Here is a 71,255-nt window from a genome sequence, read left to right as displayed (position 1 = left end):
TCATGGAAAAGACAACACCAGAGTTACAAGTGGAGAGCCAAGGAAAGGGAAAGGTTAATTAATTCTCAATGGGGATCTTTGGAAGGTGACCTACATGCATTTGAATTTGAATTGGTCCCTAAAACTTGTCAGAGCTCCCTAAGGCAGAGTTACACAGGAGCAAGTCTAATGGGAGAGAACTCCGTTTCCCAAAGCTAGAGCTTCTACTTGAGACAAGGTCTCAGGAGCCCACCAGAGCCATAGAAAGAGCCAGTTCATGTTTATCCCCATTTATCCGACAACTCTGTCGAGTATTGTAATAATCCCGATTATTACAGAGATATTTATATGATGGTAAGAATGATTGCATTATTGTAGAGAGCAGGGTTATCCCCTCCCATTTGGTACATGGGTCATTAAAGGTCTGCTCAAAACTGCTAAGGCCCAGAGAAAGTTCCTTTCCAGGCCTGTGGCACCCGCACTGTGGGAGCGCTAGGCACATCCCTCCAGGGAGAACAGGCCTATGGTGACCTGAGAGGCCCTGGAGCAGCCTGTGGCCCCTGAGACCCCGGTGAGGGCAGTGAGGCAGCAGCTCTAGGATAAGGCAGGAGGTGTTCTCTTGCCTGCCTGCTTGCCATGGAACCTCCATTCTCCTTGAGCTCTGAGCTTCCCAAGACAACAAAACAGAGTCTGTGTATTGTCATCTCAGGAATAGCTTGAGCCATTGTTCCGGGATATTTCCAGTCCTTTTCTCTGGAGGCAGAGACTATAGAACCAAATGTAGGGAAGCAAGGGGCCCCCCAGCCCACCCAGCTGACCTCTATTCCCTGCTTGCTCTGTGCCCAGCTCTGTGCCTGAGGCCAGTCCATGCTGCTGCTGTCCCTGCTGATAAAGGCTTCAGGTCGCTTCTCGGAAAACAATCAGAGATGAGCCAGAAAACAGACGGTGACTCACTGTCATTAAGCAAATGAAGTGTTATTGAAGTAGTGATGTGCTGAGGATAGAGCAAGCATAATCCAGCTGCAATTACAACAGGAGAGACGGAAGGCTGGCAAGAGAGAGATCTCCCTGGTTGTTGGGATGGGGAAACTGAACAGACCGGCAAAAGCTGTGTGTGACTTCTGTAGAGGTTTACAATTAGGATAGACATGCCAGATTACAGGAGGAGGGGGCAGTAAATCTTGAAGGGTATTCACTGTGATCAGGAACCCTGGGGAGAGTATTCTCTGCTACTGGGGGAAGACAATGCTCCTCAGATTTTAGTGCATCTCAGGTCACCTGGAGATGCTGTTACAATGCAGACTAGGCTTCAGATGCTCTGGGTGGGGCCCAAGAATCTGCATTTCTAACTAGTTCCTGTGGATCACTGTTGCTGCTGCTATTGCCAGGCTGAGAACCACACATCCAGAACAAGGTGGCAGAGAAGGAAGCAATAGGATTCTTCCAAAGCAAGTGGGTTTAAGACTCAGCCATGACTTTTCAAGATTGCTTTTTTTTATTTTAAACATACCGAAGTATTTATTTGGGGGCGGAGGAAGTGAGGACCAGGCACAGAGAGAATGGATTCTGTTTGTGCAAGATGAGCCAAGGGCTACTTAGGAGCCTGGGTCAACCACTGAGCCCAAGGAGCTACCCAGGACCCAGTCCCCAGAAGACCCCCATGTGCCTGGGGCCCTGGGAGTCATGTTAGGCCTCACTGCCCTGGGGCCGCAGGAGAGGGCCTCATGGGTGGTGGTGGAGACAAATGATTCTAGCTTTTCTCCAAAAGGCATGCATTCCAGCCTCACTTGTTAAGGCCAACAGAGTCTGGGAATAGCAGGATATTCTGAATTCATGAGAAATCCAGATTATGGAGTTTGTCAAGAGCTGTCCTGAGGTGACATCTGCCATGGGCAAACCTACAGGTCCTGGGTCCTCTCTCCTGACAGACAGTTCACCTGTACCAGTCCCGTAAGTGCTCCTGGAAGTAGGTGCCTCGCAGGAACTTAGACAGATAGCCCCCTGTGGGGTGTGGTGGGGCAGAACTCGCCCCTGAACATCTTGTTTACACCACCTATCAGCTCTGGTCTTCTTCCCTTCAGCTGAGGGAAAAAGTAGACTTTAGCCCAGGTTGGTCTATTTGTGACAAGTTCCAAATTATGAGGATCCGAACTATAAACCACCCTGAAAACTGGAAGGGTCTGTATCATTTATTTACACTGGATCTCTATGGGGCAGGGCAGGACACTGTGGAGGCTTATCCCAGAGAGATAGTCCTTGGCTGAGGGACCAGGTAGTGGTCAGTGACATGGCCTCTTGAAACCCCCTTCTTGGCTGGATTGCTTTGTTGGCCCCAGCAGTCTAGCACTCTCAGTCTGCCTCTTTACAACCTCCGATTATTAGCAACTGCACTCTGAAGCAGGGCCACTAGACCAGCAGTTCTCAACCTTGTGTGATTTTGTTTCCAGGGAAATTTAGCAATGTCTGAAGACATTTTTGATTGTTACAGTTAAGGGCAGGTCCTACCGGCATGCAGTGGATAGAGGCCAGGGATACTACTAAATGTACTACAATAAACAGGACAGCCTTGCACAAGAAAGAATGATCTGGCCCAAAGCATCAGTAGTGTAAAGGTTGAGAAATCCTTCCCTAGACAAGTGCCCAGGGGTCCTGGGCTGACCCAGGGGAGCTGGATACACAGGAAGCCCAGCTGGGACTTTGTCAGAACACTTGCCTCAGGGCAAGGTGTTAGGGCTCATTTTCTCCCCTTAAAATAATGAGGATCCTTATAATTTGCCCTTTTACTTGCCTTTGTCAACTGCCTTTCATATTGTTGTATTTTGGTGTGTCCAGCACTGAAGAGGTTTTAATAAGTAGTTCTGTGATAGCAGGTGAAATAGTGGGGGCACCAGAGTCTTTCCTTGTGTTATATTCCATACTGGCCGTTCTTAGCAACACTCCTAAGTTAGGGTCAGGTAGGGAAAAGGCACAGACTGTAGCCATGCATCAAACCATGCGAGCATTAAAACACTGTGGGTATTTAAGAAATGGTAACTAGGATGGTTATAAGCACCCAAAACTTTTATGAAATGCTTCTTTTCCCTCCCAACCCTGGGTGGCCAGGAAGAGAAATTAAGTCCCTAAAGTCTAGGAGTAAATACACTAAAGATGGCAAAAATCACAGGTAGAGAGAGATTCAGGATTCATGCTAAACAAAATGGTTACATCATAACTCTACGTAAGCGAGTGATCTGCTCACCTATCTGCATACTGAGTTGCATTTTGCCAAACCTCAAGTCTGAGTCAGGCGGTGTTGGAGATGGGTTAGTAGTATAGGTTAGAATATTTGGGCATGTGTGCCTCTGTGGATGCCATGTGGGTCCCAGGATGAGGATACTCCAGGGCGCCATAATGGGTAAACATATTTGTGGCTTGGTGCGCAAGACTGTGGGCGGTCAAATGGATTTGATTTCCTGACAATATATATGAGCACTTTGGAGCTTAGTCTTATTTGTGTTTTTTATTCTTTTTTTTTTTCAACGTTTTATTTATTTTTGGGACAGAGAGAGACAGAGCATGAACGGGGGAGGGGCAGAGAGAGACGGAGACACAGAATCGGAAACAGGCTCCAGGCTCTGAGCCATCAGCCCAGAGCCCGACGCGGGGCTCGAACTCACGGACCGCGAGATCGTGACCTGGCTGAAGTCAGACACTTAACCGACTGCGCCACCCAGGCGCCCCTGTGTTTTTTATTCTTCTTAGCCTCCATTAGAGGTAAACATACTGGCATTATATAAATACTATCCTTTTATTAGTTTATTTAGACTTGTCTGCTGCCTCTTTCCCCCTCAAAAAAGGATCTGAGATAGGTCACAACTAAGGATACAGAGGATATAGAGAAAGGCATAGATGTAGGTAGACTAAGCTTTCTAAAGCAGGAATGTATTGTGTACCAGGTTTAAAAAATTATGCTAACTCTGTAGGCCAATCTAGTCACTGTGATTGTCATGTTTGTCTCAGAGCATCTTTCCAGCTAAAAAAGGGAAAGGGGATAAAATAATATAAACTTTTTATGTGTGACCTTGAATGACAAAGTGAACAATTCTCCCAACTATGATTTTACAAACAAATGCTGAAGTGGTTTTGATAACAAATCTTAATAGAAGCTGAGGGCACAGTATTCAACTGCAGTTTAGTGAAGACAGCTCCCCAAAGCTCCTAAGGGGCCACTGCTCTTGGGGTTTCACTTGTATGGGCTCAAACTTGAAATGCTCAGCAGAGTAGAATGTCACCATTCCTTATATTCTCTTCCCTAAATATAATTTCTTTGGCTGCGCTTTTTGCCAGGAGTTGTTTACAGATAATTTGAGGCGTTACTTCCTTATAAACTCCTGGATGTTGGTCTTCTAGATCATAATTAGAGAGATACCTTATATAAAAGTGCCCATACTTGATTTTGGCATCAAGTAGGCACTCTGCATTAATCTTTTTGTTTATTTATTTTTTGCATTTGTTTTTTCATCTGTCTGATCATCTGCCCATCCATCCATCCATCCATCCATCCATCCGTCCATCCATCTATCCAACCCTCTCCTAATTTTGAACAGAGTGGGAGGGTGTAATGGCTGACATTTTACTTATTTAGATGAGCTTATAGGTCTGTGAGATGGAGGCTGCCATCCTCCAGGCCCCATAAATCCCTGATTGTCACCTGGAATTGTGAAGGCCCGTGGGACAGACTGGAGATGAACAGGCCCAGTTGGTTAGCAGGGAAGCAGTTGGTGATATATGGACAAGCCAAGCTGTGGGAGGGAAATCTGAAAGGCCATCCTCAGAGTACCTAATTAAATGGGTTCACCAACTAAAACCAGGCTACAAAAAAGGCTTTGTGGTGTTCCTTTCATAAAAGGAAAACAACCCATTGCTTGTTCCATTTCTAGTTACATATTTGTAATTGAGGCCATGCTTGTTTGCACAGCCAATTCTATGGGTGCAAATCAATTTATTTTTGTTTTTAACACTATGCTATTCAGTTGCCAAGAAACACATCAATTGCTTAGTGGTTTATCTAATTCATCCTGTTGGTTGTCTGCAATATGATACATTTCTTTGTTCTTGGTTAAACCAATCATGTGACTAGACTGTGCCTGAAATTCTGCTCTTATCACCATCCCCCATCTCCTGGGCAGGTGCACATACATCCATGTACACATGCACATGTACACCTTTGAGGGCCCAAAGCTTCAGAAAGAGCAGACAGCTCAGAGCAGGTACAAGCATCCTCTAACCCTCTGAAATCCCCTTGTGACAACCCACATAGCTGTCACATCCTGAGAAACTAAATTTGAATTCTTCAGGAGCTGTGCTATTCTGGCTAATGAACTATGAACTTTCTTAAAGTTAACCATAACATTCTTTCCTTGTCACTTTTTGGTTCTACCATGCTACTGAGAATATTTCTGTAACCCATTAGTCCCTTTTCCTACCTTGGCAAATACCATAAATAATTAAATCTACCTTTGAATGATTAAAACTCATTATTATAAGGATAGAGGCTCATTAAGGCATAAAGGATTTTGGAATGAGACATATGTGGCACTGGATTTCAGCTTTAAATGGCACTTACAGGCCGTGTGACTTTAAGACAAACTGACTTAAATTTTATTAATCTCTGTTTTCCTTTTTGGTCTTCAAAAATAGAGATGATCATATTTGCCTTATAGGGCTATTATGAGACTTGGAAATAATGTAGGTAAATTGCCTGGAGCATAGTAGTACCCTGCATATGGTAGCAATGGTTGTTTTGGCTTTTATTATTCCAGAGAGTACCAGACAAACAGAGTTATAAAAGGTGCAGGAAATTGAAATTGAGTCCAATGTGAACTGTGCTCAGAACAGCCTTCTGAAAAATTGAATTCTGATGCCAAAACCAATATCCTTTTTATTAATAACATTGGAGTTTCATGGGTAAAGATCCACATCTGATGTATCTAATTGGTGTTCTCCTGAAAGCTGCTGTTATAAGTGGTTTGTGAAGGTGTATGGCACCCACTTGGGGGAGGGTTCCATTTCTCCATCACCTGGCTTTGCTGGACCAGGGAAGAAATGCAAGAGTGGGATTCCTAGGGACTTTCACCACAGCCACACAGGGGAGTGAGGAAGGGGCAGAATTGGACCTTCTGTCCTGGATCCTGCAGCTGTTATCTGGTCCCCAAGCCACATGGGTTTCATTCTTCACTCCATGTGATGAGGGTTGGTTATGTCCAGCAGAGTGACCTGTTGTTGAGAAGAAACAGACTTGAAGAAGCAGACAGACAACAAAACATGGTTGTTGGGCATCTTAAGCCCCTAGTAACTTTTAAGGCAAAGGGCATTTTGATGAAATACCAGCAAATCATAAACATATGGATTGCAGTTCTTGGCCTCGGATTCTTAGATGCAACCTTAAGGAGAAAGGGGTTGGCAGAATGTGTTGTTGAGAAGTTACCTACTTGATCTCAGACAGCTGAAAATTCCCATGTAGGGGAAGATTCAGTTGATGATGTCAAGAATAATGGTGGCTCCCAAGAATCATGGCCATACCACATTTCTAAGAGCAGAACTATATTCAATCAGTCATGTATTTGCCAAGCCACAGCTTACAACCAAACCTCAAAGAGTCCACTTGAGGGAAAAGAGCTAAGGCCACTTAAATGCCTTTCCTTCCCTTTCTCTTATTCAGAATGTCATAAAATCAAGCCTGGCATCTTCAGCTAATAAGGGATTTGTGGGACAAACCTTAGAAGAGGAGAACTAAGAAATACTCAGCTACCAGTCTCCTGGGACTATCTGTTTCCAAGGCTGGATTTGTAATTTTTAATTAATCACAAATTAGTAAATAACAATAAATGATAAAAAAAAAAGTGTTACAATGTCTTCTGGTACTCTGGAAATGCTAAATGGCAATCCCCATAGTAGATTCTCAACAAATATAATTAAATGCCTACTACATGTCAAGTGCTCTGCTGGGCACAATGGAAATCATGGGGAAGCACTGTTTCCCCCCCTACTCTAAGGGAACTCAGAGTCTGGGGAATGCAGGACCATCATGAAAAGGCCACTGGCTATACCAGGCAGTAAGTGCCAAGTGTCATGGTGAGCTGGCCCCCAAGTTCCAGGAGACCACTGGACCAGAAAACATGTTAGGTGGGAATCTGTTTTCTCCTTGTGGGTTTCAATGACATCAGTTTCAATGGGAGAAATTTCAACTGGATATGTTATGTCTTCCAGACAGTAAGAGTTTTTAAATCCCAAGGGAGGAATTTTTAAAGGGGTCAGGAGATATCATTTTTTCCTGGAACCTTTGCTCCAAGTGACCTGTATTTTCAAGGGGAATGGGCCATAATGCCCTTGTTCTAAGGACTTAACATTTGTGACATTGAGTTGCGACCTGAACTGAGCATGTATTACACCCACATGCATGTGCAGTCGAAGCTAGACCACCACTACCTCCTGCTTCCCCCAGGACCCTCTACGCTGCCCAATGTCCCAGTCAGGGAATATGACACCAGAGAGCCTTCCTGGACATAACCAGTTCTTACTGCTAATAGAGTCTTTGCCTGATTGCCTGCTAGATACACTCAGCATTGATGTAGCCTCTGTTTTTCTTGTGACAATTTGGCTCTGCTCAGCCTCCTCTCTGGAGTTAAGCCACCCATTCTTAAAGGGATGCCCCAAGGCTGTCTTGAAGCTCTCTTTCTTCTTCCCTTCCTTGACCTCCCACCATCTTCTCAAATCTCTACTTGAAAAAAAATTCTTCCCCAAAATTTTCAAGTATTTGAAGCATTGTGGTATAAAGGAATGAGCTCCAACTTTGGGGATAGATAAGTGTCCATTCAAAGCAGGACTTAGCCACTTGCTAGATGTGTGGCTTTGGGTAAGCAAATTGGCCTCTCTGATCCTAAATTTCTTCATCTGCAAAGTAGAGTCCCTAGGAACATTAGAGGATGCCATGGGCAAAGCATCTAGTATGGTGACCAGCATACAGTAGGCAGTTGTTACTTTTAGTGCGCCCCTTACCCAAATTTCATTTCTTTTCACATGCTTGCTTACACTAGCATAATTAACTTAGTTCATGAAGTGCCATTTTATGAGACAACACATTGTTAAATACTTTCCTAGTCACTGTCTTGTTTAACCCTCCCAACTGGTTGTGTGTCAGAGATGCTATTTTCACCATTTTTTAGACAGAATTATAGAGGCCAGAGATCAGCAATGTGAGACAGGCTCCCAGAGGACTCCTGTAGCACCCCTCCCATCACCTGTCCCATTTGCCTCATGGTTATTTACTTATCTCATTGAAGCTGGTCAGACATATCATACAAAGGAAGCTATAGCCCTGTCCTCAAGGAGTTTCTAGTCTGGTTGGTGAGAAGAGAGAGAGAGAGAGAAGGTACTGTGCATACTTGCTGAGGACAGGACTGTCCTTTTCTGTTCCTACTGGAACCTCTTCCTGTGGCTGCCATCCCAGGGCTCTGTCTGGCCCAGCAGGCTGCTCAACTGAGGCACCTCCATGGAGAGCAGAAGGCAGAAAAAATTTTCAGGGAAGGAGGCAGGCCAGGGACAGAGATGGCCTGCATTTCAAGGTGGGACATGCAGGCCTATGCTAAGGCACTTCCCCAAAGCTCCTTTTCATGGCTATTCTACCTGTCAACAAGGTCTATGTTTCTAGGTATGAAACTTTAAATGAGGGAAGGCAGAAAAATGGAAAGACAATCCTGGCCCACTGAGAGCCTAGTTGTCAGAAAGAGCCCTCTACTAAGCACCAGAGAAATGGGTGCCAATGCACAAAGTGCCATGGGTGTAGTAGCCCAGGGTGGGAAATGGGACAGTAAAAAAAGGATGGGGGGGCCTGGGGGTCTTTGAAGATGAGCTTTCTGTGGTCTTGAAAAAGACAATATTACTAGAATGGAAGAAATAGCTCAAGAATCAAGGGGTGGAGATTGCCATATTGAGAACCAAGAGGAGCCTTTGTAAAATTGAGGCCACAGTGGGTAGAAGAAAGAGGATGGGGAGAGGATGGCATGAGGGGAAAAGGGATGCCATGACTATATTGTCAAGAAACTGGCAGGTCTGTTAAGTGACCCAGGGATCTTGGTGACAAAGTGAGGCAGCAATTTAGAGAAGTGGAAAAAAAAAAATAATGGGGTCTGGACCCAAATACAAGTCCTGACTGTCAGTGTTGTCACTGGAACGTGGCAGCCCATTTCACTCTCAGCCCAGTCTCCTGTCCTTCATAAGGGTGAGGCCACCCACCTCAAGGGTGCTGGGGAGAAAGAAAAGCAGACATGACACCCCACTCAGCAGGCGGGCTCCATACCTCTCCCTTCCCTCCCCACCTGCTCTCCCAGATGCTTTCACTTCAACCCAGGGTCCCGGGGACATCGTCCTACTTGTCATGACAGAGGTTTAACAGCAGAGAAAGTCCTCTAACCTTGCAGAAGGAAGCACCTTTTTCCTTTGGTGGAAACCATGGGCCCTAAGTAGCTGGGCCTGTGGGCCAAGATGGACAGAGGAGTGGTGGCTCCACATCCCAGCCTTCAAGTCCCGAACCAGCTGCCCTCCGCCATAGGGCACCAGCCCCTTGGAGTTTGCTTCAAGATGATCTTTGCCATTTCTGGAGCTGTGGGATGCTGCCAGGTGTAGTTTTCCTCCCGTGGCCTGACCCAGTTCTAGTTAAGAAGTATTCAGATTTCTCATGGAGAAGAAAAACAACAAACCAACTTTATATTCCTTTCCTGCATGTTTTTTTCTTTTAATTTTAAAGCAATCATTTAAGTAAGCTTCTTATGTTTTGAATGGTAAACTGAGACACAGAGAAGAATATCAACATGCCTTTATCCCATAGTGAATCAGGATCAGGGGACTGGGATGCTGAGCTTGGCTCCAAACCAGAGTTTTAGAGCCTTAATGTACATACAAAGCACCAGGGCCTGTTAAAAGTGGACACTCTGGACCCGCTCAGTGGGAGTCGGGTGGAGGAGGCCTGTTCTCAAGGTCCCAGGGCCTTCTGACCCCGGAAAAGGGGGATCTGGTGACCACACTTGAGATGCTTTTGCCACCTCTGTTCCTTCCCCTCTTGTGACAGAGTGTCTTTCTCAGAGTCCTCCTTCACTGTCCTGCTCAAGCTTCTGGTCTGGGCATGGTCTGGTGACACCCTGTGAAAACCACTGTTCCAGCCATCTCTCACTACCATAGCCGGCCCATAGATGGGGCCCTGGCTGGCAAGCTTCCTGTGTGGCCCAGAGGGACCACTTGGAGGGCTCCTGGACACATAAGCCAGGCCACAGGCATGGCCACAAAGACAGGTGCTTTGGGCCCTGCCCCCCTCTTCTCTCCCTCCTTGGTGGCTGGGTGTTTGCAACAAGTCTGGGCCAGAGGGTCCTGCCACCCTGGAACCTCTTGGCTGGGCATGAGTCGGCTGTACTTTCTGGGCCTTCTGCTTCGGCCTTAATCTCTCTGGCTCTCATACTGGTCTTCTCAACTCTTAGCTCCCTGAGTTCTTTTGCTCTGTCTCCCAATCTCCTGTCTGATCTCATCCCACTGAGATCCCCAGCATCCAGCCTGCCAGATCGGAGCTGGGAGGCTGTGACTAATGGGCTTGAAGGTGAGTCATCTGCTAAATATAAAAACCCACTCACTCCTTGGAAGCAAAAGATTCCAAGAGGCTCTGCGTCCTTCCCACCCAAACCCATCCTTCCTCAGAGGGTCAAGAGAAGTTTATTCATGAACAGCAAACAAATAAACACCAAAGAGTAGCAACAGCTGCATTGTTTCATTGCCCTTCGGCTCTCTCCTGAGGATCTCTGAAGGCGGTGAATTTCTCTGGTCCCTCTACCTGCTCTAGGAGGAAGGCGCTGAGTTAGGAAGACAGTGGCGTTGGCCCCCTGTGGAATTGTGAAAGAGGCAGAATTTGTCTTTAGGACTCCCTCTCCCCTCTTTCTGCCCCATCCTTATTCAAGAGACCCCAAACTGCCCATCCTCCTGCAAAGGTAAAGATGAGCCTTGTAAATACATACGTGTCTTGCAGGAATTAGGCAATGCTTACCCATGCATGATTGAATAGCAAATGGAGGGGTTCGGGTATGGGGTCTCATAGTTGGACAGGTGCCCTCCCTTAATGTCACTCTGTTACCCTCCATAGCTTGCTTTCTGCTTGGCTTGACTGCTATGGCTCTTTGTCACCCTTAGAATATGAGTCCTTGTAGTAGATGCATAAAATATCACAGGGATATTTAATACTTGACCCTTACTTCGTGTCAGGTACCATGCTTAACATCTTATGTGGATAATTTCAATTAATTGTCTCAATCCTATAAGTCTATCACTAGTCTCAATTTACAGGTGAGGAAACCAAAGTTCATAAAGATGAAAACAATTGTGTAAAAGCCCAGTAATAGGGGTATTAGAACCATGATTTAAACCAGTACTTTATACTTTACCTCTAAGCTAAGCTAGTGACTTTCAAGTTTCCTTTGATGACAACCCATAGCAGGAAAAATATTTTGTCATGATGCCACGAATACACACATACACATATACATATATATCTGTACGTATGTGTCTATCCACACATGCATGGATATGAGAAAAATGTTTGGGGAAACAACACTTACTCTTACTGCCTTCTGACTCTATCATATTTATTTATTTATTTATTTATATTTTGAGAGAGAAAACATGGGGAGGGGAGGGGCAGAGAGAGAGGGAGAAAGAGAGAATCCTGAGCAAGCTCTGCACTGTCAGCACAAAGACGGATGTGGGTCTCAAACCCACAAACCATGAGATCATGACCTGAATTGAAACCAAGAGTTAGAAGTTTAACTGACAAAGCCACCCCGGTGCCTTCTATTCTATTCTATTCTATTCTATTCTATTCTATTCTATTCCTTTCCATTGTAGTCTAATTTTATTTTAAAAGTTGTGTAGACCATCAAATTGCTTTCATAACCTTCTATAGGTCATTACTTATTATTTGCCATTGAAAGACACTGGGCTAAACCATACTTAAACTATAGTGATTTTTCCACAGGAAGGTGTCTGGAAAGCCGAGTTCCAGTCCTAGGACAGCAACTAAAATCTGTGACTTTAGACAGTTGTCTTCACTTCTAGGACCTCATCCTGCTAAAGCCTGATGTGAAATGGAGTTTAATGAAATGCTGTGGAGGCCCAGCTCATGCTTTTCTTTAATCTCCTCAAACCCTCTGCTTACATCTCTGTCTGGGGAAGAAGAGTGGGTGCCCTTCCCCCCAGCCTTGTATCTCACATCTGCCTACCTGTGCACACACGTGATGCAGGAACAATGGACTGATGGTCTGGTGGTCTTCACCCTAGCTTTGGTGGTAGGCTTGATCACTGCAGCATGGGTCACAGAGAAAATATGGTTTCCACCTGTCTGTGACTTGTGATCTGAGAGATACAGAGAAAGAGAAAAAACTGTAACAAATCAGATAAACCACAATGGTGTGTCTGGATTCAACAGGACTGGGTCCTGGTATCCCCTTGACCATGAGTGGCTGTGTGACCTTGGGCATGACACCTACCCTCTGTGGGCATGTATTGGATATGAGGGACTTAGCTGAGGTCTCATCCAGCCCATTCTAGAATTATGAGTCCACACATTGAGAGAGAAGAGAGAATGAGCCCTGGGTGGTGCTTACCATGAACGGCTAGTCCAAGAAACCCCTGTGGATGAGAATTCCTTTGTTTTTAATAACTAAAATAGCCTGTCATTCTTCCCTTGGCCTCCCTCAAAATGTGTTTATCTCATTCCAGTGAGTCTCAAACTTCCAAATTGGCTGCCTGTGGTAGGTGAGCTCCTCGGTGGACAGATTGCACACCCGTGCCAAGTGCCAGCAAGTTACTAGAGCAGATCTGCACACAGGAGTTTCCCGTCCCATAGATGAGGTCTGCTTGGGTGCCAGGCTAATTGGTTGCCCTGGTCTGTGAGTGATGGTCACAACGTCTGTGGTAGAGGCCGAGCCAGTTCGACTGTGAGGTTGGCTGGTTTACACACAGGTCCTCGTGTCTCTGACTGGGGGGTGAGGATTGCGTGGGGCTGGTATGCTGCCCCTAGCTCTATGCATCTCAGGTGGCCCAGGAAAACATGCTCTTTCCTGGATCCTGGTCCCCAGGTGGCAGTATTGGCTCCGACACCCCTGCAGCAGCTTGCACTCCACCACCTGGAGGCCCAGCGCAAGGGCAAGGGCACCACTGGCATGTGCTCTGTCTGGAGGCTCTGTCCTGCATGCACCCTTCACCTCTCTGGTGAGGATGCTCAGGCCATTAGGCCTGTGCCCCTTAGCCCTCTGCACTGTTTTAGGACTGGGGGTGTCTTGGGGGTGGTCAGGAGGCTGAGCTGCTTTTACCTGCCCCTAGGCTCCTCTTTCCTCTCCCTGGCAGCCCCTCTAGGAGACTACTGTGCTCTCCAACTGGCTACAGAATTCACAGACTGAAAGAGACTTGAAAGGGTCACCTTGCCCCGCTACCCAGAGGGAAGACACAGAGTCATTCAGTGACCACGGCATCTGAGGGCAGAGGTGGGGCGAGCTGCTACCCTGGTGTAGGGACTCCCACAGGCAGAGAGGGCCGCAGCTGAGGCTGCCTGTGCATTCTCCCTCTCTTCCCATCAGCAGGGGAGGCTGTCTCCGCCTCTACCAGGGGCAGAGAGACCTCTGGCTCCCCTTGAAGAGGCAAGAGGAGGAAGATCCCAGCATTGCTACATTCCAGAGCAAGTCCGGTCCGCATTTCCGACAACTGCTTTGTAAAAAATGAGCCACATACCTCCAGCCAACATTCACAGAGCACCTGCTATGTGCTAGGCACTTCCCCATCCTTAAAATGCATTTGTGCACAGCAGCAGGCCCCGGTTTATCTCTGGAATGATATCCGGGCAGGAGGTAGGTTCCCCACGTGCTCCTGCCCTTCCGATGACGTTAACGGTGTACGACCAAACACATAGGTGCTGCCTCCTCTCCCTTCTCTGCCCCAGTTAGTTAAGGAGAAGAGTGCTGTGCCCCGCTCACAGCTGGGGAAAAGGAGCATACGCCTGCAAAATGTTTCCTGCAATTGCAGCAGGAGAAGGAGATGCAGTTATGTTGGCTTGAGCCAGGTTCTGAGCAGACACTGCAGGTAAGGAACCTGGGGTGCTGTCTTCTCGGGGAGAGAGGTGCTGTCACTCAGTGGGTGGGAGGACACAGCAGTGCTGTGACTGGGCCGGGCCCAGTGTGAGCCCCATCCTCACTGTGTCTCCTGGGGACACAAGCCTGGCTGCTAGCATTACAGGCAGTGAGAAAGGGCGGGAACTATCGAGTGTAGGACTTGTACTTGACACAAGCCTTGTTAGGACCTGGAGCCTGCCGACAGTGCTTTGTCCCTTGGATGCCCAGAAGCTTTTGCTGCCCCCTATCCCCTACCCTTGTGGTGCCTGTTGTGGGATTCTCCCCAGCCCAGTTAGCTCTTGTTCCCTTGAATCAAAATGGGTGAAGCGTTGAGGAGAAAAGACAAAAGAAAAAGACCTAGGATTTGTTCCATAGAAACTTGTGTTAGTGGGATGCCTGGATGGCTCAGTCAGTTGAGTGCTGACTTCGGCTCAGGTTGTGACCTTGAGATTCGTGAATTCAAGCCCTGCATCAGGCTCTATGCTGATGGCTCGGAGCCTGGAGCCTGGAGCCTGTTTAGGATTCTCTGTCTCTGTCTCTGTCTCTCTCTCTGCTCCTCCCCCTCTCATGCTGTCTCTCGCTCTTTCTCAAAAATATAATAAACATTAAAAAAAATTTTTTTTAGAAACTTGTGTTAGTCCTTATAAAACCTTTGAAAAGGAGAAGCAGAGTCCACATAATTTGTAAGCTTGCACTCTTGATTTCTTTCCATCTTCAGCTTTTCCACTTGAGGTTCGGGCAGAACAGACTAGTTTGCCTCACAGAGAGCTGGCTGAAGGGGAGTGCAGGTCACTGCCACCCACTTTATAGATGAGCAAATAGAGGCTACCAGAAGCCCCCAGTCCCCACTGCCAGGAATCAGGAGATGGATGGAGGTGCATTCCCTCATTTCTCAGCCTCAAGTAATGAAATCCACTAGCTGCCAACTCTGCCCAGACTGCCCCTGAGGCAGAACGCCCATGCGTGGTCAGTGCTGGGCAGATGCTTCACCTCACACTGCCTTCTTCCTCACCACAGCAATGGAGATTAAGCCATGCAACCTTTGTAGACTTGTGAGGGCTAAGTGAGGTAAGGAATGTTTGATAGTTGGTGAAGCTCTTTACATGTGTTTATCTGCCCTGGATTTCCACTGTCTTCTCTATACTGCCTTCTCCAAAGTCCTGGTCACCTCATGATTGGTGGTCTTATTGGGGGGAACAGCAGAAACTTTGAAGCCAGATCACCCTGTGTTTGAGTTCCAGCTCATTCATATGCCAGCCATGTGACTTAGAGCAAACTAACCACTCTGACCCTCAGTCTCTTCATCTGCATAATAATACCCACCTCTCCAAAGTGACTTGAGGATCAATTCAGATGAGGGCTGTTAACAAGCACCCAGGACAACCTGGCCCTGATCAGCCTTTACCCCAAAGACGCCCATGGACACACGTTAAGATCTTCCTCCTTCCTCAACTCCTCAGACCTGCTTCGGCTTATCAGCAGTTTTCCAGCTGGAAATATTTGCCTTCTTCACTCTGGAGAGTGGGGTGCAGGAAGGTGACTCCAAGGTGAAAATGCCTGGGATGAAAACACAGAGGGGACTTAGAGTCCTTAGTTTGAGGATCCCCACTGCAGAGGCAGCAGAAGGGAGGCTGGGCTGAGTTTCACCCCTCACCTAAAGTGAGGCCACAAGACTTGCGATATATGCCTTTGTCTACTTGGTACATCTGCAGTGATCTCTGAGTTAGATGTATCTTGGCAGATCCATTTAGTGTTCTGTTCTTTGGGGAAGCCAAAGGTGCCTTTGGAGCCTGCAGAACTGACTGGCTGAAGCCAGGCATGCACCTGCCCTCTAGTGGTGATAAAGGGAAAGGCATGGGCAGCACCATGCTGAGGTACTGTATGGTGTGTGTGGTCCCCCAGAGATTCAGCAGTACCAGGCAGCACAAGTCCAGACTAGCCCAACACGTGCGGGTCATACAGATCTGGGGTTCCACACACCCATTCCTTTGTTCATTGCTTCAACAAATATCTACGGAGTATCTACTATGGGTGGGGCGGAGGGTGGTTCTAGGTGGTTAACAGTGATCAAGACAGGCAAGTCTACATGCTCTTAGTTTTCATTCTAGTGAGTATGCTGTTTCTTGGGCATGGGTGGAGGTGCTTCTCAACCCTCCCCTTGCCTCAGAGTCAAGAAATCAGCAGCCAGGCACCTGATTCATGCCAGGATTTCTCATTTCTGTTCCTTTTAAAAAATGGTACCAGCAATTAAATGACACAATATAATAGAAAGACCATCGAACGGAGAGTTAGTTGGGATGTATCTGAATCTTGGTGCCTCCACTTACTAGCTGTGTGACCTTGGACTCCTCATTTAACCCCCCAGCTTTGCCTGTTACCTTCCAGCAATATGCCAGGAGCTAATGAGCCAGTGCTGGATGAGAGCATACAGTCCCTTGGGCTCTCCGGTTATGGGGGGGGGGGGGGGGGGGGGCACCGTGACAGCCACCTGCCCTGTGGCTATGAATGCTGGAGTGCATTTCACCTGGCATTTGGAAGGAGCAAATAATTAATATATTTGCTTTATAATTTAAAAAAAGGAAATAAATTCATGAAAATTAATTTGATACAATTTTATCAGTTTCACTGTGTGCCAGTATTTCAGTTACCCACTGCTGTGTAACAAACCACACCAAACCTTAGTGGCTTAACACAACAGTGTGTCATTACTTCTTGTGATTTCTGTGGGTTGATTGGGCTCAACTAGGCAGACTTTCCACTTAACATGACTGCTGGTAGGGCTGGGAGGTCCAAAGTGGCTTTTTCACATGCATGTGTGGCACTTCTGCTGGGCCAGCTGGACCAGCAGGGGAAAAGAGAGGACCTGATCAGGCATCTGTCTCTTCATCATGTCTCCAGCGGGTACCTGGCCCTCTTCTGTGTCGGCTCAGGGCTACTAGAGCTTTACGAGAGGCTGAGCCCCAAGGCACAAGTCCTTATCAAAACTCTGATTGCATTGCACTGACCAGAGGAAGTCCCAAGGCCACACTCAAGGGCAGCATGGGAAGGAGCCACACAGGACATGAGTACCGAGGGTCATGTCCATTGGGTGCCACTCACGTAACAGTCTCAATGATGATGTGAGGAGCCCTTCCTAAAGCAGTGGGGCTGTGTCTTCAGTAGTTTTGGGAATCAAGGTGCATTTTGTTGCTGCTGTCTTTCCCAGGAATGACTATTAATTGGGAAGTTCAAAGTTTCCGTAACCTGGTGTGTCAGGAAATAATAAGATGAGCCTGGAGGAGTCACTCCTTCATTTCTCTGAGCGGAGCCACCTCAGAAGAGAGGTTGTCTGCACACTGAGAACTCCATAAACTTCCTTATTCATTTCTCCTTTCCTGTTTGTCACCAGTGAGAGAATGGTGGCATTGGAGGACTAGGACATAAATGGCACTAAGGTTCTGTGACAGCGAGCACATCAAATTTTAAGGTCACCAGGCTCTAGACACAAGCTCCAAAAAATAATTTCCAGCTGTCAAGTCTTAGTGGTTTTTTTTTTTTCCTGTTTTTATCTCTGATGTAGAGGTGTGGGTTAATCATACTCCTCAGGTCATTAACCCGCCCTTGTCTTGTTTTACTTATTTTTGTATGTATGTATGTATGTATGTATGTATGTATGTATATATTTATGCTTTTCATTCTAAGGCACCTAATGTGTATCCTTTCATTTGTACACATTCTTCCAAGCTGTGTATTTCTCTTTTGTTGGCATATATGTTATGTTTAATTTACACAGCCAGGGCTGTATTATAAATCTATTTTTGCTTTTTATGTTTTCCCTTAGTACCATGGTTTTTAGGTCCATCCGTGTGGCTCCATATTTTTCTAGTTGGCTGTTTTTTGGTGTGCACTCACCCAGTGCCCTCCTCTCTCCTGCCCAGTGGGGGACTCCTGGAGTGTGTCAGCTCCCACCCTACAAAGATCACCTCTGGGGACAACCTCAGCATATATGTGAGCATTTCTATAGGCTCTATGTGCAAAAGCTGAATCTCTAGCACAGTGGGGGTGTTTATAACACATGTGATGAGGTAGTGCCAGAACTTTTCTGAGTGGATGCCCCGGGCTGTCCTCCAGCAGCAGTACCAAGGGGCAGAGCTTCTCATCACAGTCCAGCCCTAGCATTAGCCATAGCAAGAAGATACAGACACAGCCCCTGCTCACAAGGATCCCGAGACATCACTCTTCCATGCATCCTTGACACAGACCCTTGTGGACATGTGTCTTCAGATTTCTCCCCGACAATCTGACCTGGCCCTGGGCACCCCGAGCCACACCCACCTGTCTCGGTACCCATGCCTCATCCACCTGCCCTCTATGTGTCAGCATATCTATGTCATGGCAACACACCAAAGCAGCTGGGACTGGATTTATTCAAAGAGGGGAACTCAGTGAAGATGAGAGATCTCACCTACCCAGGTTTAGCTAACACATCTCAGAAGTAACCATAGACAGTGCACTGGAACACAGTCACTGGCAGCAAATGCTTTGTCTTACCATTGTCAGTGAGTCTGAAAAGCTGGCTTCTTGTTTGGTAGGGATGGAGTAGACAATGTTACTTTAATGAAATGACCTGATGCCAACCAGATCACCTGCTCTAGACACTTCATTTCACAGGAAAGGACACTAAGACCCAAAAAAGTGATCTCAAGACCGTTGGGTAGTTGAGAGGCAAAGCTGGGGCCAGAACCCGGGGTCCCATTTGTCCAGCCTGACTTCCCTCCTAACCACTGCCCTTGTTCCTTCTACACTTCAGGGACCCTGGATCCACAGACAGTCTTCAACTCTGTTCCATGAGGTTGAACTCCTTCCTTCCCCAGCTTGGTCTTGAAAAAGGCTCATAAATACTAAAGTTGTGTTCATTGGGTTTATTATCCCTCCCTCTCCAATTTAGTATGGCCAACTAAAATGAAACAGGAATAAATAAAATAAAGAGGGGGAAGAAGAAAATAACAATCAAAGCTATTTCTCAGTAGTGTAAAGTCAGTTATGGAATAAGGGAATAATATCCTGCAAGAATTCTAGGCCAGTGCGTGTTTCCCCCTTTTTCCAGGTGGAGAAAGCAGAATTAGAAAGGCACCCAGGGAGGGACTGTGAAGAGACATGACCAATTATTTAGCAAAGAGATCTAAAATTACCTGTACAAGGAGGTTTGGGTGGCCCAATCAGATAAGTATTTTGATTTCATCTCAGGTCATGATCTTATGGTTTGTGGGTTCAAGCCCCAAGTCAGGGATTCTATCTCCTTTTCTCTGTCCCTCCTTGCTCGCTCTCTTTCTGTCTCGAAATAAATAAATAAACTTTAAAAAAGAAGATAAAATGACACCTACAGTCCCACGTTATCCTGTTCACAAGAGTCACAAGGTAGGTTTTATTCCTTATAAATATCTCTTCCTTGTATAACTCAAAGCAAAAATTCCTAATGTCCTCCTATGATGCTTTCATTCTTTCATCCGACATTCTCTGAAAGCATAACCATAGTAGTAGTTTCAGAAACAGTCAAATAACATTTATATGCCTTTGTAAAATTGACAAAGTTGAACATAAGAATCTATGCTTAAGAAAAATCTTAATTCTGGATGAGTGATTAATTACGTAGGAGGGCAGGATTTGAAGATAAGGGGATGAGTTCTGGTAGTAAATAAACAAATAGCTCCCTGGACATGGTCAAAGAAGAAGTTTGCTGTTCCACATCACAACACCTTGGGATACCCCCAAAAACTTGCTCTGCAAATTAGAATAGGTTGGGGGAGAAGGGGATTTCAGAATTTTGAGCTAATTTTCTATCTACCCAATAAGAGAAACGTTAGAAACAATGCATGCTTTCTTTGTAATCCTAAGCCACACCAGGCACCAACTTTGTGAATGGGGTCTCCCAAAGAATCCTCTGAAGGGAACGTGACGTGTAAACATCATGGTGTCTGTTTGTTTGTTCCAGGGACTGTGCCACTGCACACTGTCCCTGACCCTACAACCCAGTGCTTGACCTAGCTGACCCCATGCCTTGGGTTCAGGGGAGATTTTTAAATTTATTTTTGAATTCAAATGCTGTAAAATTCACCCTTTTAATAATGCACAATTTGGCAGTTTTTAGTATATTCAGAGTTACATGACCACCATCACTATCGAATTCCAGAACATTTCATCACCCTGAAAGCAACTTCATACCCACCAGTGGCTACTCTCAATTTCCTCCCTTCTTCTGCCCCCCAGCCACTGGCAGCCACTAATCTACTTTCTGTCTCTGCAGATCTGCCTATTTCGGACATTTCATATAAATGGAATCATAGAAAATGTGGGCTTTTGTGACTGCCTTCTTTCATTCAGTGAATGTTTTCAGGGTTCGTCCATGTTATAGACTGAATGAATACTTCATTCATTTTTATGGCTGAATAATATTCTGTCATGTGGACATGCCTACCACATTTTACTTATCTGCTCATCAGTTGATGTGCTCAGGGAGGATTTTAGTACTAAAAATGAACTGAACTGAACTTGAAACCGATAGACAGTGAATAACTTTTTCCGATTCCTGAGGAGGCTGTTAACATGACAAAATCAGCGATTTAGGATGATGTCTGTGGTGGGTGGGCCATGAAGATCTGATTTGCAGTGAGGAAGAAATGGGCATGATGGAATTTGGAGATTGTTCTACGAAAGAGGGGAGAAAGGCCAAGGTCACCCAAGAAATCTATGTTCAAGGAGAAAACCTGAACTCTCACTCTCTCCAGCTCTGACCATAAAGCCATAAAGCCATCAAGCCACAGGCTTACAAAAGCAGCTCATTCTGAGGGAGGGGAACACCCAGTGATGGTTTCTACCTTGTCTCATATGTCTCCTGGAAGCTCTGTTGAAAATAAGCCTACCACACTCCTTCCCGGAATGCTCATGACTGATAATTGCCTCGTGCACAATTCTCTGCCAAACCCTGTTGTTAATGAAATGATGATTTAGTTATCCTTGTCAGTACTAGCCCAAATTGTATGAGGACCCATTACTGCATCTGTGAGGCTGGCAGGAATGCCCTGCCAAGGCACCTGTGAGCGGTTCTTACAACGGGCATTCTCAGCTCAAGCTTGACTGGGGAGTGGAGGCTGCCAGAAGCCATGGGTGCAGCCTGCTGCCTGGACCCCCGCCCCACAAATAGAGTTGGAAACACCTAGGAGCAAAGTGAGAAACCAGGCCAGAGCACAACTCTGTTTGTCAATTTTGACCTGCAAAGCCTGGGGCTGCTTCTTGTCAGCATGTGGGGAAGGGATGCACTGAAGGACTGTGGTGACATGTCAGATTCCCTGAGGTCCAGGGAGATGCTCAGCTGGCTGGTGGACATGGGCATCCTAAACCACCTCCTCAGGTCATGCCCAAAATATACCTTTCTTCCCTCCTCCCCAGTCTGCCTGTGGTTTGGGGCTTCCACTCCTTTCCCTGCCCCTGTTCCCAGGACTGCACTCTCCAGCCTTCCTGGACTGCTCATGCTGGCTGCTTTGCAAGAGAAGAGAGCAGTAGAAAGAAAGGGAGAGGGACATGGGTATGGTTGGGGCAACCCCATGGTTGCTGGTCAAGGCAAATATAGACAGAAATAAAGTTACTTGGCTCACATTATGTTCAGTACACCTGTGTGGGTACAGGAGTACGTGTGTGCACAAACACACACACACACACACACACACACACACACACACTTCCCCTTCTCTTGTCTTCAGGAATATTCTGTTTAGGAGTGAGGTCCTCAGGTTTGGAACTAGTCTATCCAAGTTATGATGGAGAAATGTAGCTCAGCCTGGAGTGTATTGCCTTTTTGGGGCTTTTGTGAAGTTAGCAGAACCAGCCTCTCACCTCGGCAAGCCGGGTAGTGGAGGCTATGTGGTGGAGGAGTGCTGGTGTAACTCTGGCCACCAAAACCACAGCAGTGTGTAATAGATGCTCAAAACCTGGTTGCATGCCTAGTCATTTATTCTGACCACCTCCTGCATTCTCCTCTAAAAAGGTTGTGGCAACTTACAACAGCATTAATGAAACAGATAAGCTAAATTATGTGAGAGGAGCATATAATATAATAAAACAGAATATAATAAAGTCAGAGGTAAGATCAGCACCTGGGAATCTCTCTTTTGTAGCTGAAATTTGGCCCTGTGAGTCACAGGGCTTCCTGCTTTTGATAGTGAGAAGGTGTCATTGGGGGTCCTGATATGGATGGTGTGTAGGGTCAGAGTGTGGTGCCTTGATACTATCCCTGAAGTAGAGAAAGAAAAGATTCCATGACTGCTTCTGGGGGCACCCCTCACAGGAGGTGGGGGTGGGGGGGAGGATGCCAGCACTCCTGTCAGCACAAGCAACAAAGTATTGCAGCCCAAATTATCCAGCTGGAGCTGAGGGTAAAATCCCCATTATCTATAGTGGCCATTTTCAATGTTTTGTAAAAAGCAGTGGTACCCTTCTACTCCAATAAAATCTTGTGCAAGCTCCTCCCAGAGAGAGGGGGAAAAAGGATAGAGAGGACTCCTTCCTCACAGCAGATTTGTGCTGAGCTCAAAAAAGGCACTAGACTATAGCGTGTCTTGCCTAAAATCTATAGTTCTGTTCTCTTGATGCCATCTGCTTCCTAGGTGGTGTCAGGACATCTCAGGCCCTATGTAGGGGATTTTCCAGGGGTCTCCCCCAAAGATTGTAAGGAGATTCATGTGTAAGGGGTTGGTATTATGAAGACACAAGGTGAGAGCTACAGCAGAGTGATGGCCACAACCTTCACATGACAACAGCCTCCACAATGGCTGTTTCCACCTTCTTGGCCCCATGTTTCCACCTTCCTGACATCACCTCTAGGGTTCCCATGCAGTAGGGGGTTATTTCCCACAGGGGACTTACCATTTACTCTGAACCACCAAACTCACAAGCTAATCTCCATGGTACAGACAGTGCCTGTTGTGGGCAAGGGGTGGGTGGATAGGGGCGTCTGTGGCAGAGAAGGTGCCTGCCATAAAGAGGGAAGATGGAGGTGGAGAAGAAAGCATGGCCGCATCAGAGAAGTGAAAACGGGGTGTGGGTGTGTCAGGGAGGGTGAAGAGACCAGATGGATGCACATTTTGACTTGATTCTATAGGAAATGCCATGTGACGCATGACCAAGAAGGACTTGTCTTCTGTCTAGGACCCAGCTAGGAAACATCCCCAGGCAGAGGGAAGGGCAGGGGCAGTGTGAGGGTCTGCAGCAGCTCCTGCGAATGTACATGAATACAGCTGAGCATGTGTGGCCAGCCGCATCTCTAAACCAAATCCTTCTGGTGGGGATTATCCATTACTTTCTCTAGTTCTTCAAGTCCCTTAATCCTCTAGGCTCTGAGCATGGATAATCCAGGGTTTACATAGACCTGATTTTTCACAAGCCTTTGCAAGACCACTGTGTACTATCTTGCTGGAGGAGAAACTGAGGCTATATGTTCTAAAAAGCCTAGTTCTAGAGCTTCCCTGGGATCATTCTGTGGTGGGCCTTGGGGTATGGGCTGCTGGCCCCTTGTTCAGTGATCTGGCTTCTAAACTTGGTTCTCTCCCCATATCTTATCAAGAGAGGAAAGGATGTACCTAATTGCTTCTTTCAGGCACAGGTTGAGATAATCCCCATTCCCTGGTGCTCCTTCAGCCTACTGGTGAGTGGAGAGCAGGCTAAGAAAGGTATACACTTAATCCTTACCCATGTGGGAAAAAGGGACAGAGGGAGGAAGAAAACTTGAACCTGAGATGAGAAGGGATGGCCAATGCTGGTAGAGGTACAATGTCCCCATGCACACTTTCTTCTCTGAGAGGATTGCCTGTGCTAAATATAAAGAGTTTAGGGCACGGGTCATGGGGATGGTAAGGGGACCAGTGGGCTGACAGTCTGCATCCATGTGGGCACTGTCCATCTATGTATAGGCTTTGACCCACCCTCTCCAAGCCACAGCCTCTGTCATTTGCCCTCTTAGTTCCCTCCTCCTAACTGGGCTGCCTCTTGCTCTCTTTCTCCCTGAGGCTATGACAATGGCTGGGTACCCAGCCATGGCATGGACGTCAGCCTCAGTTTCCAGTTCTCAGCAAGTGTATGAGTGTGTGTGTGTGTGTGTGTGTGTGTGTGTGTAAGGCCTGGGGCTGGGGTCATCCACAGAGCACAGAAGTAGACAGCTTCTGAGGGTGGGGCCGCCCGTCGGTCACACCCTACACCCTGGAGCCCTGAGGACCTGTCACTCAGACCCACCACCAGCCTCAACACCATGAGCAGCCAAAGCAGCATCAGTCACTGACCAGAGGAGCCCAGACGTCACAGGAGTAAGTTAAGCCCTGGAGGGACTGGGTGTGGCTGAGGTCAGTGAAGGGCAAGTAAAGCCAGGAACCCTCAGAAAGAGCAGGAAGCATAGAACAGAAAAGAGGAAACAGCAGAGCTTTCTCTGGTCCTCTCCCTTGTTCAGTGCACAATATCCACACCCCTTTCCCTCGGGACTGAAATCTGGGGGGCGGGGAGCACTGCTGAAGCTGGAGAGAACTGGTAGAGCAGCAAAGAGTGTGAGGATTGGAGGGAAGTATGACCAATGGAATCTCTCTAAAAGTGCATGGTTGGTAGTCATACAACGCCCAAAGGCAGGGACCGGGGAGGCCCAAACTCAGTGGTCATGTGGGGACTGCTGAGGAAACTTGTAGAACCTCAGCTGGCCATGTGATGAGGGACGGAGATAGTGAATGGGGGGAGGGGTGAGATAGTGAATGGGGGGAGGGGTGATTTGGACAAGAAACAAACCCTGCTTTCACTTACAGGTGCTCGCAATGGCCAGTACCTTGAAGAAACTCTGGAATAAATACATCTGGGCCTTTGAAAATGGAGGTAGGAGATGGTGTCATTTAATGGGAACTTTTGCTTGTTTATTCAGCCCATCCTGATGTCAGACATCTTGAGGGACAAGACATAGTAATGACCAAGACCTTGGGAACTGGCTGAAGGGAGTGCTCAGGGCAGTGGGCATGGTGGCCAGTTCAGCTGTCTCCCTGACCCTTTGCTTTTCTAGACCCAAGGATGGATTCCCGGCTCCTCGTACACTTGCCACTCCCTGTCATTCTTCTTTCTGTCTTCTATCTTTTGGTGGTGGCAAGTCCTTGCTTCATGTCTGGATGGGAGTGTCTGAGGTTTGCAGGATCCCTCGCTGCCTATAGCCCAGGCCTGGTGGCCCTCTCAGGGTACATATTCTATGAGGTAAGCCCGGTGGGGCCCTGCAGAGTTCTAGGGTCTTCTCCGTTCTGGGGTGCCCAAAGACCATGATCTTCCTATGCATAAAGCTGAAAAGCTTTGGAGGGGACACATATAGGAGCTGGAGTTCCGTTCCATCTTTGGTGACCCTGCCTTCCCTATAGAGACACAAATCCCATCACCAACTCCCATTTACCTTTTCTTTAAATGGAAAAATAGATGTCAGCAGCAAGCAAGATAGAATGTATTACCGCCCCCCATGCACACCTAAAAGAACCCCCCACTGCCTCCTGTTTCTGCCTAGGCTCTGTTATTCTCTGCCTAGTGTTCCAAGCTCCAAACGCAGGGTCCCTTCCAGACACCTTGCTGTCAGCAAATCATTGGTCAGCATGTGTGCACTGGGCATGAATTGGGTGCCTGGCTGTGCAAGAACCTGCAGAGCCGCTGCTGGAGAAGGCACCCCTCACCCCTGAAGTTTCCGCTCTAGGTGGAGAGTAATTTGTGGAAATGGGTGATTACAATTCACAACAGAAAGTATGTGCTAGGGACGGGGAGGAGGCGCAGAGACCCATTTGGGGTGTCAGGAAGAGCTTTCTAGAGAAAGTGGTCATCATCACTGGCATTTTACTGCAATTCTTACAGTGAGGCACTGCTCTAAGTGCTTTCCAAGGACCTGCTTATCAGTCCTCATACCAGCACTGCCCCAAGATACAAAGGGGCCAGGTAACATAGCAGGTGGTGAGCCTCTCTGGCCACAGAGCTTGCCCCTTCACCCCCAGCCCCTCTGCCTCAGTGCACCAGCTGGGAGGAGATGAGGCAAGCGGTCCAGCCTGAAGAAGCAGGTCCTGACAGCCACACCTCTCACTTTCCCTCCTCTATCCACTGGTCTCCATTCCTCATTAATGTTCACCTCCAGGCCACCCTCTGCACTGCTGACAGAATGATCATCCCAGACACCTACGCACCAAAAGGAACTGCTGACCTTATGAAGGCTTCCCAGCAGCAGGGGTAAGGCAACCCTTTTGATGGGTATAGGAGCCTTCCACAGTCCTCTCAGCTCAACTTACATTCCCACCTCGCCTCCTTCCACTGCCTGGGCAGCCTGCATGCCACCTGCCTCCTCCGAAGCCACACCGCTCCCCAGGCCCACAGCCTTGCTCCATGGGCCCCAGGCCTTGGCTGTTACCTGACCCTGACAAATTCCTACATATTCTGTAGACTCAGGCTTCTCCTGAAGCCTTCCTTGGCTCTCCAAGTCCAGGTCATTTGTTTCCTTCTTTGGGTTTCCACCTCTATTCTCCATGGTGGACCAGGGGCAGGTCTACCAGCTGGGCAGCACTGCTCATGTGTATGTCTCCCTAGCTCTCCGTTCAGTGACTTCCTGGTAGGTCAAAACCAGCCATGGTGGGAGCATTTACACCATAGGAACTGGCCAACTCTACAAATCAGTCTCCCCTCTCCTACCCTAAGGGCCTGTTAAACGATTTGTTGGTCTCACTCTGAAGGGCAAGTGCTTCAAAGGCAGGGTCACTCCTCCCTATTTTTATTTTTATTTTTGTAATTTAAATTAACGTTAGTTAACATACAGTGCAGTTTTGGTTTCAGGAGTAGAACCCAGTGATTCATCACTTACATACAGCACCCAGTGCTCATCCCGACAAGTGCCCTCCTTAATGCCCATCACCCATTTAACCCATTACCCCACTCACCTCCCCACTAGCACCCCCCCAGTTTGTTCTCTGTATTTAAGAGTACCTTATTGTTTGCCTCCTGCTCTTTTGTCATCTGATTTTTCCTTCCCTTCCACTTTGTTCATATGTTGTGTTTCTCAAATTCCACATATGGATGAAATCATATATTTGTCTTTCTATGACTGACTTATTTTGCTTAGTATAATACATTCTAGTTCCATCCACATTGCCGCAAATGGCAAGATTTCATTCTTTTTCATCGCCAAGTAGTATTCCATTGTATGTATATACCACATCTTCTTTATCCATTCATCAGTCGATGGACATTTGGGCTTTTTCCATACTTTGGCTACTGCTCACTTCTCTTTTAAAAGTCAGGCCCAGCATAATGTCTGCTACCTTGCGGAAGATACAGATACTTTGTGAAACATGAGACATACCCCAGAGAGCTTGTCATTTAATTGTGGCAACAAATTGCTCTGCTTCCACCATAATCCTTTGAAAATCTGCCATGTCCACATCCATTTCTTGCTCAGAAGCCCTTGGTAGCTCCCTTGGCCTATATGACCCAAATGTGAACTCCCACAAGGTAAGGATTTGTCTCAGTGCTCAGAACAGTGGCTAGCATGGAGAAGTGCATAGCACCATTCAACCTGTCATTTTCAAATGAATACTAAATGATAAAGTTCAAGCTCCTTAAGATAGTCTTTAAGTCCCCTCATTAACCAATTCTGTTCTCTCTCTTCTTCTGCGGCTGCTCCTCTCCCAGTGGAAGCTTCCGCTGCATTCTCACTGATCCCTTTCTGGCCTCAGGGCAGTTAGGAGAGGTCCAGGCACCCTGCACTTCTCCCTGGCATGCTCAGGGCCTCCTCATTCTCCAGTCCTCTACCAACTTCTGGAACACCTCGTGGTTCCTACTCTTCTTCCAGCCCCAACCTTACAAGGTTTCCTATATCTCAGTGAGTCTTTGAGCTCCTTGGGGGCAGGGTTGATGTGTATAAAGATTGTTGTCCCTCCAACACTCCAGCGCCTGGATTAGGGTCTCACACATAGTAAGTGCTCAGTGTAGCTGTGTGGCCCATAGTTGTGCACATTAAAAAAAAAAATGATAGACCAGCAACACGTATGCACATCCCAGCCTCTGCTCTAGCCACTCCATGGAGGTGATTTGATTAGCAATCACTCACTGAGTATCATTGAGGGTTGGAAAGGGACGATGGTGTCCAGAACTTGACTGGAGGAGGTTTTAGCCTCACAGGCCCTGAGCCAGGTGGGTCTCACCATGGCAGAGCAAGCTTTCCTTTTCTCTTCTTCCTCCCTGTTCATAGCCACCTCACTTCTGGATAACTACAGCTACTTCTGCCAGTCTGTAAATTATTACCAAGATAAGGGGATGGCAAGACATGGCAGCGTTAGGCCTGGAGAGAGTGTTGATAGGATGCACTTTGTAAAAACTGGAGCTTGGTCATGGTGGCGTCACTTATGATGGGAGGCAGTGAATCCATTGGCTCCATGCAGCTTTGGAAGACCTCAGTTTGAATCTCAGCTCTGCCAATTACTTGCTGTGTTACAATGGGTGGCTTACTTACCTTTTATGGGCCACAATTTTTTTAATCTATAAAATGGGATCAATAATACCTACTTTATAAAAGGCAACAATTGAAAGAAGATTGAAGTGGCTATGTATGAAAGTGTTTAGCCCTGGGCCTGGCACACACTGAGTGGTAGCTAAGTGGTAAGTATTTCATTATTTTTAGCTGTTCTCTGTTCAACTGTAGCAGAACAAAAAAGCTTCTTTGTAGGAGAAAATCTAACTGAGGCTTGACAAGTCACCAGGTAGTGATTTAGATCCTGAATTGGGAGATACTGAGTGATGGGCTGAAGTCTTGCTACTCAAAGTGTGGTCCCCAGACCGGCAGCAGCAGCATCACCTGGGAACCTGTTGAAAATGCAGAATCTCATGTCCCACTCCAGGCACACTGATTAAGAATCTGTGTTTCAACTGACAAGACGACCTGGAAATCTGCGTGCTCATTAAAATTACATGGCTACAGGCTACAGCACCTTTGGAGAGTCCTTCTGTTAACACTCTCAGTAGCATCTCCCCATCTCCCTGTGCTCACAGGCATCTTCCTGCAGACAGGTAAGCACTGTGGGAGCAGGGGGCACCTAGGAACAGTGGGGTCTGGAGCTGAAGCCAGCCTTGTTGGGGCCAGCTGCACCACCAGCAGGACAGTGGTCTGACTGAACTTCCCCTTGATTCCCAGCAGATGGCGAGCGTGTGTTGATGATGCTTTTCAAAGGCCATTAAATTGTTTGATACTGAAAGCACCAAAGTCCCTTTGGCTCTTACACACTTGTATGGAGTTATCTCTGTTAGCTGGGTCTGGGTTGGGTTTTAAGGCGCTCTGTTTGGATGCTTCCCTCAAGCATCCTTGTTGATGTTCTCAGGGTTTGTCCAGGTGGCCACATCTGAGGCTGATCTCAGAGCAAAACCTTGGTCCCATTACCTAGCAGAGGAAAGATGCTCCTTGATGTAACACCTCACACCACCAAACGCTCTCATGGGCCCCCACTCTTCATTCATGCACCTGCATAAAAGTAAGCACTTTCCCCCATTAGCAACAAGGTTCTAGGCTAAATGAAAATGGAAAGATAAACAAATTTAAAAACCTAATATTATGTGGCAAGGATCATCATGCACCAAGAGCCATTCTTAAGTGTTAATGAGGAGAAAAAACACTACTTGTGAATCCAGACAGTTTGTAGGATTGAGTGGGATGGGGCGAGGTTATAATTTGGAGGAAGTGATGAAAGGGAGGGGACTCTTTCTAATCAAAAACTTGCCAAAATGAAGTCTGAGCAAAGAACATTTGGGAATTTGTCTTATGGGACCTGGGCTGGGTGTTCAATACCTGAGTTCTCTTCCCAGTGCCCTGGGAAGGATATTGGAAGGAGCCCAGTCTCTGAAGCCAGACCGTGTTCAAATAACCTTGGGCAAGTTATTTAACCTCTCTGTGCCTCAGTTTTCCCATCTGTAAAATGGAGCTAAATATAAACCACATACTATTGTATTTATATAATATTTTAAACATGTAAAGTACCTGGCACACAGTAGATGCTACGTAGGTGTTTAACAAGTGTTATTTCCCTCAAGTTTTAGTCTCCCCTTCAGCAAAACAGGCAGAATTGCCCTGTCTTTGGCAGTTGAGACCCCAGGAGAAGAGTAGAGAATCGACACCATCTTTTCTTCCTCTCCAAGTCTTCTTCATATTACGAAAGAAGCCAGAGCACATCACCTTTCTGCATGTCTGGCATGTTCTTCAAACAGTGGGCTGGCGCCAGATATGTGTCACATGGTCAAGGTAAGTGACACTGTTTTAGGCAGCCTTGCCCCAGGCCCTTCTGAGGCAGGTCCCTGTCTGCTGGCTGAGTCCTGAGCTTGGGAGGTGTGTATCCCTGTAAACAACAGTTTGGTGCTAAGGTTCCCCTTCTTTGTGGCCATGAAACCAGGCCTCTGCTCCCATTTTATCTCTGTTTTTCTTCAGAGCTTCCTACCACCCTTGGGCAGGGGACTGTGGGAGATTCTCAGAGCCATCTGCCTTGACAGTACAGAGGGAGTTATAAGCACTCTCGTTTGGCATCCTGTCAGCCCCAACCCACCATGATGACCTCAAACAGCTCGTGCCAGACCTCCTCATGATAGGACCTTTCCAAGGACTTTTTCTGTAAGGTATGCAGAAATGCTCCCTGCAGCTTAGACAATTGGAAGATGGGAGAAAAAAAAAAAAAAAAAAAAAAAAAACCACTAGGCCCAGCTCCACTATTTCGCTTTATCTCCCCACGCCACCCTATAGCCTCCTTTGTCAGGATGCTGAATGCTTTGGTCCCCGTCTTCACATGCCTGTACTATGGACTGGCCAGTCTGGGACCCTGTGTGCAGCTCTACCTGTGGTGGAAGTGACATTTAACCATCCTTCAGCAGGTAAGAAAGACCCATCAGCTCCAGGGGTCTTGGCTGAGTCCTGGGTTCTATTCTTAGTTGCACCAGTGATGTGGTATCTGAACACAAACAAGCCCTTCTTAACGCTGTTCTTCCTTAGTTTCTAAACTTGTAAGGTTCTCAGTAACCATCTTGTCAATCCTAGAACCAACCCTAAGTCACTGACCTGATGTGGGACCTGGAGCAAGTGACTTCCACACTTCAGATGTCAGTCTAATCCATGAAGTAAGGGTGGTGGGCTATATGACCTCAAAGCACTAATATCCTGAGAGCCTGGGATAACTGATGACCCTTCATGTGACCAGAGGGTGCCTTGTGGTTTGGGGAGTGCCAATGCCAGCTGGTGGTAGCAGCCTGAGGTATTCCTCAGGCCGCCTAGGATTGATTGAGTCCATCATCAATGTTCACAAGACATGGCTGGATTGGTGCAAATGGGGAGCCAGAACTGGGAGAAGGATCAGGAAGACTCTTGGGATCATAAATAGGGAGAAAATGGGGGCAATGCATCACCATCCCCCTGCCGGTAGACAGGGAAGTGAAGACAAGAGGAGTCAAGGGTAACGTTCTTCCAGTTCCTCAGCACTGCTCACTGCTCTCCTGTTTATGTTCTCTCATGCTTTCCTTCACCCAGGGTCAGTTGCCACCGTTGCCCACTCCTCCTACAGCCACTTCACTGAGTGCTCCTTCCCTGATGGGTTCAACATGGCGGTCCTCCTCTGCAGCCTCAGTGTCATCAGCCTTTTCCTCAACTGCCACCACCAGACGTACCTGAGGGGCAAGCAGGAGAAGCTGACTTCAGGGGCAGGACCCAAGGACTGAAACTAGGAGAGCTGTCCCCACAGAGAGTCGGCAGAAGACAGTGAGGGTCACAGCCCACCTGTGCTGAACAGATACCTCTGGGCCTGCATTTCATTCTGTGAAGGGTGGAGGAGAATTGCCTTCTTTCTGAAGTTCAGGAGAACAGAAATGGACCAAGCTCCTTGCACTCACTTCTGTTACAGCATTTCTCACATGGATTTGTCACTGTTTGATGTGAGCCCCCTCAGGAGGGACTATCTTGTTCTCAATGTTCCCCCACCACCTGGCACAGCACCTTAATAAATGTGCATTTGGGTCCTTGTATTCCATGACTGGCCGTCATGACATTTGGTGAAGATCAGGGCTGGTGGCATGCCTAAAGCCAAGGCTGGCTTGATATCCAACCTTGCAGTAGGAAATGATGCTAAGAATATGCAAGGGTGGGTTTGTTTGCTTTCTAGCATGGCTGTGTCAATGTTTGCCCCTGTGTCTCTTCTTGTCTCTTCACTCTTACCTGCACTTGTATGATTCTGTGTGTGTAAATGGGAGAGGGTTATGTGTATATGTCCAATTTTTTTTCAATAAACATGCATGTTTCCATTTGAGTTTCTCTCAGTGTCATCTGCTTGTCTCTTCTGTATGTCTATGTAAGTGCCACATGGTAACAAAAGCCAACTGGGATCAATATTTTTCCTGTCCCCAATGGGAAACATGGAGGTTCCCTGAGAAATCTGAATATATGTTCCACTGAGGGCCTCCCAAGAGGCATGTGAGAAAAGGAGAAATGGGAAAAATGAATATAGCCATCCACTTCACAGAGAGGGAAACTGAAGACCAGAAAAAGGGAATATATGTCTGAGATAATATAGTATGGTGGAAGCAAACATTTGCTGATCCATTTAAAACCAGGAGTGGATTCATCAGGCTCTGTGCTGACAGCTCAGAGCCTGGAGCCTGCTTCGATTCTGTGTCTCCCTCTCTCTCTGCCCCTCCCCTCTCATGCTCTGTCTCTGTCCCAAAAATAAATAAAAACATTAAAAAATTAAAAAAAAACAGGAGTGGATGGGTCTCTGGGAAGCAGTTGGCCTGGGAGCTGCCTCTGGGCTTCCAGGATGCTTATTTTTCTTTATAATCTCTCTTCTTCACTCTTTCCCCCCACTAAGTAAATCCTTATTTTGCGAAGGCTCCCCAGTAAAGAACATTCAAGAACTGTTGAAGTTTATGGAGTGCTATTTGGGGACTATCTATCCATCAGATACTTGAGCTAATTAACCGAAGGCCAGGCAGGGCTGCATCCTGTGGACAGTATATTCAAAGAAAATTTCCTCTAAGTTAGCAGGATGTGAACACATCCCACACAATTTTCCATACACAGGTTGAATGCCTTTGGAGGTGGGTGCATATCTCCTTAAACACATAAGACTAAAGTCTGTTCATGTGCTTAGGAGCCAGGATAAGGAAATATTACTCATTCCAGAGTTCAGAGCAAATGTTTGTCCAGGTCTGTGTAGCTGCTTTGCCTGATCAAGCAGCACAAGAGGAAGTGATATGTCCCAGTTCATGTCTGAATGTAAGGTTTTGGCTGGGGAGACCCTGACTCTACCTGGTTCAGGAGTACTGTGCAGGTATTGTTTATCAGTGTAGAAAGATTGTGTGAATCTTATAAGACACAAAGTTAATTTGTACTTGCCAAAACATAGCCAAATTCATAATTAATATTGTAGTTCATTTCTATGAACTTTTCTGTTTTGAGATAATGATAAGCAAGAGTGCTGGTGAAATTCTTAAATATATAGCAGAGCTGAGTTATAGCCGACAGTGGCCATGGGCCAAGACAAGGAGGCTGTGAGTAACCAGTGGGATGGTCCCAGAGACAGAAGCGAGGGGGCTGTGCTGAATCTGACATGAGGGTGCAAAAGATGATGGTCTGGGTTCCTACCTATCACTTCCTAAATCAGATTCCATCTAGTTGAAGGAATAACACCCACCCAAGACGGAGCAGCTTCGTGGTCACCTTCTAGCTCAGAGTTCAGTGAACACCCCTACCCTTGCCAGCTTCCATACACACTCCATTGTATGCTCAGCTGAGAATGTGTCCCAGGTGCTGCTGGGCCTGGACAGGTGCCTGGAGCCAGAGGTTAGGAGAAAAGCCATGTTCCTCTTTTACACTCCCTCCATTACATCACCCTCCTTTACACTCTTTCTTGGGGTTCTCTATGTAAATGGAGGAACCCTTCTATAAGAAGACAGAGTCTGCCTTTTGTCTTTTGTCCTTGGGCGGTCTTAAGGTAAAACATCTGCAAAGGTGGACTTTAACTAAGGTTTTTGGAATTCAAACCCTCCCAATCAGGATCTAAGATCTTATGGATTTGCAAGTTTTGGGTAGTCAGTAAGCTCCTGCTGCAGATACCGGTGGGAAGAAGAGGGAATAAGCCACCAAAGAACTAGAAGACCTTGACTTGAAGCATCTGCTTATCAACAGGGAGAGGGAGAACAAGGGCTCATGAATAAAGTAAGGGATGATCCATTTCCAATAGCTCACACAGAGCCATTATAAAAGTGGAGACCCATGCTGGAGGACAGCACTCACTGGGCAGCAGCCCTGGACTCTCAGACAACAGCCAAGGTCAGAGTCGGCCTTTGCCCTCTTGCTTCCTGGGGAGGATGTGGGGCAGTGCACATCCTCTTTCATTGTCTTTTTTTTTAAAGTCTTATTTATTTAAGTAATCTCTACATCCCATGTGGGGCCTGAACTCACGACCCTGAGATCAAGAGTCACTGTTCCCAGACTGAGCCAGCCAGGAGCCCCTAGGGTCTTTTTCATGTATAGAACTCAAGTAGGAGAGGTTTTCAGCTCTAAAAAATATATTCTGACAGAACTGACATAATAATATATGATCATAAAAACCCCTTCTTTTAAAAATATTTAATAACTTAGCAATATAATATTAAATAAAAATGTAAGAGCATCCCAATTTTGTAAAGAATTACATATAAAGTATAAATACAAAACTGTTTGCAACAATCATCTATAGATGGTGAGATTATGGATGTTTTTAATTTCTTTGTATTTTTCTGTTTTCTGCAATGCTTATTCCTTTTTTTAATCGTAAAAATTTTACTATTGCAAATACAGGATACCTAGGCTGTTCTTTTTCCTGAGAGTTATGAAAGTGTTTATTGGATCTGCTCATCAGATCTTCATTATTGACACAGGTGGCACAGTTGACCCTACTACTGATCTCTCGGTCATGCAACATACAAATATAGAGGGCTAACTGTATTCTAGGTGCTGAGCTCTGTGTTAGGGATCTGACACATGGCAGGTATGATTTGCAGTAAAGGACATGTGAGTACGTAAAAAGCTAAACCTCTGGCCACTTCCACTGATCCAGGGAGTGTTAGGAAGAAAGCCATTTTTGTCCCCTGGTGGTGGTCAAAGAAGATTTTGAAAATAGACTTATATATAGTGTCAAATGTGAAAATGGGGCTGAACCCCACCTTTCTGTATCCAGTCTTCCTGTGTGACTCCATTCCTTGCTTTGAAGACAGCTTCCAGAGCATTAGAAGTGAGGTAGGTATCCAAATGGAAATCTGAAACACTTTCTCAAAAATTAATCAAATAGGGTACATTAAAAAAAAATATCTGTGTTTAAGACATAACTTTTGCCCATACCATGGACTCATTTTTGGTTTGTTTGTTTATTGATTTTTTAATGTTTATTTATTTTTGAGAAAGAAAGAGGGAGACAGAGCAAGAGTGGGGGAGGGGCAGAGAGAGAGGGAGACAGAATCTGAAGCAGGCTCCAGGCTCTGAGCTGTCAGCACAGAGTCCGATGCGGGACTAGAACCCACGAGCTGTGAGATCATGACCTGGGCCAAAGTTGGACACTTAACCAACTGAGACACCCAGACACCCTTCATTTTTGGTTCTTAACAAACACTTTTTGAAGTGAGTATCTGAGGGTGGGGAGACTTCATAACAATCTTTATATATATAACAAAAGTTGATTGATAGTTGTGAATGATAGTGATCATTGAATTACAGACTTCTCAAGTTTCCAATGACCTTAGTATCTAAATACTTTTACTTGAGGGCTGCCTGGGTGGTTCAATCTGTTAAACATCCAACTTCGGTTCAGGTCATGATTTTGTGGTTCATGAGTTTGAGTCCCATGTCAGGCTCTCTGCTGACAGTGTGGAGCCTGGAGCCCGCTTCCAGTTCTGTGTCTTCCCGTCTCTCTGCTCCTCCCCCACCCCTTCCCACAATGTCTCTCTCTCTCTCTCTCTCTCTCAAAAATAAATAAACATAAATAAACTTTTACTTGAGAAGTGGAGAAAATGCTGTCCATAGATGAAAAGAGACTTTGTCCTGAATCAATATGATGACAGTTACACCTGAGGCCTTGGTTTCTTGACTTCTATCCAGGGTTCTATGTCTTCAGTGTCAAGATAAAAGAAATGTATTCTTGTAAACAGGGCAGTTCGGATATCCCAGCTCCTGAATTCTAGCTGGTAGCTCATCCTACTGGAGAAATTGACATTAGGTTTCTATATGCCACTCTCTACCACCATCCTGTGCCTCCTTTTTTTTTAAAATATAATTTATTGTCAAATTGGGTAATGTATAGTGTGTAAAGTGTGCTCTTAGTTTTTGGGGTAGATTCCCATGGTTCATCACTTACAACACCCAGTGCTCATCCCAACAAGTGCCCTCCCCAATGCCCATCACCCATTTTCCTCTCTCCCCTGCTCCCCCCTCCCATCAAAGCTCAGATTGTTCTCGTATTTACGAGTCTCTTATGGTTCGCCTCCCTCTCTGTTTGTAACTATTTTTTCCCCTTCCCTTCCCCCCATGGTCTTCTGTTCAGTTTCTCAAGATCCACATATTAGTGAAACCATGATATCTGTCTTTCTCTGAGTGACTTATTTCACTCAGTATAATACCTTCCAGTTCCATCCACATTGTTGCAAATGGCAGGATTTCATTCTTTCTCATTGCCAAGTAGTATTCCACTGTATATATAAACCACATCTTCTTTATCCATTCATCAGTTGATGGACATTTAGGCTCTTTCCACAATTTGGCTATTGTTGAAAGCACTGCTATAAACATTGGGGTACATGTGCCCCTATGAATCAGCATTCCTGTATCCTTTCTGTGCCTCCTTTCTTATCCCTTATTTCAAGCATAGGGTGTTTCTGTGGTGATTAAATTTACCATTTAGCTCACTGGTTGCAAAATATCAAATAGGATCAGGATGAAAAGAGGAAAGACACAGAGGAAAAAATCGTTTAAAATAGCCTACTTTTAAAAAGAAGAAGGAAAAAAAAAGGTATCTGTGGTCTTCAGATTCTGTAGGAGCAAAAAAGGGGAACACGGGTGTGGTTTTAGAAGCTCCAGCACCAGATGTGAAGACAGTAGCCTTACAGAGACTGTTTCACCAACTCCCACAATCGCATAGGGTCAAGTCCCTGTTATTAATTCCTTACCATACATACCTCTTAGTGGTCAGCTTCTTTGATGAAACCCTGACTGATACCATTTCCCCGCAGTGTATAAAGCTCCACAAAGTTACAGACAGCCCTGAATTAAAAATGGAGAGAAGTTGCCTTTCAGCAGCAGTGTCTGTATCCTGTAAGAACTAAGCAGAGGAGGCTGACTGACCCAGCAGCTATTGCAAGGAGTGCCTCCCGCGAGAACCAAGAGCGCCCTCTAGCGCCAGGATGGTGAACTTCACCCCCGCCCTGGACCACCTGGGGCTGTATGAAGACCCAGCTCCTGTTTGCCTTTCTTCATTAAGACAGCTAGAGAAGGGGACATTCATTGCTTTAAGATAATCAACCAAAAAAGCCTGAGAACAGAGAACTGAAATTCTTGGCTTTTAAGGAGAAAAGTGTCAATTCACATGTGGGGAAAGATTGCAAAACATATATGTGATTCTGCAGGGCTCTTTATTTATTTTTTTCTTTTCCCCGGCCAATAAAACCAAGGAGGGAGAGAATAGTTGGAGAATATGCAATGCAGTTACATGTCAGTGTGGAGACCCTGTGTCGTGCACCACCTTCATTTAGCGAGGAGAGACTTTGTTGAAGTCCAGGGATGTGACAAGTCTTGCAGATGACACACTGGATATACAAATGGACAATGGTGAGACCATATATAAAAACAGAGCTCTGATACCAGTCTGCAGAACCAGCCCAGGACACTAACCGATTACAGATAGCTCCCAGCCCAGGAAATCAGCCTGCTATCTACAAGTCAGACTTGCAGGAAGTAAGACCACGATCTCTGTAACTGGTCCAGGAAGCCAAACAATAGCCTTATAACAATCACCCCAAACACTAGGATTTCCTAGCTGACAGTTTCCCTAATTTTTTCCCAAGAAAATTTAAAACTGACCACCACCACCACCACCAAGAACAGCAACAAAAAACAAAAAAACACAAAACTAAATATGCACCAATTACACAGGATGCCCTGTTTCTAGTTAGCACACCAACAGCTTCCCCACATGAGCAACCCTCCAATCAGAGCACGTCCAAAGCTTTCCCTTCCCACTATCAAGCTTTCCTACCTCTGTCTGCCTTTGAATCTCTGTCAAAATGCAAGTAATGATGGTTGACTCCCTACCAGCACAAGCTTTGCTTGTCTCTATTTGGTTGGACATACTTTATTTGCACATAAAGAAGTCTCCTGTCCTTGCAATGTGCAGCAGCCTTAAGGTAGGATGGTGGTATGGTCTTCCTATGCTGGAGAGGGCTGGAGACAGCTTCTTGAGTTCCTCATGACTTTGCCCTAGTCCAGGAGGTAGGGTTGCCAAATAAAATGCAGGATGTCCAGTTGTATTTGAATTTCAGAAAAACAATGAATGATTTTTAGCATAAATATATCTTATGCAATATTTGGGGCATACTTATTCTAAAAAAGTATTCATTATTTGTCTGAAATTCAAATGTAACTGAGTGCCCTATATTTTTATTCGCTAAATCTGGTAATCCTAAAGGAGGGCAAATAAACATTCTCATGCCCCATTCCCACAACTGGAAAGCAAAAGTTAAGAAGGCAGGAGTGAGAGCCCTGGTGAGGCTATAGCGAGTTTCAGAGCTAAAAGAAGGCAAACACATCAGAGGTGATGTGGGTAAGCCTCCTAGGGATTGGATGAGGATTCAGCTGTGTCTCAATGAATTGTCAGGGTAGAGGAGGCATGCCCAAGAACTAGAAGCAAAATGATTATTCTAGAGCAAGAATATGAGCTCAAGACATATCTAGGTGCAGAATTGGATGCCCATTTTTCACCAATGCTGCCACTACATTTGTGTAAACACTGCATCCCCCCTTGCACCCACAGCAAGCCCAACCGCAACCCTGGAAGAAGGAAAGCAGATGGGAGAAATATCCTGAATATGGCCGAGTTGTCCATTTAAAAAGACATGCTAGGGCTTCTAGGGGAGCGTATGTTGACTTTGACTGGAAGTGACTAGATTAAATTTCTGCACCAGTCAGAATGGAGCCTCAATATTGAAAAGTAAATCAAGTGATCAGAAATGTTTTAAAAATTAACATTTTGCATATATGAGTTCATTGTCTGTGAGGCTTTCAAAAATTCATAGCCATCATACATATGAATGTCTGGTCTTTACAACCACCAGCTAGAGAAATAAAATCTCCCCATCTTATTCCCCAACCATCTCTCTCCAGTGTGGCAATTTTCCTGGGGAATTTGACAAATTCCTCCAGAGAGACATGTTTAATCTCATTCTATTTGGTCTGTGTTATGAAAACAATAGTGTTGTTTTTCATTTACCAAATAGCAAATGACATTTTGTTGAATATACTTTTCGGCCTTCATACTGACCTCCTATGCCTTCAACGTCAACATACTCTCCTAGGCTCTTCATGCTTAGAATCACTGACTTAAAGTCTATCTTGTTTTCTTGATTCTTCCTACCCAGCAGATTGATGATGACGAAGATGACGATGATCATGATGGTCATGATGACAATAAAGAGGCCCCTGATTCAGGGCCTGCTGGATTCTACTTACTTTCTACATATCATTGATCCAGGTGACAATTCTGCAAGCTAGACATCATTGTCCCCATTTTACAGAGAGAAGTAAGGCACGGAGGGTCCAGTGACTTGTTCAAGGTAACAAAGAGTAAACGGTAGAGTTGGATTTAAATCCAGATTTGTCTAATTCCAAAGCCCATGATTTGTCCGCACTGCCACACTGCTGGCCACCACAGTTCCCTAATTCGCACAAAATTCCTGCATCCTTCAGTTGGCTCTAATTATAGTCTTTCTAAAGAGGAATGTGCTGGGCCCTCTTCCTGGCATTGACTGCACCTCACTGGGAATGTTGGGCATCTTTAAAATTTCATTTATTAATAAACACTTATATAATGCCTGCTGTGTGCCAGACACTGGTCTGAGCAGTTTACAAACATTAACTCATTTAATCTTTATAGCAACCCCATGAGGTTAAGCACCATTATTATTATTACTCTTGTTTTACAGATGAGAAAACTAAAGCACAGAGAAGTTAAATGACGGGCTCAAGGTTATGCAGCCAGTGAGTCTGGCAGAGCCAGGTTTAAATCTATTATGATGCAGTGCAACACCCCTTCCTTTACAGATTTGGATTTCTCATCCTAACCTTTCCCTTAACTATTTCCTGTGAGTGCTGAGAGAATGGTGGGGTCAAAGGCTTGGAGTTCCCTAGAAGAAAGATTTTGAATAAGCTTAAGTCTTTTTTTTTTTAATTTTTAAATGTGTATTTATTTTTGAGAGAGACATTTATATTTGTGAGTGGGGGAGGGGCAGAGAGCAAGGGAGACACAGAGTCCTACACAGGACTTGAGCTCACTAACTGCGGGATCCTGACCTGAGCCAAAGTCAGATGTTCAACCGACTGAGCCACCCAGGTGCCCCAAGCTTAAGTGCTTAAAAAATATCCATCACAAGATGAAAGCCGGCATGGTCCAGCTGTAGCTCCCAGCAATTATTAGTTCTGTTTCAAAAAACAGGCCCTTCTTTAGTTCCGGTGTTTGCTCAGTGCTAATGGTCTCCAAGAAACCTCCTTCTTTTGAGACTGAAAACCCAATCTCTAGTCTTGGTGGTCTTAATTTTCCTCTTCAGAGGTTTCTTCTTGCCCTTGGTCCCTCTGATCTCAGCTAAACTGCACAGGCCAGACTGGTGCAGGTCGAGGGAGGAGAAGACAGAGGGCGCTCTCTCCTCTGAGTAAGCAATTTGGCTGTCCTAACCTGGGAAATCACACGCCAGGTAGAAAATCTCTGCCTCTTGGAGTCACTTGATTTTGACAAGATGCTGGACATCCCACCCCTTTTTTACATGTTAACAAGCAATGACCTGGAAACTTTTCAGGGCCATCAGTCATTCACACTTTTATCACTGGCTTTTCCCCATTAGGACATAACAGGGACTTGACATGAGTGGGAATAGGGTATAGAAAGTTAGGAAGAAACATCCCATGAAAAACTCTCTCTGCTGTACCTTTGTTCAGAGGCGATGCGCTAATAATGGCTTAACAATAACCAGTGGTAACCAGGAGCTCTACATTTACTTCTCTACAAACCTTTGATAATTTCCTTAACTACATTAACTCTCAGCTTCCATACCTATAAACTAAAATTAACAATAGTGTCTACCTTTTATGGTTGTTACTGAGGATAAAGTACCATATGCATGTAAGAGGATCATATATGTAGTTCAAGTTTGGGTACATAATAAGAATCAAGAAATGTTAACTGTTCTGATTACATTGTAGACACCAGGTGAAATGCAGTTTGCTGTTTTATGTGAACCCAATTTTAAGCAATGGAGTCAATGTTTATTTCCCATGTTAGGGAATGGGAACATTTAGCAAAAATGTTAAAAAAAAACATTTAGAAAAGCTAAATTATTTGCTCAAGCCATGTGTCAATAGAGGTACAGAGTGAGGCCCAAAGTCTTGGTTGCCTGCCTTCCAATGTCATGCCTATTACATTGCCTAGAAACAGTGTTAGCAGTCACCTCTTCCCTCCACCTTAACTCACTCACTCACTTGCTCACTGCCATTTCCACTTGTCCCTGAGCTCTAGGAAAGCTGTCTTCACAGTGTGGTAATTGTCTTTCACATCACGCAGTGTAGTGCAATAACACTTGGGAGTGGAGAGTAGCCAGGCAGTTCACAGAGTCAGTCGTGGGGGCATTTGCCAGCCATTTCTTTGTTGGCAGAGACACAGGCTCTGAAGCTTAGTTGAAAAATCCAATGAGTGGTGGCTGAGTCCCAGCTTAAAGTGTGAAAGTCCTTATTATGATCCTCCTCATCATATTCCTACTGGTAGCATCGGCCTACTAAAAATAAGGAAATTATTTCCCAAGATTAATAAAAAGAAAGAGGCTGGGAGGTGGGGGGTTGGTGTTGGGCTGGGGAAGGGGAAATAGAAGGCGACAGACATTAAAATAGCAGCAAGTGAATACCATGTAATTTCCAACAGTCGATAATGTCACGCTGCAAGGTTGGCAATTCTGCTGAGATAATTGCCCTTCCTCAGATTACTGTCTTTACCAGAGAAGGAAATGATGGCCGTGTGTGAGAAATCATGCTGCCTCCCACTTCAGGAGAAGTGGCAGTGATTAATGAGAGATCAGGCTTCAAGTTCGCAAATATTTCATCCATGCACAGGGCCTTTCAGAAGCAGAGAGACAGCTCTTAGAGCAGAAAACATGATAAACTCTTCTTCCACAACAGGGAGACTGAACTACTCATGGGATGATTTAGCCTTTAGAGTTGCCCTTCATCTTCCAGCAAGTCTGGGTCTGGAGAATTATGATTTGACATGACTGGTCATTCATGGGTTTTTCCTCACTGCAGAGAGATTGTCTGCTGGAGAAACAACTGAACCTGGAGTCTGCAGACTTTGGTTGGAAATGGGTTGCTCTGCCTCTGATCCTTCTCAGGGGGAAAACCTCCAGGTGTTTGTTATCTGTATAACAAAATGATTTGACAAGCTAACAGCTTAGGCTCCATTCAGCACTCAAAGCCCCACCCTAGGAGTGTCACTGGGAGGGGTGGGAATAATGGCAGACTGAATAATTGTCTGTCAAAGATGTCCAGGTCCTCATCCATGGAACCTGTGAACATGTTACCTTACATAGCAGAAGGGACTTTGCAAATATGATTAAAGTAAGGATCATACAATAGGAAACCAATACAAATAGCAAGGTCCTTAAAAGATGGAAGAAGACACAGAGAAGGAGATGTGACAAAAGAAGCAGAGTTGGAGGGATGCAATTATGCTGGCTTTAAGGATGAGGGAAGGGGCTATAATCCAAGGGATGCAGGTGGCCTCTAATGAATACACCTTGGAGCCTCCAGAGGGAACCAGCGTTGCTGACACCTCAATTTTAGTCCAGAAAGATGAATTTTGGACTTCTAACCTCCTGAATTATAAGATAATAAATTTATGTTGTTTTAAGCCATAATTTTGGGGTAGTTTGTTAGAGTAACAACAGGAAAGTAATATTAGCAAGAAAGTCAAGAGCCAGATCATGAATGGCTTGCCCCCACACCCATCACTCAGAGAATGCTGAGGCTAATACCCAGGCATCAGGTTTCACTTTCCACCAAACTGGGAGTCCATAGCACCATGACTCGGTTAACAGAAAGATGACACCATTAGTCACTACAGGCAACTAAGGTTAGCTAGCATTAACAATATTAACTAATATCAATTGAGTGCTTGCAATTTCCCAGACATTTTCATGCTTAAAACAATTACAGGAGGTAGGCACTATTAGTGTCTTTATTTGACAGATGAAGAAACTGAGGCCTAGAAAGGTTGAATGTCATAACAAATAAGAGGTGTTGCTGGAACTTGACTGGAATCTACCTCAATCCAGATACTAAGCTATTTATCTCAAAGAACTTCCGAACCTCTGAATTCCTTATGCAACACAGCGTCTAATAAAAGGACCAGACTCCTGAGTAGGACAGGCCCTCTAGGGACACTGGTTCTCAAACTTTGGTAGCATCAGAATCCCCCAGAAAGCTTGTTAAAACAGATTCCTTGTAGGAATTCTGACATTCTGATTCAGTAGGTCTGAGAAGGGACTTGGGAAATAACATCCCTCATAAACTTCCCGTTGACCTTGACACTGCCCTTCCATGAACTGTTCTTGGGGGTAGCAAGCCTCTGTAAGCCATTCCAACTCAGCCCCTACCTCCAGGTCCAGTGACATTGAAACTGAGGCTGAGCCCTAATCCTGTTTCATGATTTCTGTCAAATCAGAATAAAGAGGATTTATTTTGATAGGAACATTGAGAAAAATGGGTGCTGTCTGGCCTGCATGAATTATTTTGTGATCACATGTTTTTCCAGCTTGAAAGGATGCTCCTTCCATAGGAAGAAAACTGTCTTAGGGGTGTTTGGGTGGCTCATTTGGTTAAGTGTCCAACTCTTGGTTTGGTTAAGGTCATGATCTCACAGCTCCTGAGATCAAGCCCCGTGTCAGGCTCTTCGCTGACAGCGTGGAGCCTGCTTGGGATTTCCTCTCTCCCTCCCTCACTTTCTCTCTTCCCTCAGCTCCTCCCTCACTTTCTCTCTTTTAAAATAAATAAATATACTTTTCTTTAACCCTCTCTTACATTTGCTTAGCACTTTTATTTTTTTTTTTTTAATGTTTATTCATTTTTGAGACAGAGAGAGACAGAGCATGAATGGGGGAAGGTCAGAGAGAGAGGGAGACACAGAATCTGAAACAGGCTTCAGGCTCCGAACTGTCAGCACAGAGCCCGACGCGGGGCTCAAACTCACGGACCGCGAGATCATGACCTGAGCCGAAGTCAGCCGCCCAACCGACTGAGCCACCCAGGCGCCCCATGCTTAGCACTTTTAAAATAAAGTACTTTGTTCCTATATCTTGATACATAACCTAAATTCATACTGTATTTTTATGCAATGTGGGCAACAATTCAGCTAGAGAAGGCACTGAATACAAAATTCTCAACTAATGCCTTCCTTGATCTGGATGCCTACGCAGAGAGTGAGGAAATAAAAGTTGCACATGGTATTGACAAAGTATAAAAAATTCAGACATCTCTAACCCTGACAACACATGAAGCTACTGGTTCACAATTTCAAAGTCAGGAAGTTTTCATGATTTATAAGTGAGTACCATAGTGAGGTGTGTTGAAGGAGAAAATGAGAGAGCATGAAAAATAGTCATGATGTACCTATAATCCACCAGTTCATCAATGGAGGAGGGAAGGGGAGGGAGGGAAACCATTATTCATCAGGGCAAGCCATCCCTTGAACCTCCCAGTCCCTGTGCATCTAGGTCACTTCCCTTTCTATGTTTGGCTCTGAAAATGCAGTGGACCCATTAATGAATTTATTCCTGGATTAAATCTGGGGAAGGTGGGAGTGAGGGAGGGAGAGAAAAAGCCAAGCTCCAGATGTGAGCCTTGATTTGTGAACGGCCTCTCATCTTAATCCCTGCAAACGGGAAATCCTAGCACTAGGCTTGAGGTCTCAGGATCTGGGTCATTTAAACATCATCTTTCTGCTGTTCACCGTCTTCTCCTGCTTCCATCTCTAACACAGCAGATAAATCCCCTCCCCCCACCCCACAAGTGCACACTTGTTTTGTATGTGTGCCTTGTTGACTCCACCTCTGCTGCTCCCATCAATCCGGAAAGGAAGGTCATTTCCAGGGCTTCCTTCCCAAGGTGTCAGATTGAGGGGCAAGTGAGAAGGGAAAGGGAGGGAAGGAAGAACAGCTGCTCCCCTCATTAAAGATGTTTTCTACTACAGATCTGGAAGCAGAATGCATCTGGGAGAGGGGATCAGGAGAGAGACAGCTTTACCCTTTTGCTGATTAATACTCTATTCCCAGTTATTGCTTGATAATATGCCTTTGTGATATTACTTAATAGTAATGAGCCATAGGATTATATACTTTGTAACATTTAGCAGTAAGACCCAGAGTATCAAGTTTTCCTCTTAATTTAAAAAAAAAAAAAAAAAACTATGTATTTTGGTTGATTTTAACTATGCTGACTCCTATTCGGTTCTCCCTGCTCCAGCCTAAGAAACCCTGAACCCTCTCTCCTGACTTTCAGAAACTCTGTGTTTCCATAACATCAAGGAGTTGTGGGAAGGTCGGGGGAAGGCAAGCCTTCCCAATTTGGGGGTGACAGCTTCCCTCATGGAGGAGACACAATGGTGGTTTTGTTCAATTTCCTTTTATAATGAAGAAGAGACTCAGTTGGGATGACAGTAATTCAACATAACTGGCTTGTCAGAGTGATAGCAGGGGGACTGGGGAAATGGCTCAGATTGTACCTTTCCTCCTTAAGAAATCTAAGATCTCTCAGCCATGCATGGTGCCTCAGAACTTTAGAAAGCCTGGTGTTGGTAGAAGCAGAGCCTTTCTTTCTCCCTCAAAAAGGAGGAGCAGGAGTAATTGAGCCCTGAGCCCTGGACAGACTGGTTAGTACTTTTAATGGTTTGCAAAGTTAGTACCTTTAATGGTTTGTCAGCCTATGCTTTTGCTAGGACCCTCTTGTTGCATTTTTAAAAAAATGTTTGTGTATTTGTTTATTTTGAGGGGAGGGAGGGAAGAAAGAGAGGGAGAGAGTGGATCCCAAGCAGGCTCCCCGCCCAGCACAAAGCCTGATGAGGGGCTATATCTTGAGACCTTGAGATCATGACCTGAGAGGAAATTAAGAGTCAGTGGCTCAACTGGCTGAGCCACCCTGGTGTCCCCCCATCTCATTGCATTTTTGATGAGGTTCCCAGGTCTGTAACACCCTCCAAGGTAGAGCAGCAAAACTGATGTTTGGCAGGAAAGACTACTGGCATAATTAGAACACAATTTTATTTTTGCCTCCTTCTGTTCCTTTAAATTTTGCCTAATGGTGGAAGCTTTTCCCTTGACCTAGATGAAAATTAAGTGGACGTTTATGCTTTATCGTTTAGTCTTATACAATAAACAGTTATGGTAACTTTAGGTCTCAAATACTATCTCAATCTAGGAACTAAATTGCACAGTCTTCTATATTAAACTTTTTAGCCACAAAGTTGTTTTTTTTTCAATGTTTATTTTAAGAGAGAGAGGAAAAGACATGGGGGCGAGAGAGAGAGAGAGAGAGAGAGAGAGAGAGAGAGAGATTGATTGATTCCCAAGCAGGCTCTGAGTTGTCAGTTCAGAGCCTGAAGACACAGGACTTGATCTCATGAATGTGAGATCATGACCTGAGATGAAATCAAGAGTTGACGCTTAACCTCTTAACCAACTGAGCCACCCAGGTGCCCCACAAAGTTGCTCTTATACACAAAATTGAGCTGGTTTGTGTCATAATAGATAATGCATATAACCTGAACATAAAGCCAAAGCACATTTAATTCACCTCCCCTATCTGACCACCCAAATGAGTCTTACATTTTTCTGATTGGGCTCCAGCTCCATGATCACTTTGACTATTTAGTTAATCTCCGATATCAGATTCAGTTCCTATCCCTGTTTCCCCTCCCTTCCTGCTCCATAGCTGAGCTCCTTTCTCTTAACTCAATTGCATTTAACACATACTTATTGAAATTCCTAAGATGAACAGAACACGATGTTTGGTGTTGTAAGGGAAATGAGATGAGTAACGTATGGACTTTGATTTCAAGATACCTCTGTTTTTCTCTATTATCTATCTATCCATATACCTGCCTACCTACCTATGTATTATAAATGATAGATAGATAGATAGATAGATAGATACATACATACATACATACATACATAATAAATGGAAGATAAGTAGATAGACATATACACACATAGAGATAAAGTTAAGATATATTCTGGCAGACGTGGAGGGGAGAAGAGACTAAAAACAAGTAGTGGAGAGTAAAATAGAAGTACATTGGCACACTTGTTTCATAGAAGCATAAGCAAAGTGTCTGAGGGTGGAAGGAAGAAAGTATTATTGAATCTTGCTGGGGAGATCATGAAACATGACCTAGGGAGCTCTTCATAATCTGGATCTCCTCCACCTCTGTAGCCCCATCTCACAGAACTCTTTCTGAGCCCCCCATCAACAACACTGTCTTTCAATTCCTCAAACCAGCCCTGAGGCCTTGGAACATACTCTTTTTTCCACCTGGAATAGTTTTTTCCCCATCACCACCTCAGGAAAACTTCCTTGGGTCCTTGATGATGTCCGGCTCCCCACTAATCTCACAACACCCTACATTCTACATGGTTTCTCTTAAAATTGCAATTAAGCAACCAGTGGAAAATTAGATGCTTAGTGGCTTTTGCCTCCCCCAAGATATAACTCCACAGAAGTTAAGAAATATGTCTGTCTTTGTTCTCAGTATCCTCCCAGAACCTGGAACATAGTCCATGCTCAATGAATTATTTTTGAGTGGATTAAGAAAGGTGGCATTTGGGATTTTTTTCTCCTCTTCTTCTTATCTATCTCCTTTCTCTTCAACCCCAGCCCTCCTTCCCATCAATGCCTTACTTCTCTTAATATATTCTTTTTTTTCTTGGTTCTGCATACCTTCCAAGTCCTCCTGTGGTCTACTACGACCAGTCCGATGAATTAGGGGAAGACTTCCCATTTGTCTGCTCTGTATATCTCATTCTGGGGGACATAATCCAGGTGTCTAAGTAATTCCTTCGCAGGCCCTGTCTGGGGTTTGTTTGAGAGGAGGTGACTCACAAGTGCGACCTTCAGACAAGAGCCTTAGCATTACTGCAGGTCTTGTCTGAAATGTGGTCTGAATTCTCCCTGCATCAGAGTCTGTGTTTGGACCAGATCCTCAGGTGATGGTGCACATGAAGCTCTGTTGTGAAGGGGTTTATCTCCTAGAGTTAGTTGGGTAGAGGGGGGAGCAAGTTTCAGTTATATGACAGAGCAGTTAGTGTTGGAGTGCAAGAGGTTTACTGGGAAGTGATAGAAGAAAGAGAAAAGAGCCTGCAGACGCCAGTAGAGAAAGCCTTCAGCCCATGATGCTGATCCCATGACACCTGTGAAAGCAAAGAGATGAGGAAGAAGGTTGAATGGAGTCTCAGACTGAAACATATTTCTTACAAAGTCATGGCCAACCCAATGGGGGAGATCCAAGGCAAAGAAGGTACAGCAGAGGAGTTCTGCATTGGGCATAAATGGCCAGGTCCCTGGAACCGTGTTGTTCTCAGTCATTGGCAGAGGGCTGCCTAGAAGGGTGAGAAGTTGCTAATGGCTGGAATCTCTCAGCTAATGGCACTCATTGAAGCTGAAAAGCAACTGCTTTCTTTTTTTTTTTCTAAGAAATTTTATTTTATTTTATTTTATTTTAATATATGAAATTTATTGTCAAATTGGTTTCCATACAACACCCAGGGCTCATCCCAAAAGGTGCCCTCCTCAATACCCATCACCCACCCTCCCCTCCCTCCCACCCCCCATCAACCCTCAGTTTGTTCTCAGTTTTTAACTGCTTTCTTTAAAGCACATCCTCCCAGTATACCCCCATGGCTGCCATATGTGACATCTGAAGATAATTGTACAAGAAATCTATAAATGCTGGTAAATGTATGGAAAGCAGATTGAAGGAAATACCACATTAAAGGAAACCTGCTTTATATGCTTTTTCAGCACTGGTTATGTTGTGCTCTTATTCTTCAGGGAACAGTCTCTCTAAGGGCCCCTGGAAGACAAGGTCCTGAGGACTCTATCCCATAGGGAGCTCAGGCAGAGCCCTTGTGTGAACCAAGATAGCATCCCTGTATTACAATGTGCATGAATCAGTAAAGACGACTCAGTGGACATGGGTCTCTTGAGCTCACCCTCTACAAACTCAGTAGGCCCCAGGCTCCCAGGGGCAAACCCGATCCTGACCAGACAACCTGAGAGCCAGAGAAGAATTAAAAACTCAGGGCAGATGGAACAGGGATAGCAGAGGTCTAGGGAGGGGAGGACAAGGCTCTGTGGTTACAGTGATACCCTCACATATTGATTTTCACTTTCCTGCCCCTTCCTCACCCAGGCACATTTGCAAAGACAGCCACCCCCCATGCACAGAACCACACACAATGAAAACATTTACATAGACCGCATTCACATCCACCTTCATGCAACACACAGAAAGGCCCCATGCAGAAAAGCCCTATTTCTTCATACCTGACACAAGCTTCTATGTGCACACGTTGCTATTCCAGCATACACTTGTGCACCCTGTAGCAAGTTTCCCAAACTTCCCTTATGTGCAGATACATTTCCAGACAAGAGGCCATAACATCCATATATATTAACAATAAACAACATACAGGAACAAAAAGAGACAAACTTTGAATGAACTTTGAACATTCAGAAACAGCGGCTTTATGGTAACTTAAAATCAACAAATATCTGGAGGCTATGTCTGGAGATGGCAGATATGACTTGAAAGATATTTCTGTTGTCCACTAAAACCCCACAGGGGCTGGGGCAGGGGTAGATAGCCCATTTCCTAACCTCGAGAGACTTGGCTGTTACTCAGCCAACCTCCTGCCTCCCGAGGGAGAAAATTAAAGCTCTCAGGCCAGATGCCAGGAAGGGGGAGCACTTGTACCTGGAACAGGGGTTACACATTTCTGTAGAGGTGTAGAGTGGAGGGAGCAAGGGCCCAAGCTCTGCTTGCTTGGATTTGAATCCCAGCATCACCACTTTCTACCTGTATGACCATGGACAATTTAGTCAATCCATGTGTCTCATTTTCCTCACCTAGGAAATGGAGATAGATAGTAATAGTACTCAGAAAACACATTGCTGTAGGAATACACCGGTCAGTATTCATAAAGTGCTGAGGGTAAACCTAGTACATCCTAGGAGCAAAGTAAGTATTGCTTCTTATTCTACTCTTGGGAGTCCTCTAGCCCTGGGATTCCACAACCTCCCTGCCCCTCCTCCCTCCCTCCCCCCAAACCCCTCTTCACAAAGCTGTAGTTGCTAGCTCCAAGCTTCACAGTTCTCACCAGGATCTTTCCCTTCCTCCTCTCCTTCTCTGTTAACGGTTTTTATAAAGAGATTTGTGGAGAGAGCATGGAGGAGTTGTGTGTCCTCAGCAAATTTGTTCCGCGGGCCATCACTTTCTGGACTGGGAATCAGGGCTGTCCCAGCGCAATGGCATGGGGCACTGCCAGCTCTTAACCTTTTGTTGGGTGTGTAGGAAGATGGGAAGAGACAGGCTTCTCCACTGGTCTGGAGGTATCTCCATTGCTATGGATCTCTAGATTTCTAGATCCGCAGGAGCTCCGCCCAGCCTCTTCCTGTCTGTAATTTTTCCCCAAGAAGAGAGAATAGGACTGTTATTTCTTGTCTCATCCGTCCAACCCAAGGCAATTCATTTCCCCTGGAGTCCAGAGGCGTTCAGCGAGCTCCCAGGTGAACTGAAATCCACAGCTATTCTCATATGGTTGCCCTGGGAGTTTGGGCACTCTGGGTACAACCTGTTCCTCCAGCCTCTCCGTTCCCTCCCCCCTCCCTCCCTCCACCCGGCTGCGCCCCGCTCAGCCCCCCTTCCTCCCCTAGCCCGGGGCCCCAGCAGTGGCCTCCGGGAAAACACCCGCTGCTGCGTGCCCCGAGAGGTGAGGCGGAAAGAGGAGGGGAGGGGGCCGGGCGGGGTTGTGGGGGGAGGTGAGGGAGGAGGCGGGGGAGCCGCGCAGGGTGGAGGCAGAGCACCGCCCCGCAGCCAGAGAGGGGCGGCTGAAGGTTGCATCTGCTGGAAGGAGGCTTTGGCTGCTTGGTAACGGGCTGCCAGAACAGAGAGCGAGGCTGAGAGCGGGGCAGCAGCTTCTTGACGTCAGGACCGAGCCAGGGGATCCTGCCAAGCAGCCCCAGCCCGCCCCACAGGGGGGCCGGCTGACGGTTAGAGAAGAGCCCCGGACGCGAGGCGCCCAGCGGGGCGTGAGGTGGGGGGCACAGACGCCGGTCAGCAGGGGCGAAGCATGCCCCCTGCCCCCTGGCCATGGAGATCGCCCTGGTGCCCCTGGAGAACGGCGGTGCCATGACCATTAGAGGAGGAGGTGAGGCCCGGGCAGGCTGTGGCCAGGCCATAGGGGGAGAGCTCCAGTGCCCCCCGACGGCTGGGCTCGGCGATGGATCCAAAGAGCGGGCTCCAAAGGGGCGCGGCGCGCAGAGGGGAGTGGACCCGGGAGGGCGGCCTTTGCCGCCGCTGCCACAGGAGCTGCCACAGCCTCGACGGCTGCCACCGGAGGACGAGGAGGGAGAAGGCGACCCTGCCTTGGGCATGGCAGAGGACCAAATGCTGGGCGCGGGGTCCCTTCACCACCAGCGCGTCCTTATAAACATCTCCGGGCTGCGCTTCGAGACGCAGCTGGGCACGCTGGCGCAGTTCCCTAATACCCTCCTGGGGGATCCAGCCAAGCGCCTGCGCTACTTCGACCCCCTGAGGAACGAGTACTTCTTCGACCGCAACCGGCCGAGCTTCGATGGCATCCTCTACTACTACCAGTCGGGGGGCCGCCTGCGGAGGCCTGTCAACGTCTCCCTGGACGTGTTCGCAGATGAGATCCGCTTCTACCAACTGGGGGATGAGGCCATGGAGCGCTTCCGGGAGGACGAGGGCTTCATTAAAGAAGAGGAGAAGCCCCTGCCCCGCAACGAGTTCCAACGCCAGGTGTGGCTTATCTTTGAATATCCAGAAAGCTCGGGGTCCGCGAGGGGCATCGCCATCGTCTCGGTCTTGGTCATTCTCATCTCCATCATCACCTTCTGCTTGGAGACCTTACCTGAGTTCAGGGATGAACGCGAGCTGCTCCGCCATCCTCCAGCGCCTCACCAGCCTCCTGGGCCAGCCCGGGGGGCGAATGGCAGCGGGGCTCTGGCGCCTCCCTCTGGCCCTACGGTGGCACCTCTCCTGCCTAGGACCCTGGCAGACCCCTTCTTTATTGTAGAGACCACTTGTGTCATCTGGTTCACTTTCGAGCTGCTTGTACGCTTCTTCGCCTGCCCCAGCAAAGCAGAGTTCTCTCGGAACATTATGAACATCATCGATGTTGTGGCCATCTTCCCTTACTTCATCACCTTGGGCACTGAGCTGGCAGAGCAACAGCCAGGGGGTGGAGGAGGAGGTGGTCAGAATGGGCAGCAGGCCATGTCCCTGGCCATCCTCAGGGTGATCCGCCTGGTCCGGGTGTTCCGCATCTTCAAGCTGTCCCGCCACTCCAAGGGGCTGCAGATCCTGGGCAAGACCTTGCAGGCCTCCATGCGGGAGCTGGGTCTGCTCATCTTCTTCCTCTTCATCGGGGTCATCCTCTTCTCCAGTGCCGTCTACTTCGCAGAGGCTGACAACCAGGAGACCCATTTTTCCAGCATCCCGGATGCCTTCTGGTGGGCAGTAGTCACGATGACCACGGTAGGCTATGGGGACATGAGGCCTGTCACTGTAGGGGGCAAGATTGTGGGTTCGCTGTGTGCCATCGCTGGGGTCCTCACCATCGCCCTGCCTGTGCCGGTCATTGTCTCCAACTTCAACTACTTCTACCACCGGGAGACAGACCACGAGGAGCAGGCAGCTCTTAAGGAAGAGCAGGGCAGCCAGAGCCATGGGGCAGGGCTGGACAGTGGAGGCCCTCGGAAGGCCAGCTGGAGCAAGGGGTCCCTGTGCAAGCCTGGGGTGTCCCTGGAGAATGCAGACGGAGCCAGAAGGGGCAGCTGCCCCCTGGAAAAATGTAACCTCAAGGCCAAGAGCAATGTGGACTTGCGGAGGTCCCTCTATGCCCTCTGCCTGGACACGAGCCGGGAAACGGATTTGTAAGGGGAAGCCTGGGCAGATTGGTGGTAGTGGGACAGGGATGGGGGAGGCCTCCTGAGTCTGGGCATCTACTTCATACCACAGAGTATTTCAAGCCCACCTTGAAGTCTGTCCCTCTTCTTCCACTTCTTCTGTCCCTCCCCCTCCCTCCCTTGATCCCCCATTTTTCCTCTTCTTTCCATGACACCAAGGGTCGCCTATTTTTAAAAAGTACCACATTCCATGACGCAGGAGCTGTTGAAATGGTGGGCACTGTAAATGGATGTATTTGTAGCCAGTTTCCTATACCCAGCAGAGGGATAACCCAAACAAAAATGACTTTAAATAGCCCAGATCCCAAGAGATTTTGTAACCCCCTCCATGTGTTCCAAATTTGCTTTACATATGATTTTATTTGTGTATAGGGGGAAATATTATTTTTATGGCTGGTGAATGGATTTTTGTACTGTAGTTCAGATGGAGATATTTTGGATACATTTTCCAGAAATGTTGTATTTGTGGAAGAGAGAGTTATTGTGATGTTTTTATGTGATACGTATATTACAGCCAGAGACCCTGGTTGTGGCTGTTCTGGTTCCTGTGTCTATAAGCCTCTCTCTTTTCTGGGATGTGGTATTGGTGCTTTGAGTCTAGGGCAGGGAATGTTCTGGAAGAAAGGAAAATCTGACCTTTTTTGTGCGCCTTAAACAATTCTTGTAACTTTCTTTGAAAAGCATTTTAATGATGTTGAAGATAGGCTTCTGATAATTCATTCTCTTTATTTTTATCCCAGGAAATAAAATGTTACTTGGTTGAGGCAAGTGTTAGTTTTCTTTTTGTTTCTGTTTTTGTTTTGAAATTTAGAAAGGAGTCTGTGACTTACTGTTTCTGGTTTTGAAGTCAGAGCAAACACCACCTTCACTGGAGTAGATCACTTGGAAAGTTAATGGTTTGATTGTCAACTTCTTTTGCTGGGCCCCCTCTGCCCATCACAGACAGAGGGATGAATGAACTCTATTTGCCTCAGACTGTTTATGACATGCCACCTGATGGTAGGGTATCAGACTCAACCATCAGCGGGGCGGGGCCGGGGTGGGGGGAAGGAGCCAAAAGGCATGAGAAGATCAGACCCCTTATGACCCCACTGCTGTCTCCTGGGACTGCATTTCTGAGTTCTCCTTTGTCTGCAGGCTTTAAGCCCTGTTTAACATGGCTCTCAACAGCTCTGTGAAACAAGCCTGATTCTCACAGACATGAAGCCTGTTCACAAAAGTGCAGCCCTGGTGTGAAAGTCATGGAGGAGGGAGGGACTAGTGCTTTGCTGTTAAACTCTCCCCCTCAACCATGGTGTGGGAGAAGGGAATGCAGTGACTTTCTGGTGGACAGAGGCAGAGAGAAGCCAAATGGAAGGATTTGCTTGTCCACATTGAAGGCTAGTTTCTACAGATTGTGGCCTTGTGCCAAGTAACCCCCAAATTCAGAACGAATGTCTTGGTTCCCTTTTCACTGGATGGTTGTGGTAAATATCACAGTAGGTATAACACTGGCTACCATTTCTCTCTGGGATTAGCTACCTTCTGGGGCTCTGGATTCCTGCTGTTGCTTTTGCTGCTAAAGAATCCAAAGACTGGTTGTCTTAGATCCTCACCAGGGTGGGCTGGTGATCCACAATCACACCTCCCCCACAACCACAGGGAGAATAATGACTGGTTCTGACAGTGCATCCACATCTCCGTGGGGCGAGGGAGGCTTTGCTAAATTGATGTCTGGGAACTGTGGATTTAAATAAGATGCCGACACAATAATAAAAGCCAGTGTCTGTGACTGCCTGGAGTCATTTCCAGTCAGGAACTGTTAACAGCGAATCTGAGGCGGAAATAGAAGGATTGTGCAGGCAGGGCTCTGTTGTTTTTCATTACATGCTGAAGCAAAAAAAGACGAAGAAGAAGAAGAAGAAGAAGAAGAAGAAGAAGAAGAAGAACAGAGTCTATTTATTTATAATTTACAATCTACCTGAAAGCATGGCATCTTGCCAAAGTTCAACTCCACAGTCTCACCTCCAAGCCTCTTTCAGTCTAAAGTTAATGTGTGTAGTTGGGCACACACCTGGTGATTGGGACTAGATCTTCCCTCAGGCTCCACCCTCCCTTACAGACAAAAGAGAAATCTCCACCTATGACCTGAAAGTCAGTTCCTTCAGGCTCAAAGAGAGAGCAACACTTGGGTCTTAGTTGTGTCCAGATGCCTAAGTAGAACAGACTGCATGGCTGAAATGTCCAGTAAGTCGCTTTAGTCTTATACAAATCCTCAGGGAGAGAGGGGAAGAAAAGAGAGAGTGGGTTTCTGTGTTTGGTATGAGAGAAGGGGATACTGCAGAGCAGGTTACAAAGGGGATTGGGGCAGCTCTAGAGAGGGGTCAGGTACCCTAGTCCCCTGCTGCAACCTCCCATCCCCAAGTTCAGTGTCATGGTATCTGCTCTGGAGCACTGAGTGGGCACTCACTAGGCAGTGCAAGGATTTTAATCTCTCCATCTTCTCAGTGCACCTGTTGCCACGATTCCCCAAATAGGCTGCACTCTCACTCCGGCCATCATGGCGTGCTTACTCATGTGATTACCAAAAAAAAAAAAAAAAAAAAAAAAAAAAAAAAAAAGGGACCTGAATGTCAAAGTTCTTTACCCAGGCCACCTGAGATTAGGGGCCCCTGTATCCTCCCCCACCATCCTCTTCTCTGCTATCATTGATTTTCCATACCCATTACCTTCCCGAGGAGATTATATCAAGTGGCCTCAGTCAAGATTTTATCCAGATGTTGTGTCTTGGCTCCCACAGCAGGAAACCAGCACTCGGTTCATAATCTACCAGCTCTGGCCACCGCAACTGTGAGAGCAGGGCTGTGCTTTATGTCATGCTCTTATGGAAGGACAGCTTCTCTACCGCAAAGCATCTGGCCCCTTCTTTTTCTCTACTTGTTTCTTCTCCTGTCCATGTTTCCTGAATGCTGAGTAATGACAGATTCAGAAAACAAATCTTTTCACATGCTTTCAGAACCCCAGCTCCTTGATTGCCCTGCCTGGGACACTCCCTAGAGAGGAAAATGAAACAGAGAATCAACCCTAGAGGAATCTTTTCACTGAGCTGGGCTTTAAGTGATTCTAGCATTAACCATAGAAGCACTTCTGGGCTTGGAGTGGAAGGCACAAAGTGTTTCTCTTGGAGCAGGGACACCTTGCTCCAAGTCCCCTCCAGAAATGGCAGGCTTGTGCAGTGGAGTGTGACCCTGGGTGATGTTCAAGTACTCTCTGCAGTTGGACCTGAGCAGCACATGGCTTCTCACCAGCTGCTCTGGGCCCCACACACCTCATTGTGCTGGGGATGGGGGGTACTGGAACAAATGTTAGGATATTGTCCCTGCCTTCTCACACTTCCACTCCCCCTGGGAAACAATCGTGTAAAACAAAAGTAAGTATTGCAAGACAGCATGTGATCAATTGTCTTGGAGGGCGTTTCAAAATTTAGTGTTATGGGTCAGGCATGGGAGGGTGAGGAGGAATAGAGGAGAAAAGAGGAGCTTCTGGAGACCTGAGAGGTGGCTAGGAAGAGGGGAGGGAATTCAGGATGAGGGAGGTGGGGGTGCCATCGCTCAGAGAGTGGCCGTCCTGTCCTCATCACCGTTATTTGGGGTGGTGTCCAGAGTTAAAGGCTGGTGCCGCTCCCCAGGAAGTAGGAGATCTGATTTTGCCATTAGCAGGGCCACTCAGTTGTTGTTCAGGACAGAGGTTGGCAAAAGTTCTGACAAGGGCCAGATAGTAAATATTATAGGCTTTGTAGGCCAAGAAGCAAATGGAAACTACTACTGTATGCACTCACATTACCATTTAAAATGTAGTTATTTAAATATGTCAAAACTAGCCTCAGCTCAAGAGCTACAGATTTCTCTCATACCAGTTTATCTGTCATACAGAGGATGCCTCTGGGCATCCAGTCATGCCTGTTACACCTGACCTGGCTCCCTGATTTGATTTTTACCCCATTGAATTTGTATTTCTTGCAAATAATGACCCCCGGCTCTCATGCTAGGATTTCCTAGACCAGGGAAGGCCTTATTAAGAAGATGTTACTCATTTCTCCCTCCTCATGAAAATTAGATTGTGCTAGTGGCTGTGGGACAGGCTGCTCTGTTTCAAGGGAGAAGAAGAAAGTGCCAAATTGGAATTTCTGCCTAGGACTCTGGACAGTGGGTTTCCACCAAGCTGTAGGTGGAAATAGGCCCAGACTGCCAGAGGATGGGCCTCTTTCTCCTTCTGGTCTTTAGTCCTTTCCCTGACATGACATCACACAGGAAGTCATAAGGATGCACTTCCCACCCCCCCCCCCCCCCCCCCGCTTCACCTGGCTTTCCTCTGGCTATAGAGATGGGCCCTGGGCTTGTGTGTCTTTTGCGTGCACACGGTGTGCATATGGTGTGCACATGTATAGGAGTGTGCGTGGAGGGGGAGGTGTGGCCCAGCCTGGAGTGAATTAACTCCAGAACTCAGGCCTCCAGACAAAACCAGAGGATTGTTACCTGCCCTTTTAATTGACATTTATTGTCTGACGTCAAACTTTGCACCATGCAATGCTTCTGCTGGAAGGAGCCTTGCAAGTAATCTGGTCTGTCCTTCTCATTTTACAAATGAGCAAACTGAGACCCACAGAGAAGAGGTGATTTGCCCAATCACAACCATAGCTAAAGGGAAGTAGGACTGAAACTGTTTTCCCTGACTCCTAGGCTGGATTTCTCCATGGGTACCACTGTGCTTCCTCTGCCTGAAAATTCTCAAGCTGTCCCCAATCCCTCCTCCCCAGGCACATTCCTGCCACATCAGTTTATCTCTACCCAGTCTGCCTATTAGGGCTGCCTCCTGGGTATCCAGTCATGCTTGTGACACCCTGATTTGTTTCCTGTGATTTGATTTTGCTCAACTAAACTTGCGTTTATTGCAAAGGTCAAGCCTGTATGGGCAATGAAGGTATAGCACTATAATGAACAGGCTCTTACAGACATGCATCCCACTGTCAAGGGGCGGGGGGGGCGGTGGGAATCTGAAACATTTATTATCTAGTATCCTTGATATTATCTATCATTCATTCATTCATTCATTCAACAAATATTATTCAAGTAATATATACTTTGAGGCAGCACTGTGCTAGGCTCTGGGGATGACTGGCAAGGGATCTTCTCTGATTCGTTTTTCCTGTCCAGTGTGGAAAGTCAAGTAAGCAAATGAATATTTTGCTAAGTCATTTTTAAATTGAGGGCCATGGGGGAAATGAGCAGTGTTGTGACTGGGAGAGAGATGTATGTTTCAAGAAGGGCGACATGTAAGTGAAACATGAGAAGGCATGAAATGGGGTGAAGAGAGGGATGTGGAGACTATGGGGGCACCAGGATGGAGTGTACATTTTTCTGCAGAAGCACAGGAGTGGAGGCCTCAGGCAGAGCTGGGATACCAGGGAAAGCGAAGGCCCACCAGACAGCTCCAGGCAGGATTGTCAATCCCAGCATCACCCACGACCTTTCATCACTGAAGAGCAGGAACGTGGCCCTGTCGTTGCAGGCAGCACACCCAAAAGAGATTCAGCAGGACCATCTCACCAAGGGAAACACAACACGAAGTTCTGCTGGAAGACCAGAGGTGGGTTTAAATATGAACTTTAAAAATTCGTGAGGAGGGGCAGGCTAAGGCCCTCAGACACTCCCTTATTGGTTGGGCAACTAATAGGAGACCCCAGCATATTTTTGAGTTTGCACTAAAAAGCAGGTGTGAGCAATCTGAGGCTGTGGACTGAGGCCAGCCCCATGTGAGAGGTGGGGAGCAGGGGGGCAAGAAGAACTAGAGACCCAGAGTTCCTCCTAACTATTCAAAGACCAGGAATGGTAACTGAAAAACCTAAGAGGGAATGTGGTAGGGTCAAGGAGAGAGCATGGTGGGAAAGCCAGACTTCTTTGTATGATTGCCTAAACATTCAGAAGGATTCCCCACTTGCACCTGGTTGGTGAACTTGGCTTGGATGCCCATGAGCATGCTCCTCTGTGGTTCTTTCAGGACTGAAGGGCTCTGAAAGACAGTGGGATTTCCCCTTTCAGCCAGCCCACACTACCCCCTTTTTCTGGTAGGCATTGGGCCTCTTTTCTGTGTGTGTGAGAACCCATTTGGGAGAAGTGGAGAGGTAGGGATGGTGTAGGAACTGGAGACAAGTGCTGTCCATCAAGGTAGCTTGCTCAGTGTCTCCCTCTTCTAACCATGTTCTCCATACCTTTTCTCACACATGCTCTCTGTGCCCAGGAGAAGTCACTTCTGCCTCCCACAGGTGTCTTGCATCTGCTGGCACAAGCCTTCAGTCCTGGCTTCTGTGGTGGAGACAGAAATGAAACCGATTCTGCCCTCAGGAAACTCAGAGGCTCATGTGGGCAGGCCACACCTGCTTGTACATAAGGAGATATCTGCAAAAATAGTAATGAAAAAAGCCCCTAAAAATAAAACCAAACAACCAGCTAAAAATGTCCCTGGGAAATACAATTGAATTGAAAGGTTTGGGGGATTGATGTAAGTCCAGGGGAGTTGAGTCAGGATTCCTAGAAGTGATCTTCAGAAGCAGTGTGAAGGGGAGGACATAGACTTAGTGCTTGTTAGTATAAGTCATCCCTGTCCTCCTGCCTATGAACCCTCCTGCCAATTCCCACAGCCCTGTCATGTCACATGTAACTGTGTCTCTAGTGCCCAGTCTTCTCTGTCAGGTTGCGAGACATCTTGTGCCTGGCCATGGCTCTCAGCTCCTTGCACGCGGCCTTTGCATACATCAAGCCAGGTGCTCCAATATAGTGAGAGATCAGTAATAATCTGCTAAATGTTTGTTTTCACATAGAAAGAATGATGTTTACCTTTTTTGTTTTGTTTTCAGTTTTATAGTGATTGGTCTTCTGAGACATCAGAAGACTACTTCTTTGGTTTCATTTTTGGTGATGTGTAAATTGTGTTCCAGTGAAAGAACTGCTCTTTTGGAACTTCTGAGTATTTATAACGTGATACCATTGCAATGTAATATTTATTATAATTTTCCAGATTACAGCAATAATAAAATTTCCGATTTACATGGCAGCTTTGCTCCAAGGAGTGCAAACATCTGTCCCCTTGGCATGGATTGTGAACAAGTGAGATCACTAAAACCTGAATGGGTATGTCCCAGTAATCCATGCCAGTCATAGCACAACATGCTTGCTTTCTTCCCCAGCTGATTAAATTTTCTATTACTGCAATAATCTGCATCTTTTAAATGGGCATTGCTTGGGAAATGGAAGCAAGCAATTCCACACACAGTCCCTTTTGCTTAGTTGGCCAGGCAAGTACAGTTGACCCTCAGCAACAGGGGCTTGAATTGTGTGGGTCGATTTATACATGGATTTTTCCTGATCAATACAGTGCAGTAATGCAAACGCATTCTCTCCTCCTTACAATTTTCTTAATAACATTTTATTTTCTCTAGCTGACTTTATTTTAAGAATACAACATATAATACACATAACATACAACATACAAAATATGTGTTAAGCGACTGTTATCAGCAAGACTTCTGGTCAATAGTAGGCTACCATTAGTTAAGTTTTGGGGGAGGCAAAAGTTATACACAGACCTTCAACTGCCTGGGAGGTTTGTCCCCTAACCTCCTTTTTGTCCAAGGGTCAACTATATTTCTCACAGAATATCTAGGTTGAACAATCCACTCTTGTTTATGCTTATGCTCCTCGACTGTACATTCTCTGTAGTGTACACATTATTATATTCTTGTTGTATATATATATGTGTGTGTGTGTGTGTGTGTGTGTGTGTATGTATATATATGTATGTCTTTTTTGCTCTTGTTTGGTTTTACTACAGCCCCTATAAATCCCATATCATTTGGACACCAGTTTTATTTATTTATTTATTCATTCATTCATTCATTCATTTGTTTATTTATTTATTTTTAAGTACGCTTCACGCCTAGCATGGAGCCCAGTGCAAGACTTGAACTCATGACCCTGAGATCAACACCCGACCTGAGATTAAGAGTCAGACACTCAAATGATGGAGCCACCCAGGTGCCCCTGTATACCAGTTTTAAAATGGTGTCTGGATGGCCATAGTAGCCTCCCCATGGCCTTTAAAAAAATTTTTTTTCATGTCTGCCTCCAGTCCACCTACATATGACTTCCAAATTAATCTTTCTGGAGGACATCCCATATGATCAGGTCATCTGAGGACTGCTAAACAGAATAATTCCAGTCCCTTTAGCCTGACTTGGAAGTCCTCCATAATATGATGCTAGATCTTTCTTTCTAGCCATTTCTTTCTCTACATCATGTACCTCCAAAGACTCACACTTTGTAACCAAACTGGAGAAAGTTATTCCCCCAGCAGTATGCCTTCCTATCAGTCATCCTCTTGGTTGGAATGCCTGACTCTTATTTTTATTTGTTGAGATTCTACTCCTACTTCAATGCACAGCTCAAATACCTCCTTCTTAAAGAAGCCACACTCAGTCACTTCAGCCCAAAGTCATCTCCCTTCTTTGGTGCTCCTATCTTAAATATATTTGCCCCCACCATGGCAGCTGTTTACCTATATCTCTCCCAGGCTCAAACATTCCTTCAGAGCAGGAATTGGCCGCCACCTTCTGATTCATCTCAGTGCCTAGAATTAGCCTGGAATACAGGGAGCACTCAATAAGATAGCTTTCTGGACTGAATTGACTCCTCTTTTGACTTCTTGTTTGTACCCTAGAATTATGTCCCAGGCCTCCTAAGACACTACACATATAAATAAGCTACATTGTGATGTCCATATGTAATATGTTGATGAGGCACCTGTTATGGGCAGGGAGCTTTGTTAAGCCCTTGGCAAGCTGTTTTGCAATGTAGTAAAAGACAGTCACTCTGGGCCTCCCACACTAAGTTTTGCAGAGAAGTCACTGATACACTTTTTGGCATCTAGGAAGCTGTGGGACAATGGCCTGTATTTGCAGTTGTCATTGCTCTGCTTTCACTCACCATGTGTGTAATCTAGGTGGACAAGAGCATTCAGTGTGAGTTGGAGCTCCTAGAATTAGAAAGATGGAGCTGTCTCCGGACAAGGATCCAGGGGAGTGTTTCAGAACCAGGGAAGAGCCACAGGGTGGCAATGGGAGAGAAGGTGGCTGAGGGACAGACATGGAAAACCAGAGAAGTTGTCACTGTGGGTAAAAAGTGTTGGTGAGGATAGAGTGAATATATTTCAGCTCTGCCAAGGACAACCAATGTATACCTGTTGTTGATTAATGAAATCTTATTATTTCCAACACTCCATTCTCCCTTATTCCCAAAAGGTCCCAGTTTGGAAGATGAATTGAATGATCACCCAAGTGGAGGTAGGATTTGGGAGGAGTGGTGATGGTCTTTCTTTCTATCATTCTCCACTGTCATTTTCATGGGTAGCCCTGGATTTCCATCTTGGTTGGCTGCCATACCAGTAGCAATGTTTCCTACAAGGCCAAGTGCAATTGGACCACCACACATTTTCTGAGCTGTGCTGTGTTAGCTGCTGGAATTTAAGTATATGTAAGACATTAGGGTGCTCTGTGTGATATCTAACCCCAGTCCAATGCAATGTAGTTGTCAATCCCTGGCATAACACTGGGTAAAATCATTAGAAGTCTTAAGTACTGAAAATAATATGATGCTCTCTCATATGTAATCCAAATAAAAACAATATTAACCTAAACATAAATTTAAGAAAGTCCCCAGAAGTTCTAATATTTTTCTTGATGCTTTTACTGAAACATCAAGTGTTATTTAAAAAATTTTGGGTGCCCTCAGCTCAGGTTAACTCTCCTAATTGGAAAATCTGGCACTGACCCAATCCCCTCCCAGCCCAGAGGGAGATCACCATGCTCACTTGGCCACATCACTGGACCCAATTATGGGGATAAGCAGTTCTGTCTGGGTGGCTTTTCCAAGTGGGAAATGGATTCCAGATGTTGACAGCTGGAGGCCACCAAACCAGACCTGAATCTGAATGGAAAATGGAATTTCCCAGAGCCACACAGAGGCCTTTGTTCTGCAGCTTTGAAGGGGTTGCTCTGATGCCATCCCCAGCAAGGCATGGTTTCTTAGGTCTTTTCTGGGAAAACTCCAAGAGGGCAAAGCTGAGGATTACATCTCTGCTGTGAATTACTGATTACTCCTTTCTGATGTTGGGTGTAAACCACTCTCATGCTGTGGCAGCAGAGGGGATTTGTAGTGTGGACACCATATCTTAGAGACTAACCTGGAAAAAGGAACAATGATAGGATCATGATGAAAAGTATACATTGATGACACAATTGAATTGTCTGATAAAGAATATGGGAATAAAGTCTGACCACAAACTCATTCGAGTTTTTTTTTAAGCAAATGTATATGTACAGACCTTTTGACACACAAATAAATAAGTGTTCAAAGGGGCATCCTGGAGAAGGCTATGTGTGTAACTAGGAAATACTGCCATTGCTCAAAACATTTTGAAATCCATCTTTGGAAACACATTCAGACAGAGTTCTTTGAGTTGATAGATATCTTCTTATCAAATGGAAAATTCCCACTGAACTTTAAGTGGCTGGCAGTCACTCACACTTCAGCATGAACTAGTTAAGTCAAATGCAATTTAACTATAATCTTACAGTCTAGGAAAGGGAGTGGGGGAAGGCAGAACTTGGCAGTGGAATGCTGGGTAGCAGAATGGGTTAAAGAATTGTGGGAATAGAGAATATTTAAGGCCTTTAGAGAATAGCTGGGGAGAGTTGTGCCCCAGGAAGTTGAAGACAGAGGGCTAGGATGTAGGGTCAGAAAGGCATAAAGAGGAACCTCAGGGCTAGTGGATGAGAAGGCACCAAGGTAGTCAAGCATTTGGTTAAGTGAGAGGTTTGGAGGTAGGAAGATCTGAGTTGGAATCCTAGTTTTGTCATTTATCAGGCAATGTTACCAAATGTAAGTGATAGTTTTCTAAAGGGCTTGTTGTTTTTTCCAATTATAAATTAGGAATAATAATATGGCCTTTTTCCAGAGTTGTCATAGACAAATGCCATAAACAACACAGATGTTTGTTAGGCAGTAAGCCCTCAGCACGGGTCAGCTTTTGTTGTTATTATCATGTAAAATTCCAGGAGGGAGCTTAGAATAAGCTCTGCCCATCCAAGGGGGAGCTACATCAAATTCATTTCAGCAATTAATTAAGCATTAAAATCTCCTGTGCCTGGCTAGATCTCTAAGATGTAAAAAGATGAATAAGGGGAAATTATTTGCCTGTGATCTACAAAGCAGCCCAAACAAAAACAGATATAGGAATCAGGTGTTTGGGATGGATGTGAAGGATGGCAGGGATATATGCTGGTCAGGGAAATGTCAGGGGATCCAGGAAGAAGCCTCCCTTTGAGCAGAGGCCATGGGTGGACTGCCCGTGCTGCAGAGTGGGAATAAGGCTGTCCTGGTGCAGCGCATGTGAAGTCCTAAAAAATTCCCTAAATGACTCTCACCTTATCTCAGTTTTGTATCCATCACAGGTCTGAGGAACTGGGTCCTTACTTGACCATCACAGGGCACTAAACGTTATTTTTCAATATTATAGTTTATAGTGATAAAGAAAAAATTTTGATCTACCAGTTCACAAAAATTTCCTGTGAACTGATGAGCTACACAGGATGAAATAAACGCATTTCTTTCACTGTTTGATTTGTCCAAACTCAGAAACGAAACCTCTCTCAGCCTTTTGTCTCAGACAAGTGGCTATTTGGTTGGATACTGGAAACAGTGTGAACATTTGGATGTAGCTTTGTTGCAGGTGCAATTTAATATATGGATTCCAACAATGCAAAGCCTGAAGTATGTAACCTCCCCCTCTGTATCCATCCTAGACATTAATGAGATTGAAGATCATGTGGATGATCATTCATTCATTCACTCATGCCTACATGCATTATAGTGTAAAAGACCAACTGGTCTGGATATAGACTGCTGGGGTTTGCATTGTCGCTCTAGCTTATTTTCTATGAAAACCTCTTTGTGTCTGTCATGTAGGGATAGCAGTGCCTTCCTCATATGGTGACTGAGAAATGAATGAACAACGCATGGCAGGTACCCACTCCATTGCCTGTTATGTAGTAAATTGTGAATAATATTATGCATCACTATCATTCAGCATCTTCCATGTATCAGGGTGCTTAGTGCTGAGGATAAAGTAGAGCCCTTGACCAAGAGACATAGAGTTAATTTTCACATCCTTTGTATTTCTCCAGGGTTTATAGGCAGCCCCCTTCTGGAAGGAGTTTGTAAGCATCTTTTCTTTTCTTAGTTCTTTTTTTTTATTATTTATATATGAAATTTATTGTCAAATTGGTTTCCATACAACACCCAGTGCTCATCCCAAAATGTGCCCTCCTCAATACCCATCACCCACCCTCTCCTCCCTCCCACCCCCCATCAACCCTTAGTTTGTTCTCAGTTCTCAACAGTCTCTTATGCTTTGGCTCTCTCCCACTCTAACCTCTTTTTTTTTTTTCCTTCCCCTCCCCCATGGGTTCCTGTTAAGTTTCTCAGGATCCACATAAGAGTGAAACCATATGGTATCTGTCTTTCTCTGTATGGCTTATTTCACTTAGCATCACACTCTCCAGTTCCATCCACGTTGCTACAAAAGGCCATATTTCATTTTTTCTCATTGCCACGTAGTATTCCATTGTGTATATAAACCACAATTTCTTTATCCATTCATCAGTGGATGGACATTTAGGCTCTTTCCATAATTTGGCTATTGTTGAGAGTGCTGCTATGAACATTGGGGTACAAGTGCCCCTATGCATCAGTACTCCTGTGTCCCTTGGATAAATTCCTAGCAGTGCTATTGCTGGGTCATAGGGTAGGTCTATTTTTAATTTTCTGAGGAACCTCCACACTGCTTTCCAGAGCGGCTGCACCAATTTGCATTCCCACCAACAGTGCAAGAGGGTTCCCATTTCTCCACATCCTCTCCAGCATCTATAGTCTCCTGATTTGTTCATTTTGGCCACTCTGACTGGCGTGAGGTGATACCTGAGTGTGGTTTTGATTTGTATTTCCCTGATAAGGAGCGACGCTGAACATCTTTTCATGTGCCTGTTGGCCATCCGGATGTCTTCTTTAGAGAAGTGTCTATTCATGTTTTCTGCCCATTTCTTCACTGGGTTATTTGCTTTTCGGGTGTGGAGTTTGGTGAGCTCTTTATAGATTTTGGAGACTAGCCCTTTGTCCGATATGTCATTTGCAAATATCTTTTCCCATTCCGTTGGTTGCCTTTTAGTTTTCTTGATTGCTTCCTTTGCTGTGCAGAAGCTTTTTATCTTCATAAGGTCCCAGTAATTCACTTTTGCTTTTAATTCCCTTGCCTTTGGGGATGTGTCGAGTAAGAGATTGCTATGGCTGAGGTCAGAGAGGTCTTTTCCTGCTTTCTCCTCTAAGGTTTTGATGGTTTCCTGTCTCACATTCAGGTCCTTTATCCATTTTGAGTTTATTTTTGTGAATGGTGTGAGAAAGTGGTCTAGTTTCAACCTTCTGCATGTTGCTGTCCAGTTCTCCCAGCACCATTTGTTAAAGAGACTGTCTTTTTTCCATTGGATGTTCTTTCCTGCTTTGTCAAAGATGAGTTGGCCATACGTTTGTGGGTCTAGTTCTGGAGTTTCTATTCTATTCCATTGGTCTATGTGTCTGTTTTTGTGCCAATACCATGCTGTCTTGATGATGACAGCTTTGTAGTAGAGGCTAAAGTCTGGGATTGTGATGCCTCCTGCTTTGGTCTTCTTCTTCAAAATTACTTTGGCTATTCGGGGCCTTTTGTGGTTCCATATGAATTTTAGGATTGCTTGTTCTAGTTTCGAGAAGAATGCTGGTGCAATTTTGATTGGGATTGCATTGAATGTGTAGATAGCTTTGGGTAGTATTGACATTTTGACAATATTTATTCTTCCAATCCATGAGCAGGGAATGTCTTTCCATTTCTTTAAATCTTCTTCAATTACCTTCATAAGCTTTCTATAGTTTTCAGCATACAGATCCTTTACATCTTTGGTTAGATTGATTCCTAGGTATTTTATGCTTCTTGGTGCAATTGTGAATGGGATCAGTTTCTTTATTTGTCTTTCTGTTGCTTCATTGTTAGTGAAGGAGAATGCAACTGATTTCTGTACATTGATTTTGTATCCTGCAACTTTGCTGAATTCATGTATCAGTTCTAGCAGACTTTTGGTGGAGTCTATCGGATTTTCCATGTATAATATCATGTCATCTGCAAAAGGCGAAAGCTTGACTTCATCTTTGCCAATTTTGATGCCTTTGATTTCCTTTTGTTGTCTGATTGCTGATGCTAGAACTTCCAGCACTATGTTAAACAACAGCAGTGAGAGTGGGCATCCCTGTCGTGTTCCTGATCTCAGGGAAAAAGCTCTCAGTTTTTCCCCGTTGAGGATGATGTTAGCTGTGGGCTTTTCATAAATGGCTTTTATGATCTTTAAGTATGTTCCTTCTATCCCGACTTTCTCAAGGGTTTTTATTAAGAAAGGGTGCTGGATTTTGTCAAAGGCCTTTTCTGCATCGATTGACAGGATCATATGGTTTTTCTCTTTTTTTTTGTTAATGTGATGTATCACGTTGATTGATTTGCGAATGTTGAACCAGCCCTGCATCCCAGGAATGAATCCCACTTGATCATGGTGAATACTTCTTTTTATATGCTGTTGAATTCGATTTGCTAGTATCTTATTGAGAATTTTTGCATCCATATCCATCAGGGATATTGGCCTGTAGTTCTCTTTTTTTACTGGGTCTCTGTCTGGTTTAGGAATCAAAGTAATACTGGCTTCATAGAATGACTCTGGAAGTTTTCCTTCCCTTTCTATTTCTTGGAATAGCTTGAGAAGGATAGGTATTATCTCTGCTTTAAACGTCTGGTTGAACTCCCCTGGGAAGCCATCTGGTCCTGGACTCTTATTTGTTGGGAGATTTTTGATAACCGATTCAATTTCTTCGCTGGTGATGGGTCTGTTCAAGCTTTCTATTTCCTCCTGATTGAGTTTTGGAAGAGTGTGGGTGTTCAGGAATTTGTCCATTTCTTCCAGGTTGTCCAATTTGTTGCCATATAATTTTTCATAGTATTCCCTGATAATTGTTTGTATCTCTGAGGGATTGGTTGTAATCATTCCATTTTCATTCATGATTTTATCTATTTGGGTCATCTCCCGTTTCTTTTTGAGAAGCCTGGCTAGAGGTTTGTCAATTTTGTTTATTTTTTCAAAAAACCAACTCTTGGTTTCGTTGATCTGCTCTACAGTTTTTCTAGATGCTATATTGTTTATTTCTGCTCTGATCTTTCTTATTTCTCTTCTTCTGCTGGGTTTAGGCTGCCTTTGCTGTTCTGCTTCTATTTCCTTTAGGTGTGCTGTTAGATTTTGTATTTGGGATTGTTCTTGTTTCTTGAGATAGGCCTGGATTGCAATGTATTTTCCTCTCAGGACTGCCTTCGCTGCGTCCCAAAGCGTTTGGATTGTTGTATTTTCATTTTCGTTTGTTTCCATATATTTTTTAATTTCTTCTCGAATTGCCTGGTTGACCCACTCATTCGTTAGTAGGGTGTTCTTTAACCTCCATGCTTTTGGAGGTTTTCCAGACTTTTTTCTGTGGTTGATTTCAAGCTTAATATAGCATTGTGGTCTGAAAGTATGCATGGTATGATTTCAATTCTTGTAAACTTATGAAGGGCTGTTTTGTGACCCAGTATATGATCTATCTTGGAGAATGTTCCATGTGCACTCGAGAAAAAAGTATATGCTGTTGCTTTGGGCTGCAGAGTTCTAAATATATCTGTCGAGTCCCTCTGATCCAATGTGTCATTCAGGGCCCTTGTTTCTTTATTGACCGTGTGTCTAGATGATCTATCCATTTCTGTAAGTGGGGTGTTAAAGTCCCCTGCAATTACCACATTCTTCTCAATAAGGTTGCTTATGTTTATGAGGAATTGTTTTATATATTTGGGCGCTCCGGTATTCAGCGCATAGACATTTATAATTGTTAGCTCTTCCTGATGGATAGACCCTGTCACTATTATATAATGTCCTTCTTCATCTCTTGTTACAGCCTTTAATTTAAAGTCTAGTTTGTCTGATATAAGTATGGCTACTCCAGCTTTCTTTTGGCTTCCAGTAGCATGATAAAGAGTTCTCCATCCCCTCACTCTCAATCTAAAGGTGTCCTCAGGTCTAAAATGAGTCTCTTGTAGACAGCAAATAGATGGGTCTTGTTTTTTTATCCATTCTGATACCCTGTGTCTTTTGGTTGGCGCATTTAATCCATTTACATTCAGTGTTATTATAGAAAGATATGGGTTTAGAGTCATTGTGATGTCTGTATGTTTTATGCTTGTAGTGACGTCTCTGGTACTTTGTCTCACAGGGTCCCCTTAGGATCTCTTGTAGGGCTGGTTTAGTGGTGACAAATTCCTTCAGTTTTTGTTTGTTTGGGAAGACCTTTATCTCTCCTTCTATTCTAAATGACAGACTTGCTGGATAAAGGATTCTCGGCTGCATATTTTTTCTGTCTAGCACACTGAAAATCTCGTGCCAATTCTTTCTGGCCTGCCAAGTTTCAAAAGAGAGATCAGTCACGAGTCTTATAGGTCTCCCTTTATATGTGAGGGCACGTTTACCCCTTGCTGCTTTCAGAATTTTCTCTTTATCCTTGTATTTTGCCAGTTTCACTATGATATGTCGTGCAGAAGATCGATTCAAGTTACGTCTGAAGGGAGTTCTCTGTGCCTCTTGGATTTCAATGCCTTTTTCCTTCCCCAGTTCAGGGAAGTTCTCAGCTATTATTTCTTCAAGTACCCCTTCAGCACCTTTCCCTCTCTCTTCCTCCTCTGGGATACCAATTATGCGTATATTATTTCTTTTTAGTGTATCACTTAGTTCTCTAATTTTCCCCTCATACTCCTGGATTTTTTTATCTCTCTTTTTCTCAGCTTCCTCTTTTTCCATAACTTTATCTTCTAGTTCACCTATTCTCTCCTCTGCCTCTTCAATCCGAGCTGTGGTGGTTTCCATTTTGTTATGCATTTCATTTAAAGCGTTTTTCAGCTCCTCGTGACTGTTCCTTAGTCCCTTGATCTCTGTAGCAAGAGATTCTCTGCTGTCAGCTATACTGTTTTCAAGCCCAGCGATTAATTTTATGACTATTATTCTAAATTCACTTTCTGTTATATTATTTAAATCCTTTTTGATCAGCTCATTAGCTGTTGTTATTTCCTGGAGATTCTTCTGAGGGGAATTCTTCCGCTTGGTCATTTTGGATAGTCCCTGGCGTGGTGAGGACCTGCAGGGCACTTCCCATGTGCTGTGGTGTATAACTGGAGTTGGTGGGCGGAGCCGCAGTCAGACCTGATGTCTGCCCCCAGCCCACCGCTGGGGCCACAGTCAGACTGGTGCGTGCCTTCTCTTCCCCTCTCCTAGGGGCGGGATTCACTGTGAGGTGGGG

The 71,255-nt window shown here is 45.6% G+C and overlaps 2 protein-coding genes across 6 annotated transcripts; both read left to right on the top strand.

The window, feature by feature from the left end:
* Window positions 1–12,413: 12,413 nt before the first annotated feature.
* LOC121021949 (uncharacterized) lies at window positions 12,414–32,499 on the top strand. Of its 5 annotated transcripts, none has more exons than XR_005786747.1 (8): window positions 12,414–14,127; window positions 24,194–25,037; window positions 25,219–25,403; window positions 26,314–26,405; window positions 29,094–29,231; window positions 30,350–30,453; window positions 30,637–30,821; window positions 31,723–31,834. XR_005786747.1 is itself a non-coding variant. In XM_040462648.1 (8 exons), the coding sequence occupies exons 3-8, from the start codon at window positions 24,980–24,982 to the stop codon at window positions 31,908–31,910; spliced, it is 765 nt and encodes a 254-aa protein (XP_040318582.1). In that variant the 5' UTR covers window positions 12,414–14,127; window positions 24,194–24,487; window positions 24,971–24,979; the 3' UTR covers window positions 31,911–32,499. The 5 variants fall into 5 exon arrangements, 3 of the variants coding, with proteins under 3 accessions (XP_040318582.1, XP_040318581.1, XP_040318583.1); XR_005786748.1 differs by lacking the exon at window positions 31,723–31,834 and adding an exon at window positions 30,946–31,428; XM_040462648.1 differs by lacking the exon at window positions 30,637–30,821 and having other exon boundaries at window positions 24,194–24,487; window positions 24,971–25,037; window positions 31,723–32,499.
* A 19,073-nt stretch (window positions 32,500–51,572) lies between these two features.
* KCNA5 (potassium voltage-gated channel subfamily A member 5) lies at window positions 51,573–54,492 on the top strand. The gene has a single exon (XM_040462666.1). It carries the CDS (start codon window positions 51,884–51,886, stop codon window positions 53,693–53,695), a length of 1,812 nt encoding a protein of 603 aa, XP_040318600.1. The 5' UTR covers window positions 51,573–51,883; the 3' UTR covers window positions 53,696–54,492.
* Window positions 54,493–71,255: the final 16,763 nt, after the last annotated feature.

The sequence above is a fragment of the Herpailurus yagouaroundi genome, unplaced genomic scaffold (genome assembly GCF_014898765.1).
Source record: "Herpailurus yagouaroundi ecotype Mexico unplaced genomic scaffold, PumYag 355, whole genome shotgun sequence".
NCBI classification, from domain to species: domain Eukaryota; kingdom Metazoa; phylum Chordata; class Mammalia; order Carnivora; family Felidae; genus Herpailurus; species Herpailurus yagouaroundi.
The sequence above is the reverse complement of the archived record's forward strand: the minus strand, read 5'-3'. Positions and strand labels throughout refer to the sequence as shown.

Coding starts and splice junctions, on each gene's coding strand:
- LOC121021949 (XM_040462647.1), top strand. CDS start 24,920: ATGGGGGGAGGGGTGATTTGGACAAGAAACAAACCCTGCTTTCACTTA. Junction 25,038..25,218: donor CTGGGCCTTTGAAAATGGAG/GTAGGAGATGGT, acceptor TTGCTTTTCTAG/ACCCAAGGATGGATTCCCGG. Junction 29,232..30,349: donor AGGCATCTTCCTGCAGACAG/GTAAGCACTGTG, acceptor CTTCCTCTCCAA/GTCTTCTTCATATTACGAAA.
- KCNA5 (XM_040462666.1), top strand. CDS start 51,884: ATGGAGATCGCCCTGGTGCCCCTGGAGAACGGCGGTGCCATGACCATT.